Raw genomic sequence first — 52,816 nt, forward strand, 5'->3', positions numbered from 1 at the left:
CAGAGAGTACAATGATTTATTATACAAGGAGCAAACCAAACAGCAAAAAATACAATTTTACTGAAAACCTATATTCTCCATCATTTTTAAAACAATTTTTAATTAAACTTTTTCATCCTAATTTTAATAAAATTTTATACTTTTGTTGAAGAGAAGTTTTAAATTTTTAAGTATCAATATATATTTTTATATATACAAAAAAAAACTTTTGTTATAACTTTATTTTTTGGTGTTTTAAATATTTAATTTAGCAATTTTTTTTTGTTTTATAAAAGAAACATCTAAAGATTTTGAGGCCAACTTATAAAAAAAAGATATGATTTTAGTGATTTGATTTATTTGTTGTTTGAGTTTATATTATAAAAATAAGGATTCATTTGTACCTCTGACTGTGAATTACCATATCTCAAAAATTTTAATGAATTTTTGATATTGATAAAAGATGACTTGTAGTTAAATTAAAACTGTATAAAGTAATTTCAGTAAAATAATTCTAAAGTAGATGTTAAGGGCATAAAGGGGAGGAGGGGGGGGGGGGTTAAAACATTTTTTTAAACACTGTTTTAGTTTGTGCCTCCCATTATGAACCTTTTGTTGCCTTTGACTTTGACCGGCTATATCTTAAAACATGTACTGAATTTTTAAAATATGTATAAAGCATCTTGTAGCTTAGTAAAAACTACATAAAATAAGATCAAATTGTGAAAAAAGTGTTTTATCCCCCCTATGCCCTTAAAAGCAAAGCTTATCTTCAGGTGTAGCAAAAGTTCAGTTGTTTTCAAACTTGACAGTAAAAATATATTTTTATTAAAATAATTGATTTTTTTTAAAATTCTGCACCACCTAAAAAAATACCACGCGACGCCACTGGTCAATAGTATAAAATGCTTATAAATTTAATATTATACAGAAAATATATTAAAGTAGATGTCAGAAATCTATAATATCGATTAACATCCGATAAAAATAAAATTGTTTGTACAAAAAGAATAACTTAAATTTCTTTTGTTCTGTGAACAACTTTGAAGTTTTTGAGAATAAAACTTTTAATACACTGTTGCTTGAATATAACATAATATAAAATATAAATTAATAGTCAAAAATATTTAAACATTTTTTATCAAAGTATTACAAAGGACAATAAAAGCATTTAATACTAGAATAAGTTAACTATTTTATTTAGCCTTGATTTAGTATAAATACTATGCAAAAAAAAAAATTGAAATACCTTATACTGAAATGAAAAACTATATTCACATATTAACTACTAAAAAAGCCTTTTACTTTAACATAAAAAAATGTTTTTAAACCATTTAACTTATAAAATTTACAACAATATTACATCAAATTGTATAGGCAATGTTTTCTAAGAGAAAGTTATTTTTTATAGAACTTATCTAAAATATATCTAAAGTTTAGAAAAAATAATTAAGTTCTAACTTAGCTCTAATAAAACGTAAATGTTGCTTGGTTTGATTGTCAAAAGGATTTATAGTTGTGATAAAACTTAAACATTTGAAGTTTGTTTTTGTTGTTTTCTGTTTTTTAACTACTGGCTTCAGGAGTGAGATTTCCATTTCAGGACCTGTAAAATTAAATTTGCTAGTTTTAAACTTATTTTGTGGACATTGAATTTTTTTTTGTTTAATTTGTAATTAGATAAAGATAAAACATTATAAAAAATCCTAAATATTTACTAATATGTATCATGGACTATAAACTATACAACTAAAACATACTACTTAAGTAAGTTTATTTTAATTCTAAAAGTATTTGGATTACAAATAGCAGTTCCTTAGGTATATTTACGTATAAGAGCTTAGTTTTCTTATATTTTGTTTATTAGACATTTGTTTTACATAAAAGTTTTAGTTTTGTAAAATACATGTAACGATATCAATACTTTTATTGAGTTTCAATTTTTAGTGATATAAAAAATTACTATATAAAAAAACTACATAAGTTTCAAACAATAGTTGCTTTTCAAATTTATACAAGTTATGTTTAAATTTGTGTAGGTTTGATTAATAAAACAATAATTAGATGTCTCTACTTCATAAAAGAAGAACAAATTAAATTTTTATTTTCTTAAAGTTTACTTAGTTTAGCTCAAAGAGCTCGTCAGTATTTAAATTATTAGAATATTCTAAGAACATTTATTTAAAACTTATTTAAAAGTTTATTCTTTATTAAGAAATTAGCTAAAATATTCACACAAACAAAACTATAATGTAAAAAACTGAAACAAATTATTATCTCAATATGAAAGCTAAGAACTAATCTAAAAAAAGTTAAGTAAAAGTTATAGTTTTTCAAACTACATGTTAAGGTACTATAATTTAGGAACTGTATGACTCTAAAATTAATTTATCTCATATGAACATATAAACTTACGAATTAAACATTTAAAAAAATAGTTCTACTTTAAGAGCATAGATTATATAACGGAAACAAAGTAAAAGCTAAAAAATATGTTTAAAAGTGTAATGTTTTTGTAGTGCCTTGTAAACTTAATTTCAAATTAAAAGTTTTGTAGTAAATAGCAAAACAGAGCAGAAATAATAATACAAAACCTAGTTGTTGTAAACTTTACATTGCGGTTAGAATCAAAATAAACACCAGTTTACTAATGTTTTACTGAAAAAATATATAAGGTTTAAAACAGGGTCGGCATGCAGATGGTGCCAAATTTGAAGTTCTAAATCTACACGGGCCGTAGTTTTAGTTTTAGTAACATTTTTTTAAGCTTTTGGTTTTTGTCTTATACAGTCACAAAATAAGTTTTACTTTTATTTACTTTATTAACTTTAACTGCTAGAAATATAAAAAGTTTAAAACTACTATCGTACGATCTTTAGTAACTTTTGTAAACTTTACTTGCATACGTGTTAAGTTTCAAAACTAAGTTTGGTACAAAATTAAAAACTTAAAGAATATGGTTTAAAAACGTTTTAACTTTGGCTTTAATTTTTAATACAGTGGCTGCAAACAAAAGTAAAACCCGCATTAAACTAACAGTATAGTCAAGGTTCAAGTTTTGATTAATTTTTTTATTGTAGTGTGGACATAAGTAAAAAAGTTCGCGTCATTTATTTAAATTGTCTCTTCTGTAATTAAAAAAATAAACGAAACGAGCTTTTCTACATCTGTACACACTTCAAAAAAACTTTTCAAAGTTCTAATCATGTTATGGTGTTAAATAAATTTCATAATATATATATACAATAAAATTTACTAAAAGTAAAAAGTGAAAACATTTAAAATAAATAACAATGATAATTTAAAAAGTAAAGTAAATGTATCAAAGTATATACTGACTTGCCAAAAAAGTCGGTTTTACTAAATAGTTGTTTACAAAGCTTATTCTGTACAAAAAAAGAAATAAATAAAGAGAACTTTATATCTTTAGTAATTTAAACGATAAGCAAGAATTAAAATTTAACAAATTAATTAGATATGAACTAGTGGTAGCCGATCATTTCTAACCTGCTATCATTTCTAACCCGTTCACTTCTAACCCGTTCACTTCTAACCCGATCACTTCTAACCCGATCATTTCTATCCCGATCATTTCTAACCCGATCACTTCTAACCCGTTCACTTCTAACCTGATCACTTCTAACCCGATCATTTCTAACCCGTTCACTTCTATTCCGATCATTTCTAACCCGATAACTTCTAACCAGATCACTTCTAACCCGATCACTTCTAACCCGATCACTTCTAACCCGATCACTTCTAACCCAATCACTTCTAACTCGATTACTTCTAACACGATCATTTCTAACCCGATCACTTCTAACCCGATCATTTCAAACAAGATCATTTCTAACCCGATTATTTCTAACCCAATTTAGCCCAATCATTTCTAACCTGATCATTTCTAACCCATTTTAATTTTTTATTTTTATCTAGTTTTATCTAGATAAATTTAATCTAGATTTCATTTAAAAATAAACTAGTCTTAATAAAATTATTAAAGTGTTTTTTTATTAGTTTTTTAATAACATTATGATTTTAAACATTGTTAGTATAAACTTTAATGTTAGTATTAGCTTAACATAGGTTTGAATTATTTTTATCACCTTTTTTTTGATATTTAATTCTGCACATAATTTAATTTTTTTTTATTATTTCATACTCTTTTTAGTTCTTTCAATCTACTTTAACAGACGTTTTTCGTTATTAATATACAATTTCTTAAATTGTTTACTTTATAATATTTTGAACTATTCTTTGTAGGATTTTAAAGTAAGCTTTTATAACTATATTTAAGTTGGATCTTATAATATATTTACGTGACTATAATAATTTTAACATAAGCAAATTTAGAAAAGTAAAACTTTACAATTGTAATATTTAGATATAAAAACCTTTATATTACGGTCTAAAAACTACATTGTAAGTCTGTTGTATATGTTGTATTATTGCTGACTAGTGTATTAACGTTTTATAGTAGGTTAGTTTTAAGTTTCATTTTAATCACTTTTACAAATTGTTATACAACTTGCATAGGCCTGTTAAGATAATGGAATTCAAACAAACACTAGGAGAAATTGAATACTTTTGTTATTTTAAGTAAAAAAGCCTGATTTTTAGGTATAACCTAGATATTAAAACAGTTATGTCATATAACAAACCGCATAAGTATATTACGTCGATTGACCGTCTTGATTTCACATCATTAATAAATTCCTACTTAGTCCTAGAGCAAAAAAAAAGTCACTAACAATTAAACAGACATGTTTAACGGTCCGAGGTTAATCAAATCTCGCCAATGTTATCTTATTTAAAACCTTCTCTCATATATACTTATACAATATACAAAATGTTTTAATTACGACTTAAATTAGTACTTTAGTTGACAAAAATTTCTTTAAAATTTACTTTGTTATTAATAGTTGAAATAACGTAAGTAAAAAACGAAATAAGTACTGATAAAATTTTTTTAAATAGATTCATAAATTAATTATAATTTAATTAAGCATAACAAGGAGCAGAAGTTTTTAAAAACTAAATCAAGTTTTTTGTTTCCTTTAATAAACTATTTATTCAGACAATTATTACACGCAACATATTTACTTTTATTCATTACAGTAAAGCCAGCTTGAAGTCTATTGACTTAATTCTCGGTGTTTTTTGCACCTCTAAATTTATATAAAAGTCATGAGGTTTTTCTTCATTATAAATTTAAATCTATATTACAGTTTCACAACACAAAGCAATCTTATTATTTTTTATAATTTTTAAAAATACATAAATTAATCAAGTAACTTATGCTTATGTTTATATTTAATTATCGCTAAATAATCATAAGTTTTTGTGTTTTTGGAAACCTGTGAAACAATAACTTTTAAAAGATATCAAGGAATTTTTTAAAGAAGTTTCTATTATTAATCGTAAGAAACTGTTTCTGCAATTGTAAATTTTGAAAAATTTTAAATTTTCATGATAAATTTAAATTTGTTTTGCTCTATATACATGATATTTTGAAAAAAAAAAAAGCAAAGTAATTAATTTCGGCACTTAATTTTTATAGCTAAGTTTATTATATAATATGTCTATTTAATCTTTAAATATAATTTACAATTGACTAAAAGAAAAACAAATAATTTTAAGTTCTAGTAAATGACGGATTCTAAATGTTGAAAAACGTCTACCTCTACTTTTGGCTTATTAAACAGTATACATTTTCGTTTTAAGAACTTAAAATTTATAATGATAATTTTAAATGAAACCACCATATTAAATACGATTACTAAATTTTATTAAGTGTATTATTTCAAGTTTCATAGATACTGATATTAAAATTTTAAAAAGTTGTATTTCATATAAATTCGCTCTAAATTTAAATGCAACTTGCTAATCTGGTCTCCATACTTGAAAAATGTATATTAACTATATTGAATACCTCAAAAAAAAGTAGAGAGTAGTATTTAACCGCTGCAATACTAATTATATTTCTTACATTGACGACTATCAAAACTTAATATTTAATCTTTAGAATACAGAAGACTTATACTTTTCCTATTTCCTTTTAAAAACTAATTAACTATAGTTAATTAATAATCCATTTTTAAACTTTATTAAGATAATTAATTACCACGAAAATAAACCATTGATTTATAAACCTAACGAAAATAAACCATTATAAACCATTGATATAATATGTAGAATTTGGTTTATTCTATAGATTGATTTTATTAGCAGCGCCTTTCCTCTGTAAATAATAAAAGGTTTTTCAATATTTTCGATAGATATTTGTTTAGCCTGTATTCCTAATGTGCTTTGGACTTTAAATTTAGTGGTTAGTCAATGCACTTAGTTTTTTTATTTTTTTAATAATTGTGTCTTCCTTAATTCCAATAATAGTTATTTAAATTAAATCGTTTATGTTTTGGCAAAGCGAAAAAAATAATTGATAAAAAATCAATGAAACACCAAACAGTTGCAGAACATAGCTCTAAAAGTCAGGATGTGTATATCCGGTTAATGTTTGAACAAGAATAAGTTTTATTCATGAACTTTTGTAGTTTGTTTGTATTCTGACATTCTAGTACAGGGGTCGGCAGGCAGTTGGTGGTCGCGGGCCAAATTTCAAGTTTCCAAAGTCTTCGCGGGCCGCAATTTTAGTTTTAGTGACATTTGAATGACCTTATGGTTTTAGTTTTAGTCACACTAGAGAAAAGTTTTACTTTTATTCACCTTATTATTTAAAATGACTTTTAGCTATACATAGTATGCCTATTCAAATTAATATTCATTAGATTATGATTTAAATTGACTAATATACTTTAATAAATATGTACTAATATTGTTAATAAAATATGTACTTTCATAACCACTTGATAAGTTAAACTTAACATTTTTTAATTTTACTTACAACCTAACTCTCTATAAAAACCTAACTTGAAAGACAATTTATAGGTTACTTTTATACATTTGATATATCATCAACACTTTTTCATATTTCTAAGAATATGAATTGAGTCATTAGCAAAGTAGAATTTTTTTTTATAAGCATGGTAGCAATTTTTTATTTGCAATAAGAATATTGCATTTAAAAATATTAGTTGTAAAATATAAGACGAGCTACAAGAATAAAAAAAGCGTTAGTTAGGAGTTATTGCGAGAATCAATAGAAATAAATCACTAAAGTTATTTCCGACAAAGCACATTATTATCTTCAGTAACACAGAAAAATCAGAAAAAATTGTTAAGCCAAGTAATAAAGTAGCAAAATTTATTACCTAAAATGAGTTATCGTTTATAATTGAAAACTTTTATAAAGAATTGATGTTGGTGGTAATGAAAAACTTTTGTTTATTTCTTTAATTACAACTTGAAGTCGTGTTTAGGAAATGCATTAAGGTTATAAAGTCGCATAAATCAAATTAGGAATTTAATCAAACTGTTAACATGAGAGCACTGAAAAAAAAACTATTGCTCATCTGAGAATTTTTTATTAGAGATGTTTTTACTATCTTTGACATTTTAGTAAAATTTTTTAGTTTAGTTCCAACGCGAAGCACAACAATCGGTGAAATCTTTCAAGTAAAGGTGCAATGTACCAATACGGAGTTTTTGGAAATACAATTCCTTCTTTTATTTTAAGTATAAAGTTTAATTAAAGTTTAAAAAAATGTCTTAAAACATTTATCGATATTAAAAATTACTGTTAAGCTACTACAATATATTTTGTAATAAAAAAACATTTATTTGGTAATTTTTTTTGAGTCAAATCGAAATTTCATTACTTTAAATGTAAAAATTGTTTGAAATTCCAGGTTTTTTCAAAAATTCTCAAATTCAAGTTTTTTTCTAGAATTTTTAACTGTAAATTCACAAATTCAAAGCTTTTCCGGGATTCAACTTTTTTGGCAACACTGATTGTTCATTCTTTAATGTACACAATAATATAAATAATATTTTGAATTATATCAGCTGCAAGACTTAAAATTTAACATATATTAAAACTTAAACTAGCACTGTGGATTGAGAAAAACATACATCATAAGTTTAATTTGCCACTCTTTCAAGCAAAAAAGCCAGCCTGAGTCAACAAAAACATTTCTGATATTTTTGTATACAAAAAACAATTCTAGTTAAAAACTTATAAAATGACTTGGTTGGCCTGAGATTTGAAGTCTTCAAATAGTGATAGTCTGAGTGTGTGGCAATGTTTAGTTGTTTATTTGCTTGAATTTGAACTATTTTGATTAACAATGTACAAACTTTATAAATTTACCATTCCTATATATAGTTTATATTATATAGGTAGCTCGAAAAAACAGCAATTGTTTGTATTTATATGCAATGCAAAAAAAATAACTTAGCTTAAAAAACCAATGTTTGAAAAATGGTATGTATACCTAAAAAAAAACTATATTAACTTATATATATTGTTTTAAATGTGTCTGTACAAATTTATATATGACTTGTTAAATAACAATGTTAAAAAAGTCTGCATAAACTAAACTTAAACTAACTATAGTATTAAATAAAAAGTAGTTTAAAATATGAGCATTTTTTTAAGTTGGTGTGCATAGAAAACTTATAAAAAATTAAAATGTGTCAAAACAAAAATCAAATGAACCTTATTTCTTATTACTATGATTTTTTAAATGTATTTACACTAAAATATAACATTTACAAATAAAAAAATTATAAAAGAAACTGAGGTATAAAAAATATTCAAAAAGAATATCTAAGCTATAAAGAAATGACACTTTATTTAGATACTGTGCATTACTTTTGTACAAAATGGAAAATATTTGCATTTAGTTTATTTAATAAATAGGTATTACATAACCAACTTATTAAATCCAAGCATCTTTGACACTCTTTTTTCAGATAATTACTTACTGTTGTAAAAAAGAAGTAATTATAAAACTGAGAAACATATCCTGTTAGAACGTTAATCTGTCTTTTTCGCATTTTTAAACTAAAGCAGTAATTACTTGAAATTATTTTAAAATATTATAGAGAGACTTAAAATCAAACTAATCAAATTAAGTCGAATTACCGAAAAAATTTATCTAGAAATATAATTTTGCTCAGCGGGCCACATTTACATGCTCGCGGGCCACAAAATTTTCTTTCGCGGGCCGCATTCCATTCAATAAAATAACATGCTCGCGGGCCGCAGATTTACCCTTTGCGAGCCGCAATTGGCCCGCGGGCCGCAGTTTGCCGACCCCTATTCTAGTATGTTCTAAAAGAATTTTATAAAAGTATCTATGTAACTTTATTTAATGGAGAAGTGCGTAATTCAGACTATTTTGCTGATTGCTGCACTAAAATCGTTGAAATAATTTACTAAATCGTCTCAATATGTGTTGCTGAATTTATTAAGAGAAGTTTTTTTTTTGTTGAAAAGAAATCGGAATTTAATTCTAAATTGAAAGATTGTGCAACTGTGTTTGGTTTTAATGAAGCTCACTGATCGATGAAAGAATTGATGTTAAACTCGCTTACTATGGAATTAAAACCAAATGTTTTGAAAACCTTTTCCTTCAAATCATAAATAAGTCATTTAGTATTTTACTAAAGTATAATTTTTTTTCGCTATTAATCTATAAATACCAGATAAAACTATAGCTTTTGATTTTAAGGTATATAAGTTTTCGTCCCTTTGTTAAGTGTCATTCAGTTTAAGTGGCTTAGCTTTTGAAGCCTAGGTCAAACGTAGAATAAAAAACTTCCAAAATTAATGAATATCAAAAGTTAAATTTTAACAAAAGCTATCTGAACATTAAGTTTAAATTTATACACAACTAACTAAGCTTCATTAAAAAACAACTTTGTTGAGATTAATTTGTTTTTAAAACAAACCCTGATTTTGAAACCATAATATATAAAGATGTTAATACAGATCAGGTTAACAATTGTCAGGTTAGATCGGGTTAAAAATGATCGGGTTAGAAGTGATCGGGTTAGAAATGATCGGGTTAGAAATGATTGGGTTAAGTCGGGTTAAAAATGATCGGGTTAGAAGTGATCGGGTTAGAAATGATCGGGTTAGAAATGATTGGGTTAAGTCGGGTTAGAAATGATCTGGTTAGAAATGATCTTGTTAGAAATGATCTTGTTAGAAATGATCGGGTTAGAAGTGATCAGGTTAGAAGTGATTGGGTTAGAAATGATAGTAAACCGAACTAATTTACAATTAAAAATGATCAGAAAAACTTAATTAATCATAGCTAAATATAGTTTTAAGAACAGATCAGAAAAGCACGGGCGTTACTTTAGCATAGAGTGACATTTTAGCACAGAGTAACACTTAAGCACAGAGTAACACTTTAGCATAGAGTGACATTTTAGCACAGAGTAACACTTAAGCACAGAGTAACACTTTAGCACAGAGTGACACTTTAGCACGTAGTGACATTATAGCACGGATTGACACTTAAGAATAGAGTGATACTTTAGCACGGAGTAACACTTTAGTACGGCGTCACGTTAGCATGGACTTACACTCTTTTTTTATGCTTACAAAATATTTTTACTGTTATGTTGAAAAACCTAAAAACAAACTATGCAACATGTAGACTAAAAGTTAACAAGCTTTTAATCTGTTACAAGCTAAAGCTTTAATTAAAACTTGTATTTAATATATAATACTGCCATTTATTATTAAAAAAAACCTTAACGTTTTAAAAACGATATAAAAGCATTTTTACAAATCCTATTAACTCATTTTACCAAGACATTTTAACGAAGGTATTTAAATGCTTTTACTTTTATATTTTCAACATAAAACTATTTATATACAACATTAAGGAGCTCCAGGTTTTCTATAACATTTTTTTAAGCTTAAACTAGTTTTAGCTAGTAAAATATAAATATTAATAAATAGTAATATATATATATATATATATATACTAATATAGAAATTGTCTTTGTTTATTTAAAGCTCGAATAACTAAATAAGTTATTAAAAATTTACTTAATTTATTTTCTAAATAAACATTTTTACATCTACGTGTGTCGTAATTTTTTAATGTGTATGTATATGTTATAGAATCTATAATAGACTACCACAAAGGTAGATAAACATATTTTATATTTTTTCTATCTGTTTAGCTTTTTTATAAATTTTAAGAAACAGCATAACTTAAAGTTTTAGGAGGAAAACTTTTATTTCTCTATTTTTAGACAATAGTTTTAAAAGTTTTAGGACTCATGTTTGCATTTTTTATATTTTAAGCTTAATGAACATAAAAAAATTGAATATAATATAAATGTACAGTCTAAAAATTCTAATAAAATAAATTACCGATTTTGAAGAAAAGTTTATAGCTAAAAACTTTTCTAAATACAAAAATATAAATAAATAAACCCTTATTTGATCAGTCTACTTACTAAATTAAAAACTATTTAAATACAAAACTATAATAAAGAAACTTTAGACAAGTCTGATTGTGAACTGAAAAAATAACACTTGAGCTATTTTGTTAAACGTTTTTATTTGTTTTTTTTTTGTACAAATTATTTTCTTGCTGAAGTTACATCACAGGTAATATTTAGTTTTCTGACCGTAAGATACCAAAATTACAGAAATCAAGAGTTGTAAATACAAAATAAACGTTTGATTAAACTTAGACTTCAACGAAATTCTTTTTTTATGTTTACAAACAGACTTGTCTAAAGTTTTCTTATTACAGTTTTGTCTTTTAACAATTTAAAAAAAATTAACTTAATGCACTATGTCAATTATTTAAGTAAATTTCCGGTTTTAAATCCTAAGTTTGGAAAATGTTGTTCTGTATAATGTTTTGAGCACACACAAAGTTGACGAAAAACATTTGAAGTTTAGGCAACATGTTATAAAAATCCATCCTTTGTATTTTTAATTTATAGTCTGAATGATTTCTACCGCCTCAAGTGTCAATGAATAAATTACAATCGCTGGGGAAGTCCCTTTCAATAGAACTTATGCATATCTTAATTGCTCTATTTATAACACGAGTTAAAGTAATAGATGAATTTAGTTACTAAAAACTGTATAGCATTTATAGCTTTTAAAATGATGTGTCAGCATTTTTCATTAAGCCTTGTAGGAGTGCACAGAACTACTAAACATAACAAAATTATAAATGAACGATAATAACTACATTTTATAGAAAAACAAATGCTAAAAAGATTTGAATTTGCTGTTCAGCCGAGCAAAATGTTTGAATAAATTGTAAATAAAATAGCAGTGTTTTATTATTTAAATTGAAATGATATAAAGTTCAGGAACATTCAATTAACTATTAAACAGTTCAATTATCATTAAATTTACCAACTATTTGCTTTTAAGCACTTATTTTATTAATAATTATAGCTCTTTTAAAAAAATATAACTTGTTGATACCCACGATTGATTTCTCTAAGTATAATTCGTAACTTACTTAAATAGGCTTCCAAGCTTTATCTTAAAATTTACTCCTTACTTAATTATAAATTTAAATAAAACTAACTTTTGTACATATACTTCCCTTTTAAAGTACCTAAAATGTGTAATCAACAGGATGCTGACTATACAAATTTAATTTTAAACATTTTTTAAATATATTATTAATTAGTATTAAATTTAATTATAAGTATTGATCGTGCTAAAGTGTAACTCTGGGCTTAAGTGTCATTCCGTGGTAAGTGTCATTCCGTGCTAAATGATGCTGTGCTTTTCTGACACCAACCCATAGTTTTACGTTGTAATCAAAAGAATACTATGTTTGAATCTTGTTATTATTTGTTAAATTGTTTATTAATTTTTTATCTAAAGACTTGTAAAATAAAAGCATAAGTAACTTTTTTCCGATATTAGATGACCTAAATATTAAATGAAAGTTTAAAGTTTAAACATGGTCGAATTAAAGGTTTTTAATACTTATAAGAAAAGTAATATATTTAAAATTTAAGTATTTATAAAAGTTTAAATGTTTATTACTTTTTAAAAGCTGTTCTTAAAATAAACACTGTAATTCATTTTCTAAATATTTTGATATAAAATCTTCAATCAAACTTATTTGCTTTGCTTTGTGTTTAAACTGTGATAAGTCTCAGAAGTTAAATAAGAAATGTAAAAGCAATTCGTTGCTCAGTGAAGCATAAATAGCCACGTAAGCACCATGTAAAATTCATTTCCAGTTTATGTAGGATAAAACAAAGTTGATATGCAATATACAATACATTTTTTTAAATTAAATAAACAATAACCTTGCAAACTGATTTCATAAGAACGCACGTGATTGTAAGATTTATTTTTTACAGTTACATATTAACTTTGTATAATATTACCATTATTTTAATATCAGTTTACATAATAACTTTTAGAGACGTGAATAAAACTGGTGTCAAGGTTTACAATCAAAAATTAAAACTGCTGTTTACATTATTAAGTTTTTAGTTTTTGTACATATATACTTTTACTTTGTACAAACAAACATCACTATTCATTTGCAATAATATTGATTTAACATACAAAGTAAGTTAAACCTAAAAAAACAGTAATGAATAAACACAACACTAACGCAGCTAGTAAACAAGTTAGGTTAATTAAGGACTCAAAGAAACTATCTGAAGCCTTTACTACACAACTATATATTAGAATGGTTTAGACCACTACTACATGCCACTTTTTACAATTATATATAAATAACTATGTTCTACTTAACTATGTTTCTAAAACGCTTTTTACTTGGTTACAGTTGATAAGATCATGTTCTTTGGTAAATAAGCCTTTTAATAGGCACTATAAGTTTTTTATTTAGTCTAATTTTATTGCGTTTATAAAACATTTCTTACAGTAGTAAAATAGTTAGCTACTATTATGTCTTGGGCATGAAGTTAAACTGTTCTGGTGTATGACTCGATAGCCGAAAGGTTTTTTGTACACCAGGTCCTTGGACCAAACTTTTTGAGCGTACTTTTTTGTCGTGCAATAAACAATATAATACTAAAAAGGAGTTCTCACAAATATTTATTTGTTTTTCAAGACCGTAAGTTAAAACAGATACAAAATAGATATTTTTTTAAATTATACTAAAATAATATAACCTTGTACCGTAGTTAATTTTGATCTTGCTCTCCAGACTCGTTGTCGGTAGAGACATCTGACTCAGGGGATCCAACAGGGTTTCCATTCTCAGTAATTCCATAATCAACATCATATTCAGGGGACCTGACTGGGTTCCCATTCTCAGTAACGTCATAATCAACATCAGATTCAGGCGGTCTGACCGGATTCCCACTTTCGGTAACACTGTTGCCTGAGTTACCACCATTATCCACAACATGGCCTGTGAGCCTGTAGTTTTAAAGTGTTAAAAAAAGAATTCAGTACTGATTAACAGCAGATACACTTTTATTTTATACGTTATAGATACTTTACAAAATATTAAACTTGTAAAGTGATTAAACGTAAAATAAAAAACTGTTTGAAATTGAAAAGCTATTAATTATGTTTACAAAAACCTCTTGGTACCTGTTATTATGTCCAAAATGTACTGAACTACTGGGTGAATTCTCATCTCTGGTGGCTAACATATTTCCAAGTAGATTGAAATGTATATATATTTGGACCTAAAGGTAAAGTAAGGCATAAGTTGAACTTCTTTTACAACGATTTCAATTAAATTAAAACTAAATAGTACTTTGTTTTAGGTTTATAACTATTCTAAACTTATTTATAAGTTCCTATTTGTACATATTTAAAAAAGTAACAGTTAATTTTACAAAGAACAATAATGATTTTAATGACTTCAGTTTCACCTATGTATTGTTTTATTTTTAATCTAAAATAACTAAAACTAAAAAAGAATAGGGTAGGCAAAAGTTTGTCAAATTAATAAAATTTTTATAATAAAAGATATTTTTAAGTTTTAAACTTATTTCAAAAGCTAAAATTATTTTTTTGTAATTTATATAGATGACGTTAAAAAATAAGCTTAATTTTAAGAATAAATTGTGGTAAATTTATAGAAAAAATTGGTATCCTAAACATCTTTTCAAACTAATGTAAGCTGTTGTTACTTATAAACAAAAAATAGTTTAAGTATACAATCAATTTTATTTTAATTTTAATAAAGAAAACATTTTGTTTTTCATTATACTAAATAGCTTTGAACTAAAACAAACGCCTGAACATGGAATTTTAGAAAAGAACTAATATGAATTCCATATGTTAGTTAATAATAAGATATTCAGGTGAAGCTCTTCATTAAACATACTTTTGAGTTTTTAGTAGTGAGTATAAATAAATCTTTTTATGTTTTAACTTAATAAACTACTGTGAGTACAGTAGTTTCTATACTTATTTTGTGAATTGAAATTATTAAAAATTCAATCCCTATTGTATACAACTAAATATATCTGCTTTTCAAAATGGAATTGTACTATCATTCTATATAATGTACAGTTTAGTTTAAATAGGACATTCCTAGTAAATGTAAATCATTATTTGATCTACATAGGATAGTTTAGTCTATTTTTATCACATATTTCGAAATGTTTATTAACTGAAATCCACTAAATTTGCATAATATATACTACAAAAGTTTTTTTTTCTATAAGACTGATTTAGATTCAATAAAATTACATCTATAAAACTTTAAACAAGAAGTGGCTAAACTTGAGTTCAGGTTCTAAGTAATAAAGTAAAACTTTTACAGGATACATTAGTTAGTTCTAAATAGAAAAATTTACTCTAAAATGTTTTATCATGTTTTCATAAGAGCGTTAGCTTGGCCTGAATGTTTTTTTTTTAATTTTATTTTTAACCAAACTTTAAAGTAAATTATTTACAATATCTTTATTGTTAACTTGGAACTTTTTTAATTCTAAAGAACGTTCTTTTGCTTTTAGCTTTTCAATATAACTTTCATCGTATTGGGGTTTTAGTTTAATTCACAAAACTGGTAAGGATAGATTTGATTTTCTTATTTATTATTAATTTTTAAGTTTTAACTATGATTTTTTCAAATTGGTTTCTCATAAACTTTAAATCTATTAACACATTGTAATGGACTTATAACAATTATTAAGTATGTCAAAATAAATTTATAAGCTATAAGAATTATAAAAGTATAGCTCAAGAAGGTTTCTTACACCTTAAAAACTATTTTAACTATTTTAATATTTTTTATACGCTCATTATAATATAATAAATTTTAAGTTTATTAGAACCTACTTAAAAATTGAGCACCTGTACTAGTTTGTATATGATAAACAATTCAAAATACTAGCATATATGTTTAGAAGATAAAATGTTACTGAATTGATACAGAAGACCAATGTTAAGTAAATAATAAGACAATATTTATTAACCTCTCCAAAATAAATTTATCAGTAGCTACATTTTATTATTTTAGTATGATGAGCTTTAAAACATAAATTTTATTTTTAAAACTAATATTTAATTATTTAAGTAATAAAATGTTTCATATCATAGCTTTACTGTCACAGAGTTAGTTATTTTTATAAAAAATAAATTAAAATGCATTTGGTTGTATTATTAAAATGTATATTTAGCTGTTTAAATATCAAAGTGATTTTGAATTATAGGGTTACTGTTTCAAAGTTGTCTGTTTTTATAAAAAATATTAAACAAGCAAAACTCTTTAGATTCTGTGACATTTGAAGCAGGGGCGTGTTTTGCCTGCTTTCCTGTTTCCTATGAACCCCATGAAAGAAAAGAGAAAAAAGATTCTTAGAATATCACTAAAAACGTTGTTTATTGACTTTGTTTTGGTTAATTGATAATCTTTGAATAATGAATGTTGAATTCATAACACTGAAAGATTAAAAATTTTGCTTAACAAAAAATTCTCGTTTTTACCCAGTTGAAATAGATTTTAAATAAAGTTTTGATTGTGATGTCATAATAGGTAAACGTTTTAGAGTAGCATTTTTTTTCTAGGAAACTTTATACTAAGATGCTCTTAGTTCCTATTATAAATTTTTACTTAGTGTAAATATTTTTGATTAAATATTGTTTTTGAACTAGTAAGTACAATTTTACTTCAAAAATCTCAAACATAATCACTAAAGTTTTATTTTACTTAGCTTATTGTATATAATAATGTTGTGTGAAACTTTTGTGTTATGTTCTTAAATAATAATACTGTGTTTCTACTTAAACATTTATATTATTTGTTAATGCATCAACCAACTTGGTTTAAACCTTGAAAGATCAATTCAGAGAGTTTTGAAAATCATCTTTAGACATTTACACCACTTGGCAATTTGTTATTTTATCATTTAATGGTATTTTATTTTTTTTTAGTTTGTTTTATTTTTGTATAAGTGTTGGCCACAAAGTTGATTTTTGATTTTTCAAACTTTCAACTCAAGAGATTTAAAAACCATGATTGGAATCCCTGCACCATCAGGCAAACATTTTACTAAAATTTAAAGATATTTAAACTTAATTGCATAAGTCTAAACATTTTTTTTTTGTGAAATTTCAATTTTTGTAGATTAAATTACTTGAAAATTTGTTTTTTTTTTATAAATAGATATATAAATGTAAAAAGTTTAAAATTTAAAAGAAAAATTGTAACTTCTCCATCTATACTGCCATTTAAATAAAAATTAAAGTTTTTTTAGATTTTGATTAAATGTTATGAACTTACAATTTGTATATCAAAATTCACATCTCTTACTTAAAAACAAAAGTATTACAGACATAACAAACTTACTCTATAAAATTTTTTTTTTTTATCAGGAAACAATATTGTAAGATAATTAAAACTAAAAAGACTTTTATAAAGATATTTTAATTTTATTGTCTAAGTCTAAATATTTTTTTAGTAGTAAAACTTCAATTTTTATAAATTAAATTACTTGAAAAAAAATATTTTTATTATAAATAGATATATAAATGCCAAGAGTTTACAATTAAAAAAAAAATTTTAAGAATTTATACTAATATTTAATTGAAAATTGAAATTTTCTTTTAAAAAAATGTTCTAGTTTTGAATATTTTATTACATTGTTTACTGATAATAAATTAAATTTTTTATAGAGTAGTTTAGTTATGTCTGTAACATTTTTATTTCAAATAACAGATTTGAAGTTTGATATACAGTTTGTAAGTATAACTTTTTTCTAGTTCATTTAGTTTTAATTAATCTAAATTTAATACTTTATAATAAAAAAAAAATTTTATATTACTACTTATATGTTTTTTTTTCTTAGCAAAAAAAAAGGAATTTTAAACACAGAGTTTTTCGGCTAAATATTGCGTACTTAAATGGCAGTACATACCTAAGAAATGCGTACTTAAGCGGCAAATTAAGAACAAAAATTGTGAACCCCATTTGAAAAAAGTCTAGACACGCCCCTGATTTGAAGTACCTCAATTAATTTTTTAAAACTATTAATTAGAAGAAGTAGGTCAGCTATAGGATATTATTTCCTATATAAGCATAGCAAAAATTTAGTAGTGATTAAAAAAAATATGGTATGATATTATTTGAAAAGTATTTAGAACATGTATTAAGTCTTCTAATTGATTTTATAGTCTTTTTAATGTTTATTTGATTTTATTGATTATGTTCTAATTGTAATTTACTAAAAGTTAATCCTAAAAAAAACAGTTTTATTTATGAAAGTATGAAATAAAAATGCTATAATTAAATTTTAATTACGTATGTAGATTATTAATTTTTTGTTTAGAAAAATAAATAATAATCAGGTTAATATTATATATTATAAAATCATATTTTTCTTTGTAGAAGAAAAGCTTAGAGTTTACCCTGCTTTTTAGTAATTTACCAAATTTTAGTTTCACAATTTAATTTTGAAAGCAGTTTAACGTTTTTTTATATTTTTTCTTTTAAAAGACTTATTGTTTACTCAACGATAATTACTTTAGCTAACACTGTTTTTCTTAAAAGGGTCTTCAGAGCTTTTTGAATAACATATATTGAGCACTTTATTTCATACCGTTTTACAACTTATGTATAATTTTTTTTTAATTTAGATAAATTATTCAATTTAATTATAACTTCTAACTAAGGTTTTAGTTTTAGTTAAATTCTTAGTATAAACATTAATTTAGCTGGTTTTCTCAAAAATATAACAAATTAAAAGTATGCACTGTTTAAAATATACGAGTGTGAAGTTAGCTGGAAATTTTTTTTTTAATGTCAAAACTTTGGATCTAATTATTTTTATTATCTTAATAGCTAATTGAAAACTTTTGTTTTATTCTAGAGAACGGTCCTTTTTTTAAAAACTAAAAAATATCTTTTGGATTGGGGTTTTAGTTTTGCGTGGGCCCCTTAGAAAAATTTGGGTTTTTTTTTTTTTGAGTTTGAGTGAAAAAAAAAAAAAAAAATTTAACCTTTATAATAATATGTGTATAAACGACTATATTCTTTTTTTCTTACAAATTGTCAATGTTTTTTAAAATTTGGCCTTAATTGGGTTTTCTTATGAATTTCCTTATTTTATGAGTTTGAGTTCATAATTCATAAAATTCATAAAAAAACCCAATTCAGGCCAATTGTACAAAATATTGACAATTTGGAAATTAAAAAAAAATAAAGCCGTTTAAACACATATTATTAAGAAGGTTTAAAAAAAATTATTATTTTTTTTTTTTTACTCAAAGTTAAAAAAAAAAAATTAAAAAAATCCAAATTTTTCTAAGGGGCCCCACTCAAAAACCGAAACCCCAATCTAAAAGATATTTTTTACTTTTTAGACAAAGGACCGTTCTCTAGAATAAAAACAAATGTTTTTATTTAGCTATTAAGATAAGGGAAATAATTTGATCTAAAGTTTGAATTTTTTTTTTAAATTTATTAGAGCTAACTTCACACTGGTTCAAAATATTTGAGTACCAGTAATACATGCTACCTTTCAAATTTATGGAAGTACATATGTTTTAACAAAATAGTTATTTTTTGACAGTTGATTCTAACTAAAATAAGCAACAATGTTTTGTGAAACTTGTTTAAATAAATAAAATCAGCTGTTTTTCAATAACAACTATAGGTATGTCAAAAAATAACAACTACAGGTAGAGAAACTTGAATAAATTGATAAAGCATACCTAAGAATGATAAAAATATAGTTACATTTATATTAGTAGGTTGTAGTTATTTATTTTCTTTGGTTTATTACTTATGATAAAATATTTAATAATAGATCATACTTTAAGAAGTTTATTTAAAGTAAATAAATTTCATGTGTAAATTACATTGAGTGTCTTAATTATTCTGTATTCTTATACTTTTGCGAAAAGTTATTAGCTTGTACAATATATTAAAACTATTTTTATTTAAAAAAAAGTTTAAACTAAACATAAGTTATTAACTAAACATAACTTTATTATGAATAAATTTCAACTAAGTTGATTAATAAAAATGTTAATCAATAACTATACCTTTCTTTACTTAATGTGTTATCTGAAACTAACTGCAGTAGTTAAGTAATAATTACTATAATATATAAGATATAAACAACATACTCTGAGTGGAAACATTCACTATATCAAAAAGAGGTGTTAACATTTTTGAGTGTGTATATACACTTAACTATTGCTAAGATATAATTTAATGAAGTTTCTAACAACTGTAAAATACTCTACTTGTATCAAATTTGATAAAATTATTTAAATAAATAATTTTGAAACACTAACTTTATTAAGTAACTATAGTTTCTATGACTTATGTAAACATGGTTTACAGTATTTATGTTTTGTTATAAAGATATGCTTATGAGTTGTAAAACTTATTTAAATCAAGTTTTTACAGTTTTTCAAATGGTAATTAAAAATTTGATGACATGATTTAAAAAAATGTTAATAATCATTCATCAGTTGTCATTATATTCAATACTTTTTAAGTAAAGATTAATATAAAATAATCATCTTAAATTAAATGTATTTTTGAAATATAACTTGCTCAAAATTACTTGGTTAATATGTTTTTCTGTTTTTTTTTAAGCTTTTATAGCTTGATTCAAATTTTTATTAAAAAATATAAAGAATAAAATTAGCTAAGAAAATAAAATAAGATCAAAAAATCTTACACCTATATTTCTTAAAGATATTCAGTGTTCAACTTATCTGTTTCACCCAATCAATCAGGGAAATAAATTTTTTTGTGAAGTTTGCTTAAAATCAATAACTTTATTTACAATCTAAAACTAAGCTAGTCAGGGTAATGTAGCGCTAAAGAGTTTGCGCTTCAAATATTTTAGCCGTTAGGTTGTGACACAGAGCATACACTTTATTTCACTAAATTACAGAATTTTGTTTCGACGTAAAGAGAAAAGTGTTGTTGTAGCTTAGAACTTGTAACTTTTGATTTACAGTACACACCATTTTAACAAAACTCGTTGTATAGTACTATAGGTATGACATATTAATAACTTAAAGATAAAAACTTGGATAGAGAATATTATACTTGATAAATGTAATTTAAAAAGTGCGTTTAATTTGTCTTTTTAGACTTAATAAGTAATTAAACATTTTAAAAGCATTTGTTGTCTAAAACTGTAGTCATAATTTATTGCTTAAAAACAAGAACTAAATCTAAAAAACTAGTTAAACTTATAAATAAAACTAACATGTTTTTATAAAGTTCAAATAAGTAGTGAGTATTTTTATTAAAAAAATTACCTACCTTTGCGACCCCATTTTAGTCGTTTTTGTTCCATCATACTCTTTGACAATTTTCTCATAAGTACTTTCTAGTTTACAACTTTCAAAAACTAAACCTGAAAAATAATCGTTTTAAAATTAAGAAATATTACGTTGTTACTGTGCTTAGAGAATTATTAAAACGTTATCCGACTTCTTTTCTTAAAGTTTATTTATAAGACCAAAAATTATAAGTGTCTCAAGTATTAATTATTATAACCGTTTTGATTTAATTTTTTAAAATATACGACTACTACAGGTTCTTTTAAATATAGTAAAAATATAACCTGCTGTTTTAGTTTTTTTACGTACACAATAAGCCTTATCATGCAACAAATGAAACGTTAAGTAATGAGTAAGATAAAAATTCCAAAAGAAAGTAGGATAGTAACATTATAATTCATTGCCCGTGATACTAGTAACAAAAGCCCTTTTATGATACATATCATATTAAAATAAAACTTTTTATTTTTTTATTTCCACACCTTTTTATAAATAGTTAAAAAAACAAGTTCGTTAATTTCAATTAAAGAATAAATGTTTTTACTACGCAGAGAGACAGTAAGATCAAATGAGACTGTATTGCTTTAAAAAAAATGTTCACTGTTGTATGTGTTATTACTAACATAGGTTATCAAACAAAATTATAAAAGTAGTAATAATATAAAAAAAATAATCCAAAACATAAATTCTCTTCAGCCTTTTTTATTAAAATTTAAACCATTTTGTACTAGATAGTAAGTTTTTACAATTTCCTGGAATTAACTTTAAATGTTTGATTTAGATAAAATGAGAGTAAACAAGTACAATTGAACTCACTTTTAACTTTATCTAAGCTATAGTCATGTATGCTCGATATAAAACTACAACTAATACTTTTACACTATTGATAAGTTTTAAACTTTAACTGTTTAGCTTTGTTCAAAAAAAAAACGAACGAACGACAAAGTATTCTCAAATTCTTAGTCTTAATCTTAATATTCTTAAATAGTTATTAATAACTTTTAATAATTAAATCTATATCTTAATATTCTTACAAATGACAAAATGGCTTAAAAAGGGTTGGCTTCAGTAGTAAGGTTTTGAAATTTTTTCTTCCATAATTTTATCAAAGCGAAGTAAATTAATAGTACAGCAGTAAACTTTACCCAATTAAAACATAAGTAAGCCAGAAAAAATTTGAATTGAAACTCAGAAAATAAACAGACATAAAATTTTAGCCAATCAGAAGCGCCCCATGACTTTGAAGCCTATAGCTTTACAAAAACTAAGGAACGTAAAATTTTGGTTAAATTAAGAAACAAAAAAAATTAAAAAGAATAAGAAAGTCTAGAAAATAGAATAATTTAAATATTTAATACTTTGATTAGACTTGTACTTCATAGCGTGTGTAGTTGTAAAATTTTTATAAAAGCGTGAACAGTTACAGTATAAAGTTACTTTTAAGCTTGACATACGCTCAATAAAACTTCAAAAACTTCAATATGATTTCATACGTGCTTTTGACTTTTAATAGAATTGAAATCATATTTAATGTATGAAGCATGATTAAGCTTCAAAAACTTCAGAATAATATTGTTGCTACGTTTGTTACTATACAAAAATATTTTACGGAACTAATTTCTAATCAAACTGCCGTAAATAGCAATGTTATAAACAGGTTTACTACATTTAATACAATGTTTATACCATTGCTATTATAAAAATTAATTATTGCCAAGAAAATATATTTTCACTAACAATTTTTTTTTTTTAACTGAAATAAATTACAGATTTAAAAACTCATTAATTACTCATAATGAATCTAATACTCTTTGTATTTTTTTATTAAGTTATAAGATTTCCTTCATTAATCATTTACATACTTTATAAATAATTTAGATTTTAATCTCTTTTGAATTGTGATGGTATACACCACAACTTATCGTTTTTTATTAAATACTTGTAGTAAAGTTTAATGAGTAAAACTTTATGTAGTTAAATTCAATAGTTTTATAAATTTCTAAAAGCCGTGCAAAATTGTCCGTACAAAATTGTAACTTGGGCAAAATTGATCCTTGGTGCAAAATTTTCTACCTGCAATTTTGTCCCCTCGTGCAAATTTGACCCCTTCCTATTTATTAGTACACACTTTATTAAAAAATTAAAAAATAATAAAAGTTGTCTATGAAAAAGATTTTTAAAAAAAGTTTAAATACGTTTTAAATATTTAAAATATCTAAAAATTTTAAGTAAGGCTTGTTCAATTAATCCTCACAACTTGATAACACTTATTTATTGTTAAGAAGATAATCATCGTCATAGTACTGACTTAAACATTGGCTTTTTAGGAAAGGTTTAAAGGTTTAGAAAAAAAATATTTAGAATCTAAGAGACTTTTAGACATAAGTATGAGTTTTTATTTTTAGTCGCTTTAGTAAAGAAAATAAAAATATTTTCTGTCTTTGCAACATTGCTAAAAATCTATTATAAAAATTATCCGAAAAAGTTCTAGAAGAAATCAAAACTTTTAGTATATCTATATTGAAGTTTATTTAAAAGCTTTAAAATAATCTTTGGTAATTTTAAATTAATTATTACAACCTATTTTAATAAATGTAAACTAGTATCTAGTGTTTTGTTTGTGAATGTCTTCTTTGAAAATTATAGTAACAAATAAAAATATGCATATACCTGTATAGAAGCTAAAGACTCAACTATTTTAATTTAAAAAAAATAAAAGGTTTAAAATAATTCACTAAATAATAATCTGAAGTAATTTATGTTCATAACTATTTAAAACATGACTTTTATTTTAATTTAATTTCGCCTATTTTTAAATCAGTATACTCCAAAAGAACGTTTTAAAGTACAACTTTTCTATAGCTAGTTTCTTTATACTTTATATTAAACTCAGTTTTCTGCAAAAACGAAGCTGTTTTTAGTAAAAAACAAAACAAGTTTGTTTTTCTATTTTGAACAAATACAAAGCAGGATTTTTTACTAGTAGTTTATTGTACAACAAAAACAAAATAAATTGGTTTTCACAAGTATAAGAAAGGAAGCGGATAAACTTTCTTAAACATGGTCAATTGAACTAGTGTGGAAAAATAAAATAGTTAGTTTTTTCTAAAAATTCTTGCTATTTTTTAAGCGCTTGTCACTTAAAGTACACAAAAAAATTTAATTTCCATATAACTATGGTGTTTAATTTAAATTTTAAAAACAGAGTCGCGACTAATCGGTTCCAATAAAGCTTTCTTAAACTTTAAAGATCTTAAACTTAATTTTTTTTTGTATTTTTCGTCATGAATAGAAGCAATACTCGAAATTTGAGAAACCAAAGCAGTTGAAACCACTAAATTTAAAAATCTCATAGCATATACGGAAAGTTATTTTTTAAAATTAACGTTTATAAATCATTATAAGTTATAAAAACTTAGTATTGCTCAGAATTATTGTTGCAAATTTAAAAGCGTTTTAAAATAAGTTTTAAAACTGTAAAGCTTTGTTTCTTGAAATTTAATCAAAATCATACTAAAATATTTTTTTGGTATTCTTGTAGGTTTTAGTGAATACTTTAAAATATCTAGTTAGCTTGAAAACTTAAAGTACTTTTATTTTAATAATTTAGAAGAAATAACGTTTATATAAAAATAACAAATTTAAACACTACTCTATCTCGATTAAACTAACATATGTTTCTGTATGTTAACACACTTCAACGGAGCTATGAAAATCGAAGAAACATAAGAAGATTTTTATAGCTTTGTAGAAAAATCATGTGCTAGTTTTGTTAAAAAAGAGTAGAATTAAATTTTGTTGTTATTATATATTCAGTGAACTTATACCGCTAGGATCTCTATTAGCTGACAATTAACTTTTAATTTTTAATAGTTAACGTTAAAATACAGTTTTATGTATGAAACTTTTTGCAAAAAAGAAAATTTAACTTTATTATATTGTGTTATTTTTTTATACACTGTATAGGTAAGTAAATACTTATGTGGAAAGCTGAGAACACAAGTACTTTTAAAACTGAATACAAATATAATTTGTGTGTTTTCGTGGTATTGTGACTGTACTTTGACAACCACCAGTCTAAATGATAAAGTCTAGTAAAGTAACTTTTTACTATTTTGTATTTTTAATAACGTATCTTTATTTAAATAATAACTTAAGTTAACAAAATGTTAATGCTTATTCATGTTTTTAGTTTGTTTTTCTACTTTCATTTCTTTGTCTTTTTTTTCAGATTTTTTTTTGTTTGTATCTGATGAGCTGTCCTGCAATAAAACGGCGTAATATAAATAATATTAGACAAAAAACTAATATATATATTTATTCGTCAGAATAATTGTTCATTTCAAAACAAATCGTTTACAGCAGTTAAATTAATACTATTGGACTAAATTTAGTTGAATTTTCGGCGTATTTTAGTGAAATTAATTTTAGTTTACTTTTTTTACAACAACAAAACTTTGAAATAATAATATTATAGCTTATTAACTTTATTAGGTTTTTAATATAGTTTTTTTTTAATACTTCTAAAAAGGTTTTTTTTATTACAATATTTACTAAATTAAAATAAATTTAGTGTTTTGCTGTTTTTTTACAAAGGTTAAAACTAAACAATAAATAATAATAAGTTGTACAAAATTCTAGATTAAAAAAAAAAATAAAACAAATAAACTTACCATTTTGTGTTAACTGTTGCAAAGAAGTTAAGTTGTAACAGATTTAATTCATATGCATTTTATACTTAATTTTCTGAAATTTAGCGAACTGTTGAATAAAATCTAACAACATATTGTTTATTCAAGTTTCAAAAAGTATAACATACTTTGAATTGTTGTAAAAAAAAAAACTACCTTAAGAAGCATATGGTAAACAAAGAAAAGCAACAGTTTAAAAATATGTAGGATATAATTTGGACTTAACATACAATTATTGTTGGTAAACATAAACGAAATGAAACAGTTGAAAGTTTAAACAATTAAAGTTTTAAATAAAACTTTAAGATCAATTGTTTTAACGTAGGCCATAAAAAACTATTAACAATTTTTAAAACAACGTTGAGAAATGACGAATTGCGTCTTTAATACCAGAAAATAAACTTTTAATCGAGTCTCGTTGTAATGTGACGGTGTTTTCCCTAATATTCGCTGAGACAATAAAAAGAATAAATCATTTAATTTTGCTATTAAAAATTTGTTTTTTGATAAATACTTAATAAGTTTGGGTATATTGGGTTAAGGATAGAATAATAGACTAAAAAAAACTTGTTGAAATTTTGCTGACTTTGCAAATATCGTAAGAAACACCGTAACATTACAATCGGACCCCTTTAGATCAAACAAAATCAGTATTCACAAATAAAATTATGAGTTTAATCAATAAAACTATCAAACAAAGTCAGTATTCGCAAATAAAATAATGTGCTTAATTAATAAAAACTATCAAACAAATTCAGTATTCTCAAAAAAAAATAATGGGTCAAACGAGTTGGCAACGGTGTACTTGTATTAATTGTCAAAAAAGTACCTGTACTATAAACCCAACCGTATTTGTTCGTCGGATAACCGGGGTACCAGCCTTGCACGTCAACATTTTAGAAAAACTAATTTAAAAATACTAAAAAATTATAAGCTTTTCTTTTATTTTAAGTATCAAAAAGCTTAGTTTAAATAATTTTTATTAATATACTTATAAATACTTGTTAAATAAATGAGAACTGTAGGATAACAAAAATCTAGTAACTACTGTTCATTGAGTTTCAAAAAACAAATAAAAAAAATTAAATTATTGTAAAAGAAGAAGCTAACTAAAGTAAAAAACTAATAGAATTTTCTTTTCATGTTGGATAACACGAATAATTTAAATTTTAACGTATTTGATTTATATACATATATATAAATCAAAATATACAAAATATAATCACTTTATAGAATAAATAAATGAAAACTATAGGGTTGCAAAAATCCAATAACTGCTGTTCATTAAGTTTCAAAATATATGACAGACTTTTAATTATTGTAAAAAAAAGAAGCTATTTAAAAAAAAACAGTTAATAAACTTTTCTATTTACTTTACTTTTTTGTTTGTGTTTTGCTTTATTAACTAACTTCTGATGCAATTATAAGGCTAAGTAAGTTTGAAACTTTCTTTATTTTCTAACAATTGTGACACACTGATGAAAATTGTTAGAACATAAATATGTTTACTAAAAATCCTTGTTTGTTTTTATCAATTATAACAGCAGACTAATGTTTAATGTTTTCTTTTCATGTTAACTTACACGGAAAAGTTAAGTTCTAACCTGTACCGATCCTTCTGAAGACGTTCTGTTTGTTCTCTTCTCTCCCGATTCCGGTGTGGTACCATTGGTGAGGCGTTTCCAACTCTTGTGAGAGCTCGCTTAGTTAAGTTAATTGATAGTAATAAAACAACTTTTAATGATTTAAAAGTAATTGACTCTATAAACTATTTTATGTCAATAACTTAAAGTAATTGATAACAATAAAATGACTTGATATGATACAAAAATAATTAATTTTGTAAAATAACTTATGCCAATTACTTTTAAACAATTTAAAGTTGTTTTATTACTACCAATTTATTTAAGTTGTTGAAACTTATTAGTTTATAAAGTCAATTGTTTTGCAATCATTTCAATTTGTTTTATTATTTTCAATTAATTTAAGTTATTTACATAAATTAGATTATAAAATTTATTATTTTTATATCATTTTGAGCTATTTTATTTTTATCAATGAATTTAAGCGATTGATATAAAAGTTATTTAGTATTGAGTTATTATGATTAACCTGTTATTATAAAGTTGTTGAGTTATTATATAACTATATATATTTGTATAGTTTGGGTTGTTGTTTGAGGTTAATGTTTAATGTTAATTTCAACTTGTTAGATGTTAAACTGTCAGTTTAGTTGTTAAATGGTAATTCGAGCTAAGTTTGCTAAAAATGTTTACTCATTCTGAAATCGTTTTTCGTTTGCTAGTTTTACTTTTATTATAAAAGTTTTTCTATCATACTTAATTTAACACTAAGATTTTAATATTTATATCAAAATCATTTGAAATACAAAACTATTCTATTTACGCTAACAAAATATAATTTTTTGATATAAATTATAAAATATTAAACATAACCATATTTATATTTTAAAACATTTAAACTTTATACTCACTTGTTTATCTTCTTTCAAAACTTTACAAATAATATAAAATCTTTCAAATTGCACAAAGTTTAATTATTTTTGTAAAACTTAGTTTGTACTTATTAAATTACACAAATTAGTTCAGGATGGTAAACAACTAACGTTCTTCCTTCCTAGGTCAGTATCCTCGGATCTTTCTGGATCAGTTCTCCACTTCTCTGCTTGCAGTGACTCCTCGCCTCTTCCCATTTCTTAGCTTCGATGACAACTTTGAGTTTTTCTGTTGGTAACTTATATTTTGATTTAGGGATCCTATTAAGGTCTCATTAAAAGTTACTAGTTGTTGTTTTATCAGAAGGAAGTTTATTTTGTTAGATATTTTTTGAGTATTCTGTTTAAAAGGTTCAGGTTTTGATACATGATTCCAGCATTGCACAATAAACAGTATAAAAACAATATTTTGAATGAAATTTATAAACTTGAAAAACCAGTATGCAGTTTTGTGTGTAGAGTCAAACCAGCATAGAATATTGGTAATATTTATTTACATTAGAAAAACTAGTATGGTTATAGTATACTTTACTTTTCCTAAAATATTTAATATTCAAACCTAACTTGTAAATAAATGATACCTAAAACTAAGATCCACTTAAGCTAATATGTAAAAACTAAGCATAACAATAAGTGGTTTGTTTTATTTAAATAACAGATGCAAACAACAACAGGTATACGTAAATAATAATGTAAAGAACTTTATGCTTTAAAAATTACTTCGAATGTTATCAAAACCTTTAAACACAATTTAAGTTAGCAAAAAATGTTTTAAGGATGTAAACAATAAATATAAGTTTTGATCACACAAATTCGATCACCAGACCACAAGCTTTCGGTGGATTCAGACCCAAAAGTTTGTGGTCTGCAAGTGGGAGTCTAGAGAAATGTGTTTCCTTTAATTCTCTTGCTCGTTGGTTTCTTTTAAATGCCTGAATGAACGCGAACTGCGATGATTATAAAAAAAGATTATAAAACGGGTTATCAAACGTAGATTAATGAAAACTTATTAAAACTTATACTTTGTCAAAACCTATTGCAACTTGTTCGAACTTTTTAAAGGGGCACATAGTAAATGCGCATATTGCTTTTGAAAAATAAATGCAAACCTTAATGGCAAAATTTCTTTATATATACTAATATTTAAACTGCTCTATGCAATAAAAAGTGATAAAAATGTTAGAATGCCAGTAAAAAATGTGTTACTGCTATAAATGAAAAAGGCTAAAATAGTAGTACAATGTGTTTTATTAATTTACTGTCTTTGTCTCATTCAACTGTCAAAAGACTGGCGATTCTTTACCAAAAGGATACCATTGAAACCAACACTTAAACAATCAATTGGTCAGGCTAACAGAATGTGAGGGCAGATTGTCAACCTGAACAACTTTGCTCATGCTTTTTCTGCAGACAGAGTGACAGTTTAGGAAGTTTAAGTTTAGAATCTGCTACAGGCGATTTCTTACTTTCTATTGCTTAAATTTGTCATAATAAGTTTTAAATCCTTTAATTCTAACTTATAATCTGTTGGCTACTTGAAAACAATATCTATTAGTACTAGAGGCTTTTTTAGTCTACTTAACATGGATCAGACAGTAGAGTTTGAGTAAATGAATTTATTACAAAACAAAAATACTATAAAATACTATATGCACTATTTTTCAAGAATGGAGTTTACTTTTTAAAATTATTTGGAAAAATTTCAACAGGGAGTTTTGTTGAGCAACAAACTATAAGTTATAAAAGTATTAATGAAGTATCAAATGTTTAAACCTAACTCACAGTATGTTCAATAAATAAATAATAGTCTAATTAACTACTCTATGTTTAAACAATATCAAAAAATAAACATACGAATAATAAACAATACAGCTCTACTTAGGAGGTCTAGTTTAAATTTCAAACGCGATTTCAACAACAACTCTATATATTTCTTTTTCATTACAGGGAAAATAAGGTTGAGGAATGATGATGAAAAGTGTAAGAAGAAGAAGTGTAACGGACATCAAATTGCACTTGATAATCAGTTTTCATTAAATGAAAAGTTTCAAGTAGCTCAGAGAATAAAAGAGAAATACGCAATTATAAAACTTAAATAATCAAAACAATATTTCACATGAACACACACACACTCACTTCTTATGTATTAATATAGTTGTATATCCTAACTGAGTACATAATTTACATTTATTTGTATACAACATTATAAATCACTTTTATTCTCCAACATTGTTTTGTGTCTTACTCGATTATATTTTTTTCATACTTCTTCATGTGTAAAGTTCTAAATTTAATTGGAAGCCTGTATTCAAATAACATACAAACCGTGCCTTTTTACCTACTACGCCCAGTAGATTGGCTAGAGGGATTTTTTACTGCAGGTTTATAATTAACACATAAACAACTTGTTGTTTTGTGTTTTACATATTAACTTTGATACTGAACATAAATTTGTAATTTATAACATTATTTTATTTGTAATATATATTCAATTTTAATACCCGACTGCTCTTTTCTAAGGCAATAACTAACTATCTTACTTAATATGTAATAAAGATGAAGTTTTAGTTGAGGTGTTTTGTGTTTGGCGCTGTGGTTTAATTACTAGTAAGTTCTTTGAAAGCTTAATAACAAATTTAGTTTTTAAAAAAATATTTAAAAAGAAGTTCAATTTGTTATTTTTAATTGTATCTAACTTACTTTCGTTATAATTTAGATTAAAATAATATAAATATCTTATAAATATAAATTATCCAAGTTTTTAGTAAATGTTACCCAATAGTTTCAATAAACACATACATATATCTACTTTAGCTTTTATTCTTTCGTTACAGTATTTATTTTTTTACAGAGCTCCGTTGAAGTGTGTTTACTAGTTTAACACACAGAAACATATGTCGGTGTAATAAAGAAAGAATACTATTTAGTTTGTTATTATTACTATATATTCCAGTGAACTTGTTGCACTTGAATCTTTTTAAACAAACGCTTAAATTTATATTTTTTAATAGTTATAACTTTTTAAAATACCTTAAAATATTGCTATATTTACTGTTGTATAACATACAACTTTTCTGTTTTATTATAGTTGAAAAGGTCGGAATTTTTTCTACTGAAACCTGGTAGTAAATGTATAATCAGTTTGCACATTTATTATTTTACAGAAATTATGAATACTCACCCTTAAGTTCGCACTTAATCACAGATTCTTCAATTTTTGGTGAATAATTTCCGTTTAAGCTGAAATAGATTGTGACGTCACCCGTTCGTTGCACCCGTATTTCAAATTTTCGTTTTCGACCACAACCTTGCCATCTTGACTCGAATAACCGTTCTTTAATGTTTTTCGCACCCTGTATGATTTTTTAGGAATAATCATTATATTAAAATTTGCAATTTTATTTATTATTTTTCTAACTTTTATATCAGCAAGCAATTTTTTTTTCGAACCTACAGACTCTAAATCTAACTTAAGAATGTAATAAATTGAATTAGCTTGGCAAAATTAAACTTGTTAGATTACTGACTATCTATGCAACAACGAAACCTGTAAAAAATGCGTAGCGAAAAATAAATTAATAAAAGTGAATTCGGATTCGTTTTTGTAATTTATTCAATGACGTCACATTCTAATAAAAACTCACAACTACTTTGTTCTTATTAATATCTTATTTTGTAGGATTAATTTTTAATCTGATGACGACATTGTTAACTTTGAAAAATTGTTTCTTAAAGTCTAGGCATGTCAAAATTATTTTGGCCTAATTGGAAAAACTAAAATCATATCAACTTACTCCCTTCCTTTATTAAACATTGCCCTCTTTATTTAACTACATTTTAACTTATTTCAATTAAAGTTTATACAACACGTTTTACTAAATTAAATTGCTTACTTTAGAAAAACGTGACCTACACTACTAGTTTGAAACATTTGTTAACAGTAAGTAAACTGTAAATAAAAAAGTATAACTGGTTTGCCAAATATAATACAGTCTGTTAATCACTTGTGTAAACCTTTGTGAAACCTAAAAAAAATTGAGTAATATAAAACCATTCACGCATACGTCATCAACTGAACTTCCGTCGCTTCCAAACAACAATCCATTATTACACGTGATGACGTCACTGACCAGTGTTTCCCCTTCCTTGCAATTTGGCGCAAAAACTTCACCATGCTTTACCGGGTCTTGTCCGTCCAAACTGCAGTCCACTCCGGGACCATCTATGCCTACTTGAAAGAAGAATTTGTTTAGAAACCTGTTTATCCTGAAAAAAATTATTTATTTTCTGTTTTTCAAAATCATTATTTAACTAAATAAATTATTTATAACTTTATTTTTCATTATTAATTTGCTAATTTATTAGTAACTATTTAAATATTGAATTAACTTTAATTTTGTTGTCAGTTTGCAAGTCTATTTATCCTTAAAATTTATTTCTTTTTTTTTTTTGCTCGATTGAACTTTTGACCAGGCTTGGTGAAATGCGGTGTTGAAAGTCTTGAAAATTTCCTATCAGTAGGATTTAATCTATAATTTTAATTAATGTAAACCCTAATATCAGAGATTTTTAAAAACACTTCAGCTGTCCTTAGCCTTTGTTTCGTTCTTTTATACAGCATTAATGCTCAGTTATACTGCTATCAAAAGTGCAGTTTGTAGTTTTTGTTGAAAATCATGAGTAGAAAGCTAGATATTATCGGCTGTTTTTAAACTTTTTACTACTCGTAGTTTGTTTAAGGACAAAAAGAAATAATCTCAGAACTTGAAGAGTCTTAGAAATTGGTGTTGATTATGTCCAGGAATGAAAAAAGAAACTACACCTTTTGATATTTTTAATATTCTTTTAATTTACATAATGTGTTTTTTTTATTAAAAATCATCTAACCCTGACTTTTAATGACTCCAACTCCGTACAGAACAACAACTGTGATTCCTCCGATAGCGAGAAGTACCAATATACGCAAGATTTTAAAGCAGATTTTTTTTTTCATACTTAAACTAAGTTCTGATTAGAAAATTTATTGAAAAAAGACGTCAGACAAATAAATTAGAATAAAACACTTGCTTGGTAGCTTTTATTGTATTTTTTGCGAGCTTATTAAACTTTAAAACTGTTTATTTTTAATGTTAGTTTAGTAATAGTTTTAATTAGTTATTTAATTGTTAGTTATTTATAAAAAATTTAATGTTGCTTCAATCAACATTGCGAGTATAAAAATTAAGTGTAAGTTTGCAAACTTATAAACAGTTTGACGAGTTAGATAAAAAATAGGAATAAGCTAAAAATAAGTACGAAACCGAATTTGATGATAAATTTAGTTTTTATGAAAACCCGTTCAGTAAATATAAGACACATTGTACATTATAGTAGCCGAAAAAAAATTGGCTTAACACATAAAAACATAGTTATTATATACTTTTCTAAATTTTAATTACATAAAATCTGAATTCCTACAACTTCTACACTTTAAAATAAACATGGTTATAACTTTTAACGAAAAGCTTAAATGTAACAAAAGTCAAAAACACAATAGCTAAAACATACTATCTCTAACGTATAACGTTTTCTTACTATCGCTAAAACAGCAAAAAACATAATTATATATTAAATAAACAATACTTTCAAAAAGTAACTATAAATTTTAACTTTCTGAATAAAAATACTAATTTGAAGTAACTAAATAATATTAAAACAATAGCATCGGTAGTTTTACTGACTAAACTTAGAAATTTTTAAGTCAGCTACAACATAAACAGATTCTACTAATTAATAAACTCTTTTTTTTTTAAACTAGATTTGCTTGGCAAAATTAGTTTAAAACTTACTAATTTTATATCGACGTAAGATACAACGCTAATCCTGTTTAGTATTTGGTGGTTTTTGTTAGTAGCTTTATACTATGGTTAAATGTTGCAAATTTATAAAATGCTTATAAATTTAAATATTTTTGTTTTTAGGTTGTTCAAATCACAGTAACATCACAATAAATGGTTTTAACAAAAGTTGTTTTTTTTTTGGTTTTGCTGTATAAAACTAGTTATCCAGAACTCCTAAAAATCTAAAAAGGTTTTATATGCTCATGATTTATCTACTCTTAGTGTTCATTAATAACTATTTAAACTTAATGAAGTATAAAACATTAATTTTTAGTTTTAAGAAGAAAATAATATTGTTAATAACTCAAAAATTATTTCAGTTTTATATTTTAAAAGTAACATTAGTTAGAACAAAAATCTAATGTACATTTTCAATTACAGCAATTAAGATACAAAAAATATAAACATTAAAAGTATTTATGATTTTCGTGAAAATATATAAAGCATCTTAGTATTTTGAACTTCTTCAATTTAAAATCTGGAATAAAACCGAACTTATATTCAAAATGTAACAAAACAATATGTAAACATTTTTTGTAAAAAAGATATTATTTTAGCTAAATTTTTATAAATCGATTATGTTTTAAATATTTAATATTCTAAGTTTGCTTGTATTATTACCTCTTATTTTAAGCAATTTTTCTAAGTCATACTATCTTAAACTATTTTTTTTTTAAGCAATTAAGTTCAAATAGACCATATCTCAAAACTATAGTAATTTTACCAAAAAGTTAAATGCGTATGGTTCTAAATTTTTTTGTTTTTATTATTAACTACAAATACAAACCAGTTATAGTTCTAAAAATGTTGGTTTTTACTCGAAATTTACTTTATTAGTACAAAAATAAAAGGGTTTAGTTCCATTCAAGATATTTTAAATATAGTTGTTTAAAAATGAAGTTTAGAACATTGTTTTTATTACTTATTTATTACTTTATAAAAGTATAAGAAGCTGTTTAAGAATAGCAGTTTGTTTTCTAAGTACTTTATTCTGGTTGACAACTCAAACAAACAGCTACTGTTGTGTTTTATATAACAACTAACCTTTATATAGGTCACATAATGAAATCAAACGTCAAACTTTTTAGCACTATATAACTTTATTTGTTCAACATAACCTTGTGATTACTTATTCCAGTAGTATTTTGTACGTTAAGTTGCGAAGAAAGTTTAAAAGTTTGTAAGTAGTGGAGCTTTGAATTAAATTAAGTACATATGTACTTCAATTAGAAGTCGAGTATGAATAAATTTTAGCTAAGTTCACAAAAAGTAGTTAAATTCTACTTTTAAGACTTAAAGGCTAGTAGATTTTCAAAATTATTTTTTATCAACTTATTCAGTCAGTAATCTACAGATATCTTAGTTCAGCAAACAATCTTTAAGTTTATGCTAAGGAAATAATAAGCGCGAAATTATTTTTATTAGTGTTTTTATAGAAGAGTTTATGTCATACATGTACTGTATATAGTTTTCAAAGTTTTATTTTTAGGTTGTATAAAACAAGGTCACAATAATAAAAACATTTTCAATCAAGTTTTTTTTTTTTCTTTTTGTTTTGGTTTTGTTACATCAACAAAAAAGCTAGAGCTGTCATATATTATCATAATTTGTTTACATCTACTATTTGTTAACAATTATTTAAATTGATCCTGCTTTAAAAATAAGTTTATATTAAATTAACTTTTGTTATATTAGTTGAACAACTTAATTGTTTTCTTTAGAAGAACTAGTTTAAAAAGAGACAATTTTACAATAAAATTTTTTCTACAGTTTAAAAGTAATTGTTTTAAATATATCTCAGTATTATATTTTAAGTTGATAGTAAGTATTATTGTTGTTTAAAACTTTGATAAACTGTATTTTATCTCAAAAATCTGTACAAAAATTTTTTCTACAGTTTAAATATTTGCAAAACAACTTTTATTTCGAAAAATAATGCATGAAAATTTGAGGTCAGCTGTTTTAAAACCACAGTGAACATATAGTTTACCAAAAATATTAACGAAATAATATTGCTTGTGCAAATAGAGCTTTATTATAACTATGGACTGTTTTTATAAATTTCTACTGTTAAAAATTATTTGCTCGTTAAAAGAAATTTAAAACTATATAATTTAAAAAATGTTTCATCAATAATTAGAAAAAGTAGTTTGTAAACTTTTTCTCATGTAATAAAAAAAAGTATAAAAATACTTGTTGCTCACTAAATAAGCAGTTTTGAAGCTAAGCAATCATTGTAGTCACATAAGTTTTAAAAGCTTTTTGAGATTTTATATGCTCAAATAATCGTCTATAAAGTCTATAAAAATATTAGATAAGATTAAGTAATGAGAAAGTAATAAATTATTAAATAGTTAGTCATTATAATTACTTGCTTTTGTAAATATAAAGGGAAACTAATTAGTTGTAAAATTAAAATTAAGTGAAAAAACTTGTCAAATAAACTGATACTTATAAATAAACTGACAGTAGTAAATAAAACTTATAATGGTTTAACAAACGAAAAAAAAATAAATAAAAATTAGAAATAGTTGAATCTAAAATGGGGATGTAGAAGTTAGTTCTTTTCTTGCATTAAGTGCTTTGTCTCTGTCCGCATCATTGATGGCCATTCTTTCTAGATTGCAGATGGAGCAATTATCTGTCGTTCTGGGAACTGAACAGTTGATTTTAAATAGCACTTGCCATTCAATTTCGGAGAACTCTATGTTATTTAATGAGGTAAACTTGACCTTAATTGTTGTGATGAGGTTGTTGTCTGATAGGGTTTTCTGAAGCCTTGTTTTGAAAGAAACTCCCGTACAACCAGTGTATTCCTTATCTCCGACTGTTTACACCCTCTCCATTAAATGGGCCACATATATTGTTTCTGCACTTGCACGTCCTGTAAGTTTTGTTTTCACCATTTAAAAAATCATAAACATATATTATTGGCCTATTTGATCATTACTGAGGAGTAAAAGCTTACTAAAAGTAAATTAGGATTATCATAAATAGTAATACTTTTGTGACTAGTAAATAATTTCAGGCTTTAATATTTTCTTCATTTAGAAAGGTATCAAAACTTTGAAACTTTGGAAACTGTATCATTTTAATACTTAGCATTTTTTTGAAATACAAGCATCTTTGACATAATTTTAATTATGTGAGTCTAAAGTGTGTATTTTCTAGTAAAACTTTATCTTATAATATCAGCCTATATAATTTTACAAATATCCTTCTTTATATTGCAATTTAACATGTATTTTTTATTATTGATTTTTGTTAAAACTTTTTTATGGTTTTGTATATGAAAAACATTATTTCAGTTGAATATAAAATTGAAAAATAAATGTTGATCCAGCAAGTTACTTGTTGAGACCAGTGGCCTCGCATGGTATTTTTCTTAGGGGGTGCTGCAGATTGACATTGTCAAACTAAAAATTCCCTAGTTTGTAACACTTTGTTTAAAATCATAATAGTAATATGAAAAAATAACAAACTTTTCAGAAAAAAAAGTTGAACGTATTTGCTTAACTAAATAATAAATAAATTGAAAAAAATTAATATATAAAAAAACACATATATCAAACCTTTGTATATCATCAACGTTTCTTATAAACTATAGCTACTTTTATTTTTATTTATGTCCATGTAAATTTTCTGAATTTGTACAATTACAATTTTACTTACTTAATTTTATGACTTGTCTAACTAGTAATAAAAAACAAAAAAAAACATGCAAGTAACTTGAAAAAAACAAGGTTGCCCCTGCTCGAATTTTTTATGCTCGAGTTGCTCCTGATCGAGTTTTCCCTGCTCGAGTTGTTCCTGCTCTAGTTGCTCCTGCTCAAGTTTTCTCTGATCGAGTTTTCCTTGCTCGAGTTGTTCCTGCTCGAGTTCAACTTGTCTTGTTTTTCTCGCGTTGTAAATTTTACAACGATCATGGTTTAAAATCACATAGAGTTGCAAGTTCATGCAGCTCCAGAATTCAACTTTTCAACATTTAATGTATTAAAAATATGTAAACATTTAAGATGCAGCTACCACAGGTTGAGCTTGCAGCTCCAATTTTACGAAAATTTTGAACTTTAAATATTAAAAATTTGAAAAAACTAATATAGCAGGAAAATTAACGACGTTTATGTACACATTTGGCTGTATTTTTTGTACAACTTCATGATAACATAACTTTCCTTTTTTTAAGCTAATATTAAAAATTTTATAACATTTCAACGCTCAATTCCTCAGCTTTAAAATAAAGTTACTTTAACGTAGTTTACGGTTGTAAAGATGAAGCAAGAACCCATTTAAAGCAGGGTGTTTAAAGGCTTTAACTCTAAAATAAAAAATTAGCATGATATTTCATTTTTTAAGTGGTGCTACAGCTCTAGCGTTCCACCCCACGCGACGCCCCTGGTTGATACTATTAATAAATCAACAAATTTTGGTTAAACTAGTTGAAAAGAAAGTTGTTACACGTTTGATAATAATCAATGATAGCTTTTTATTTCAAGTCAATGCCACTTCTTTTTTATTAATGGTAAATGCAGAAAAACTAAAGAAACACATAAGTATAGAAGTTTTGTTAAAAATCGGATCAGAATCTTTATAGTGTTTTGGGACAAATTATTACTTCCCTGTTTAAAAATAAGTAACATTTAGACTTTAAATTTTATAATGCCATTTTATAGTGTCATAATGACATCTATGATTAGATACTAAAAACTCTTAATTGTTACTAAAAAAATTAGACTTTAGTAATTACATAATTATTTAGATAAATAGAATAACGAGTAGCATCATGGTACAAAATATTTTATTTGTTTTAATAAAATATAAGTTTTAGACATAAAAAATATGACAAACACACACTTTTATACAAAGTAATTTAAAAAAAAGTTTGTTTAAATGTTTCAAGTTAGCTAACTTTTAAAAAATATTCATACAAGTCTAAGTTAAGTTTTGTAAAACTATGTAGCTTTTGGATAAGTACACACTTTAAGAAGTTTTAATTTTAAATTACTTCTAGTATAAAAGTAAAGAGGTTCTTTCTACATCAAAAATGTAAGTTTCATGATAAATGAAGACAAGTAAGAAGACATAAAACGAAAATTCAACATACACTAAGGGGAAAGGGAAATAGATTTCAATAACATTTTTCAGTGTAGTTAAAACTCTTTGTAGATCACTTAAAAGCTAAAGAAAACTAGGTAAAAGTAAATAAACACATAAAATATTTTTAGTTTATATTTTATGTTAAGTAATGAAAAAATGAAAAACCAATAAATAACTGAGACGGTGTTATAAAGAACCAAGATTCGCACAAAGAGACGAATTCTAAGACACTGACAACTATGACATCACAAGGCTACTTTTCATTGTGACGTCACAAACAACTTCCAGCAACAAGACTGTGTTCGGTAATGATGATTGGGCTCGAATGTTCGAGCTTCACAAAAAAAACTTCGTTTGAAATAAAACATTCTGAGCTAAGGAGTTCTAGTTGTTACATACAAATAAAATTTAGTTGAAATTGTAGTTTATCGCTTTTGTTCTACTGAAGACTATAACATAAAAAAATGCATAATAAAAGTTGAACAATTATAATCTTTTATCAAGTCTTCACATAAAGATAAACACACAAAGTTAAGGTTTTATTACTTTGATAGTTAAATTTTAAAAGAAACTAGGCACATGTAAAAAGGTCCTTGTTCAAAGTCATTAAAAGATGACTTTAGAAACTTAATGTACAAGATATCAAATATTTTGTTATTAATAAAAAATAGTGCAAAGTTTAAAGTATTTGTTTTTAGAAGTACATAATAAATGCAAGTAAAATAACTATAACTTTTATTTTCAGGGAATACATTGTTATTAAGTTTTTTCTATAGTTGTAATATACTTAAATATATATATATTTATATATTAACAACACTTCTAATCAATAGTTATTGTAATGTTAGTCACAATTCAAGCAAAAAAATTATGAAACCTCATTTTATAATTTCTTATATAACTTGACGAAAACGTAATGTAAATACAATTTTTGTCTAACATCAACTCTTATAAACAAAGCAACACAAAAAAAAAATTTAAAAATACATACTAATAGATCAGTAATTCAAGTCTATACTTGAAAAAAAAACAAAATAATCGTAGTTTAATATAAAAACTATTATAACTTTTTTTTAAAACTAAATAATTTTTAATAGCAACGTTAAAAACCATTTTTAACTAATTTTATTAAAATGTAAAACTTGTTGATACTTAAAGATCAACTTCATTATTTTTTTTTTAACCTTTTGAATTATCAAAGAATCCTTGTTTTCACATTTTAAAAACTTCACTAAAACTAGTTCAGTAAAACAATAACAAAATATAAAATTCAAACAAAAATATTCAAAACAAGTTTGACACGTCACATATAGTTCAGCTTCCAATTAAAAATCCTTCATCAAATAAAACAAACATGTTGTAAAATAGTTGTACAAATATCAAAAAAAAAAACTGCAAGAGACGACTCAGATGACATGGAGGGGAGATAAGTTCACAAAAAAACTAAGTGACGTCACAAACAAAAATTTCTCAATAAAAAAAGTGACGTCGCACAAAAGAAGCTCTCTTTGCTTCTTCAGGAGGAGTTTCTCTTCAGCTGGAGGGAAATTCCCCAACAAGGAAGTCGAACGAGGAGGGTTTTTGTTGAAATATTTTCAATAAGCTCGCTTTTGTCGGTTGGCACGTTTCGAATAAAAATTTTATAAAACTTTCTATTTAAAATGAACGGAATTTTATTAAACTCAAGATGCATGATTTCTCAATAGAGGGTGGAGATAAAACAAAACATTTCTACTACTAACTGTTAGTACGGAGTAGTTCAGTGCTAAAATAGAAATTTAAAACCTGTAGTTTTTTTGTTTATTATTGTTGTTGTAACTGTTTTCCGTAAGTCTTTAATAATAACATATATTTTTATTACAAGTTCGGTAATTTAAATCAACATTTTGTTTTCAAAAAAGTAGACTTCTTCAAAGCAAAACAGTTAATTTGCGAACAACAGCAAAAAGAAAATCAAGGATCTGTGTCTCTGTACAAGATAAAAGAAATCAATAAAGAGGACGAATAACGAAAAAAAATAAAATAATTTGATCTCAACATTTGTACAAATATTCACAAACGACGCGCAATTTGGCCACTTTTTCTTTTTTTCTCGTTTCGGGGGAATTTTTCCACGACGTCACTGCTGCTGGAGGTCGAACAGGTTCTGGAGGTTGGATGACGTCACGGCGGGCGAGTCCTGGTGGATGGTGACGTCACAGTTGGTTTGGCCGGGCTGGTAGCCGGCATGGTGATCGAAACCAAGATCTAAAAAAAAAATTGTTTTTGTTTTTTTTAGAAGATTAATTGTTGCTGCTCTAAGCAATGGCCTGAAAAAATATTAAAAAAAAAGTTTATCTAGACTTTTGCTTTTTTATGTTAATAAGAATGATAAAAATACTGACTTTTTAAGCTCACAGTTCAATAATTGTGTGATTAATTTTGACTTAAGGTGAAACTGTATGGTAAAATGTTTGATAATTATACTGTTTGTTACTAAAAATTTAAGTTGAATTTTAATCTGAAAAAGTGAAACTTTTAAATACCTGTTATTTCAACTGGATTTCGTATAAATTCTATATAAATTTAAAGACTAAGATAAAACAATTTTGATCTCGTTTAGTTAAAGATAAGATGAGGTAAACGTGATAAAATGTATTTACATAAAATCAAAAATATTTGAAAATTCATACCAGGATGAGATCCGAACTGGTTGATGTTGAGATGGGGATTCTGCATTCCTGCTGCAGTGTAGGGTGACATTATTTGTTGGTAACCACCTTGGTTACCATGGTTACCATGGTTACCCTGAAGATGGGGGGTGGGGTAAGGGTTGGTGCTGATATTCGAACTTGTCCTTTGCTTCCTCATCTGAAATTGTAACAAACTGTTATTTTATATTTTGTTTTTACAACATTTTTTTTTTATTTGGCGCTAAAGAGTAATTATGTTTGCTTTGATTTGTGTTATCAGTTGTTATAAGTTGAGTTACTGTATGTTATATATTGCATTTGGTTTGATAAAACACTTGATCACAGATATTGTTAGAATTCATTATATAATTTAGTAGTAAATAACTATTAATAATTTGTGATAATAGTTATAGTATGAGTGGTTCAGATAGTAATTTCAGAGATAAACGCTCAAAACGTGTGGCTAAGAAAAAGAACAAAGCTGTTACCTCTAAAGGTAACAACCCTAACCAGGCTAGTTTGTTACACAAGAAGTAAGAAGATTTAAAAATAATAAACTGTTTTGTATTTTCATGTTAAAAATCCCAAACTTTGCGTCATATTTTCAAACTTAGTTAAATTTGTTCAGGTGACTTTTGGTAATTTATTTTCATGATGTTGTTGTAGGTTATGCATGTATTTATGCAATAATCTAAAATTTTAGATAGTAGGCTTATGTTTATTATCTTTTATAAATACTGCTATATAGATATGTATTAAGAGTTATTACATTACAAATTATTATTCCAAATTTTTCTATACACTTGTTTAATCTACAATAGTATATAATCTTATACAAATACTACACAATATTTTAAAATACGCACAAACACTGCACAATGTATTAATAAGTGTCGTGACTTTTCAATTAACCTGTTTACTCAAACCAATTAAATTTAATCCTTGTGTAAACACTTTGCACAAACACCTCCTTAAAAAATCAACATCATATTTCATTAACTCAAAAATGTACACACTGTATTATATCTCTTGTCATGCAATGATTAATATTAGATACAAAACTATTTGTGCTCTACAAATCTGTGTTCACGGTTGACTTATAATGGACAAATAATTTTATATCTTAATATTGATCTGTTACAATAAGAGGTTTACAATAGGCAAGCTGATTAATCACTGTTTGGAATTTAGAATTTATGTAGAGGTTAAACCGAGATAGATTTTGTGAAACACGAATTTATTAAATATTAAATTGTCAAACAGTAGTAATTTTCTTTTATTCTATTTTAATAAAGCTTTTTTAAAGCAATTAACTTATGTTAATTTAATATTCTGTGTTGTTTTGTATAGACATAACTTACTTTAGAGAAATTAGTCTTTTTTTTAATTCTTTTATAAAACTTTGACGAGTATTCACACAAAAAAAACTTTGTTTTTGTTGTAACTTTAATTGTTTTATTAGTTTCTACAAAACTTTTTGTTTTCTAAACAACTAAACTGTAACGAAAAGTAATTTAGATGTTTTTTATCAAATGATAATATAACAGTAAAATATTGGACCAATGCCATTATGTTTTAATGTATAACATCAAAACAAGTTAATTTTAAACACATTGTTGGCTAAACGTTGTTCGAATGCAGTAAAAACTTTTATTTTCAAAACAATTAAAGTTTTTATGGGGTTTTTACTATTCACCTAGAAGTCAATAACACGCATTAGTTGTTAATGTAAACAAATAAAAAGTTTATGTTGTTATATAAATCCTTCAGTAACCTAATATTATGAAATTGTTTATATTTACGGTTTTTATCATGTAAATTTTTATTGAGCAATATTTTTGTAGTACAAAAATACTTATTAAACCACAAATGATAAGAGCTTTAAACGTGATTTTAGCATGTTTTAATCTTTGTTAATGTTTTATATTTTTCCTTGTAAATACCGATTCTTTTAGTATCATTCTAAAAAAGAATAACCAGCCTAAATAACTTAATTCAAGGTTTTGACACAATATTTTATATTTAATGGTAATGAACTTTTTAGTTTGTTTATTCTTTATTTGAATAAAAATTTTAATTTTTTTTCAGTATTTTAAATAAGTTTTAAACTTAAACCTTTCTTCTACCGAACCAAAGATTAAAGCTTTAAACTGTCTTAAGGTCAGTTAAGATTAAGGAACACATTTGTTTATTTCGAACTTTGCATTGCTACTATAAGTTTAAAGTTTAAACCGTTTCCTCTATTAGTAAACAAATTAGTTGTTTATTTCCGCTCTGACAACGTTCGTGCGTTATAGTATTGTAGTCAGATACGTCACGAGAAAGCTATTACTGGGCCAAGCAATCTCTAAAAGTTTTTATGTAATGTTATAAGCTATTTTAATTTCAGTAAATTTATATGTGCAACTTAAACTAGAGTAAACTTTAATTATATATTAGTTATAAAATTTATTGAGATTTTCATATGATTAAGATTATATAAATTCTAAATAAGTGCAACGGCATTTGACTATAACCGTTTTAAAAAATAATTAATACATTATAAATAATAAGTATAGCACTTAGTATGCTGTTGAACAAAGTGTGAAACTAATATTTCAAAAAGTACTTCAATAATATTTTCTGAATAGCAAATTTGTCTGGCACTTGGCATAGTTCAGTGATATAACAATTAATGATCAAAATTACACCTTTTTGATGTTAGTACTAATTGTGTAGTTATCAAAACTATAAAAATATTAACAGTTGATAAATCTCACATTTAACAAAAACAAACCTTCTGCCCCTGAATGATGTCTTGCTCCTGAAAGTGGTCGCTGATCCCCGAAGCTCCTGAGGATCCGGGTCCCGACCCTTTCTCCGAAGGTCTCTTCACGCAAGCCGCTTTCGGGTTCAGGTTCCTCACTGTGAAAATGTGAAACATTGTGAAAACTGTTTTTGTTTGTTTTGTTGTTTGAATTTAATGATAAAAAAAAATTGGACTGTTTTTAGTTATGTTAAGTATTTGATTGATTGCGTTTCGAATTTAGGTTCCTCACTGTGAAAATGTAAAATATTGTGAAAACTTTTGTTTTGTTCTTTGAATTTTACACAAAAAAAACGCTCGAAAAGTTTTTATTTATGCAAATTACTCGAAACATTTTGTTTTAGCTTTTATTTTTACAAGGTCCTGAAGGTCTGTTCTCACTAACGAAAAAGTTTTATGGTTAGATATTTCAAAAAATCTTTCTTCTTTATTTATAGACCGAAATTTAAAGAAAAACGGTTTTTATGTTTGTTAACCGTTTTTTTTGATTTAAGTGTAAAGTTTATGTTTTATTTTTCAGTTATGTTTATTGCTGCATACCTTAACTAAAGAATACACTACTTACATTTAATTTCTTCTGAGCTAAATAGTTTTACTTTTGCTTATAACCCTCTTAAAACAAAAAAAAAAAATTTTTGGGTTGTTTTAATACATCTGCTTAATAGTTTACAGATAAAACCATTTAAAGTTTAAGACATGTTATTTTGTATATTTAATCATAACAATTAATAGTTTTTATTCTCTTTTTTACTGCTAAACTATAAAGCTTTTAAACTGTTTTTGAGCTACCCATCGCTTTTAACTCAACAATTTTAATAAGTTTGAACAACAGATTTTTAATTCACAATGTTTTGTTTTGCTTTAAATAATTTGAAATTTAGATTTACAAAACCTAAAAGTTAGATTTTTGTTAGAGCTGATAGTAAGTTGTTCAAAAGTTTTCTTATTGATTTATCAAGAAAAAGTTTAGGAAAACTAACACAAAAAACATAATTCAGCACAATAACTTAAAAATAATGAAAAGCACAAAGTAATTTGTACTACACACTTACAGTGCTACAAAATACCTTTTTAACCGGACCACTAGTGGCGATAGAGAGCTTTTTCGTACGCGAGAACCACGGATTAAGTAAATTACAAATTTCATCTGATACTTTTATACGGATATTGTTTAACTTAAGAAAAGTTTTTTTTTCAAAAGCTAAACAGTATTAACTTTGCCAAAAGTATTTGTCAGTAAATGGAACTACATAGTTAAAAATGAAATTGGTTACATTTTTCCTGAAAAGTATGCTTAAATAAAAGTGGAAACTTTAATAAGATTAATTAAGTAAAATAAAGTTAATAGAACAAATTTATAAGTTTAATATTCTAAAATAATTGATATACATTTCAAAACTAAAATTATATAACCAAAAGTAAATATTGAGAGAAATACTAAATAAGAGAGAAATAAACTAACTTAAACGCAGGGTTTCAATAAAGTGGAAATTTATAAGTCGATTCCCAACTGACTAATAAACAACAAATATCTCTCAGGGTAGTTCGAATTAACTTTTCGAACTTTTTATTAAACATATTTGAGCGTGAAAAATTGTTTGGATGGTTGTTATGATTTAAGTTTTTTTAATATTTTCAACTTAGTACAAAAAAGTTGTTTCACGCTGAGATTGTAGTGTGAAATTTCGTGAATTATAAATTGTTATGGAAAATTAAAGTATTTAGAATACCTCACATTCAATTTTTAAGTTCTATTTATTGGGTTTTTCGGTGAAAACAAATTGAATAAAATTATATTTGTTTTGAGGTTTTAGTTCTAGTGGATAGTTTTAATTTGTTAATCTTTTGTATAAAAAATAAACTTGAAATTTCATAAATTCTTTTATTTCATAAAAATTACAAATTAAGGTTCCAAGTATATATTATTAAAACTTTTTTGATTTCAATTTCAGCAGATTTTAAGCTTTTTTAAGCTTAATTAGAATTATCTGTACTCTATTACCAATTTTTTAATTTTTTTTATAAGAAATAATCTACTGTTGTGATTAATATTATCTAATAATTTAACAGAAGGTAATTTAATGTTATACCTCTGTAAAACAATAGAAAACCACGTAATTAATTTAAAAATCAATTAAGCAGTAAAACAATTATGCGCCAATTATTTTTCAATAAATCACTGTAACCATATACTACCGTTTTGTTTATTTAAAGTGTAAAAAATTTAATTAAACATTTTATTTTGCGTGTCTACATGTTAACTGTGTGTAATTTTTCAATAAAAAAGTAGTTTAACTAAAAATATTTATTATAATTTATTTTAGAAAGATAATTTTAATGGTTGTTGAACGCTTTATAATGTTTGTTTAGCAATTTAACTTCGGTGAACTGTAGTTTTATAGTACAACCGTAAACTGTGTGAAAATTTAAAAACTATTTACTTGTTACAAATTTCATTATTCATTAAGTTAAAAGTTTGGCAGAATAAGCATCTTTACTTGTGCCAATAAATAAAGTTTAATTTGTTATGCCTTTATTTAAAAAGTTGTGAACTCAAATATAAACTTTATACCGAATTCTCACAAAAACAAAGAGATTAATTAATGAATTCCACCCACAATAAAATTTAAATTCTATACTTATTACTTATTAATGTACAAATTTATTCTTTGGTTTAATAGAAATTAGGATAAAAAACTTTAACTATTTTTAAGCTATCTTTAGTTCAACCTTGGTTTTACGTACAAGAAGTTATAAAATAAAGTATTTTAATTGCCAATACCACTTCAATGGAAATGCGTATAACTCTTTAACCTAATTTTTAAATCCATCATCGTTTTATATCTCTTTAATGAAGCCTTTAGAAATTCACAAACCAAAATAAATTATGTTGCATACGTTGTTAGGAAAACAAACTAGATTATAAAAGCTGATTATATTATAATAAATTTATGGCACTCAAATCTAAATACACTATTTGTAGTTGAGTATTTATCATAGTCAGCATAAAAGCTAAATATACTCGTTGCTGGTTAAAGTAAACACTATTGAAAATAAAAACTAATTAAACAGTATAAATGATCAAAATTTATTTATCTAATTATTTTTGTGTTAGACATACTATGAGATATGCTAAAACTTTTTTTTATACTTACGGCTGTTTTAAAGAGATAGTTAACTTCTTTGAATTCATGCATTAACAAACTTAACACTTCGACAATTTAAATACCTTATGTACTTACCACCCAATACAACTTCTAGTTTCACTTCAATTCAAAGTAAGGGCAAACAATTCTATGAGACAAGACTTATAAACCATATCAATTAAAACAACTTACTTCTCACTTCACCCTCTAGTGTCAATAAAACTTGTATTGCGTGATGCAGTAATAAGAAAAATAAGTTGACACATTAAACAACCAATTAAAACAACTTACTTCTCACTTCGCCCTCCAGTGTCAGTATAACTTGCACGGCGTGGTGCAAAATGCTCAGCTTGGTCTGCGGTTTGTCCACTTTGGTGTGGATCTGGACCATCTGGCCCAGCTCCTTGAACGCGTCGTTTATGTCCCTCACCCTGTAAAATAAAATTAAATTAATTAAATAATAAAAAGACGGTTTATGATTGATTAGTAAAATTCACCTTCTCCAGTAAAATATAATTATAGTCGAACAACAAATATTAATATAAAAAATAATAACTAAAGAATCAATAAGTCACTCTTTAAAATAGAGATATTAAAATTAATATAATTTAATAACTACTTAAGCAAAAACATTGAATAACAAAAAACAATTTAAATGAATAATTAATAGTTCAAGTAAAAATAAAGAAAATAAATAAACAATAAATAATTTTACCTCAATCTCTCCCTGGCGTTGTTCGCCATCCTCCGGTCCTTCTCTCGCTTCTCTCGTTCCTCCGGAGTCGCCGAAGAATCGTCCTCTTCCTTCGATCCCAGGCTGTAGTGAATAGATAAAGTTTAACAAAAATAAATAAATTATATGAGGGAGTTGTATAAATGTATTGTAAATGAAAAACAAGAGGAAGGCAAGCACCTTGTTATGAGCATCTTTATTATTTACATCAAAGGCTGTGATGAATAGATGAAATCTATTTTTTAGTAGACTATATTTAAAAATACCCAATTTTTTAGTTTTACATATTTATTAGCTCTCGTTCTTCGGGATTTTCTCAATAGTCATCTTTCGACCCCAAGCTGTTTGAAGAAAGGAGGGATGAGTATTTAGGCTAAAATACCAAAACAGTAATCAAGTTAATTGAAGATAGTGGTACAGTAGTTTATTATACAAGAAAGATTTAAAAATTGTTTTAAAAACATGTGAAAATGTCTCCTACTTGGGTCCCTAGTTGTTGGGTTTAATGGTCATAATTATAAGTTAGGTAGGCTAGTTAACACAAAAATTAAAAAGTCTGAAGAGACTTTCAACGTGTTGCAAAACTAGATTTTTAGATTTTAAAGCTAGTTTTTAATTTTTTTGTATTTAGTTTTTAGCAAGTGTTGATGGTTGGAATTAATAATCAAGAACGTTGTCCGCTTCTATCAACGAATAAGAAACGAGTAGTCGGGAACAATTGAAAATAATAACACAAGTTTCAAGAATTTAAAATTATAAAGTAGCAAGGTGTTTTTCTAATGAGTTTATAAAAATAGATAAAACTTAAAAACTCTATAAACACAAGTATAAAAAAACATTTTAATCTATGCGGGCTTTTCTCACAGTTGATTGAAAGGGAACTGTTTTTATGTTTACTTAACTTAAAGCTATACGAAAAGCATAATATTTTTCAGAAATTTAATAAGTTGTCTAAAGACTACTGTATTTTCGATTCTATAAGTTTATTAAACACAAAAAAGAAAACTCAATTTTTTTAAAAATCAATTTTTTATAGAGAATAAAATATCATTTAATCTTTAGTAGGTAGTTGAAGACTATTAGATTAATTATTTCCTTGAAGACTCACAACTGTTAGTAATTTAATTCTGAAAAATTTCAATGTAGCTTAGTATACATGTTTTGTGTTAGCTAAATATGTTTAATTTATTTAAATATTAAAAACTAAAATTAAAGAACTTACGTCAGCAAACTTTTACATATTAACAGAAAAAAAATAACTTAGAGTAAAAATTCCCATTCTTTTAAATTAAAATGTTTACATTAACACCCAAAATGAAATTAATATTGCTTCAATTATTTCAACTAATTTGTTTATAATTTAATATTCATCACATATACAAGATGATTTATGACTATGTTCAAAAAACATTGTTTTTACTTATAAAACGATATTACACAGTATACTCATAAATATAATTAAGCTGAATATTAGATCAGTTATTGGAAAACAGCTTTTAGTTATATCTAAATGCAGCAAAACCTAATTTTTGCTGCAAATGTTTTGTTAACTTGTATTTATATTCAAAATTAAGTTGAGTATCAGATTTTATTAACACTTTTAACCTTATCTATCATTATAAAAAGAGGGAACACCTTATCTTACAGTTTAAAACTTTTAAATAGCATAAAAGTTTTTTTTTTCTAAAGCAAATATTATGTTCAAAAAGTATTCATAAAAGAGCCTGTCGATTACTTATATTTATAACTTAGATGACCTTTAAAACCAAATAAACTAAATAAAACACAATAAGTACTTTAAATTTGATAAACCTTTTAAAGTATTCAAATTTTATTTAACTTTGATGTAAGATAATGTATTTAACAAATCATCAGTATTGGGTTTATTTAGTACTAAATTTCAGAAAAATAAACTATTTTTTGAGAACTTTGGGATATAAGATACTAAATACACATCTTAATTTATGTTATTTAAATTTAATGTTTAAACTGAGCTTAGATGTTTAATTTATACCAATTAAAAGTTTTTTGTAAGTTAAATATTATTACAGTAAAGTTAATCATTTTTGACAATCTTTGTATCTAAAAGTCTTAAATAACGTTAACAGAAAGTTTATTTTTCACAAAATACCTTTTAAATGATGATCATATTAAATCTAGCTTTTAGTTACTGATTTAATGTTTCTAACCTGATAAGTTGAACCCAAGTTTAAAAATAAAAAAAAGTTTAGTTTCAATTTTAAGAACCATAAATAAAAACATTGCTGATGTTTTGCATACATACAAAAACTCTTAGAATAGTAACATAAGAATTTAATTTAATCTCTGCACAAACAAACAAACATTTTTTTTACAAATCGGCTCGTTAGTAAGCACACACCTAACCCAAAAAAACAACAAAAATATTACTAAAGTTTTTAAATGTTACTCAAACTCGTGCAAGATTTTTGTAAGGCATGTTTGTAGTTATTTGAAGTAGCCATTTGAAATTGAAGCTGGTTGGTTGTATTACTAACAACAGCTACACGAAAAATAACGTTTTCAGGGTCAATCCATGATAAGTCTTTACAGTAATTGAAAAAATATGCAAGAAATTTCGAACTTTTGTCTTAAGTCTGCGAAAATTTTGAACGGAAGGTATTTAAATATAATGATTCGCGAGAACTTGAAATGTCAAAAGTTTTTGAGTAGTTTTGTAAAAAAATCTTCATTTAATTTTTTATTTCAAATTAAGTTAAACAAAGCAGCTCTTAAAAGAGAAAATAAACTTTAGATAACGCTAAAAAAATATATAAAATTTAAGAAGAAAAAAAAGTTCAATTTTTCTACACAGATAATTTCATTGGCAGTAATATTGAAAACAACTCAATAATTAGATTATGTGTAACGGTGCCAAAAAAATAATTTAATAATAAATTATATATCGATAAAAACTCAAGCTACATAGCGGTGAAGTGCTAAAATTTAAATTCAAAACTTCTCACTGATAAAACTCAAAATTTTATCTTTTTATCTCCAAAATCTCAAGTACAAAACCTTATTTGTTTTAGAATTTAGATAAACATCTTTCAAGTGGACTTTAACACTTAAAAACATTACAGTGCGCGCTAATTACAAACTTTATTTATTTTTTTGTGATTGTAATACGGATTTAATTTTATAAAATTTATTTCTCAAAGTCTGACGCTTCAATTAAACGATTAGAGGAAGTCTCGATAGTTGAAAGTCCTCTCTAATCCGCTTAATCCTCGCTTATGCGCATGTTTCAGGTCTGCAGTTCAGAGAGGTTCGACATTCAGACGCACTTAACAGATTTAATTTTGAAGTTTATTGTGAGTAAATATCAAAAGTGCGTATAAATTAAAGTCGGTTTATTTTTGATGTTTATATTAAAAATATTTTCGTGTTTGAAACCTTCTGCAGCGTGTTATTACAGTTGAAGCAGACTTGTGCTTATTGAAAAATGCGCGCACTGTCAAACTTTTATAATTGATGTTGTGTATTTAATGTGTGCTTTTAAAAAGATTAATTATGTTTGAAATTGATTTCGACAAACTGAAGGTTTTCAATTACGCCTTGTATAACTTTATGATTTATCACTAAAGTAGGTGATATAAACTTAAAAACAAGTATT

The 52,816-nt window shown here is 25.0% G+C and overlaps 1 protein-coding gene across 1 annotated transcript; it reads right to left on the bottom strand.

The window, feature by feature from the left end:
- Positions 1-41,697: 41,697 nt before the first annotated feature.
- Positions 41,698-49,266, bottom strand: LOC145846809 (uncharacterized; the record flags this gene model as incomplete). Its single annotated transcript, XM_082953417.1, has 5 exons — positions 41,698-42,072; positions 42,498-42,675; positions 45,274-45,401; positions 48,741-48,880; positions 49,165-49,266. Coding segments are annotated over 5 exons (676 nt in total), but the record flags the coding sequence as incomplete, so codon positions are not given.
- Positions 49,267-52,816: the final 3,550 nt, after the last annotated feature.

This window comes from Thalia democratica, unplaced genomic scaffold, assembly GCF_965202585.1.
Source record: "Thalia democratica unplaced genomic scaffold, ktThaDemo2.hap1.1 HAP1_SCAFFOLD_666, whole genome shotgun sequence".
Taxonomy (NCBI): domain Eukaryota; kingdom Metazoa; phylum Chordata; class Thaliacea; order Salpida; family Salpidae; genus Thalia; species Thalia democratica.